The sequence below is a fragment of the Quercus robur genome, chromosome 9, assembly GCF_932294415.1.
Source record: "Quercus robur chromosome 9, dhQueRobu3.1, whole genome shotgun sequence".
NCBI lineage: Eukaryota > Viridiplantae > Streptophyta > Magnoliopsida > Fagales > Fagaceae > Quercus > Quercus robur.
The window spans coordinates 3,838,247-3,910,335 of record NC_065542.1 but is presented as its reverse complement, the minus strand read 5'-3'; the positions used below and the strand labels follow the sequence as shown (position 1 = coordinate 3,910,335).

The 72,089-nt window shown below is 35.1% G+C and overlaps 3 protein-coding genes and 1 long non-coding RNA gene across 13 annotated transcripts; 3 read left to right on the top strand and 1 right to left on the bottom strand.

Moving 5' to 3' along the window:
• Positions 1 to 9,329: 9,329 nt before the first annotated feature.
• On the top strand, positions 9,330 to 10,010 carry LOC126700442 (disease resistance protein RPV1-like). The gene has a single exon (XM_050398630.1). It carries the CDS (start codon positions 9,411 to 9,413, stop codon positions 9,924 to 9,926), a length of 516 nt encoding a protein of 171 aa, XP_050254587.1. The 5' UTR covers positions 9,330 to 9,410; the 3' UTR covers positions 9,927 to 10,010.
• Positions 10,011 to 25,868: 15,858 nt separating this feature from the next.
• LOC126700450 (uncharacterized) lies at positions 25,869 to 40,443 on the top strand. 10 transcript variants are annotated; one of them, XR_007647150.1, is made up of 7 exons: positions 25,871 to 25,885; positions 36,493 to 36,563; positions 36,698 to 36,735; positions 37,074 to 37,185; positions 37,356 to 37,454; positions 37,578 to 37,741; positions 39,741 to 40,443. It is a non-coding gene; the product is annotated as an uncharacterized LOC126700450 (long non-coding RNA). The 10 variants fall into 10 exon arrangements; XR_007647146.1 differs by lacking the exon at positions 25,871 to 25,885 and adding an exon at positions 28,131 to 28,264; XR_007647147.1 differs by having other exon boundaries at positions 25,869 to 25,885; positions 36,493 to 36,735.
• A 781-nt stretch (positions 40,444 to 41,224) lies between these two features.
• LOC126699816 (uncharacterized) lies at positions 41,225 to 43,579 on the bottom strand. Its single transcript, XM_050397793.1, has 3 exons — positions 43,280 to 43,579; positions 41,786 to 41,900; positions 41,225 to 41,302 (listed from the first exon to the last, which is right to left on the bottom strand). The coding sequence occupies exons 1-3, from the start codon at positions 43,577 to 43,579 to the stop codon at positions 41,229 to 41,231; spliced, it is 489 nt and encodes a 162-aa protein (XP_050253750.1). The 3' UTR covers positions 41,225 to 41,228.
• Positions 43,580 to 65,654: 22,075 nt separating this feature from the next.
• On the top strand, positions 65,655 to 69,969 carry LOC126699814 (disease resistance protein RUN1-like). Its single transcript, XM_050397792.1, has 5 exons — positions 65,655 to 66,413; positions 66,534 to 66,552; positions 68,354 to 68,587; positions 69,818 to 69,846; positions 69,934 to 69,969. The coding sequence occupies exons 1-5, from the start codon at positions 65,655 to 65,657 to the stop codon at positions 69,967 to 69,969; spliced, it is 1,077 nt and encodes a 358-aa protein (XP_050253749.1).
• The last annotated feature ends 2,120 nt before the right edge of the window (positions 69,970 to 72,089 follow it).

Genomic DNA, 72,089 nt, shown 5'->3' with positions numbered 1-72,089 from the left:
TAAATACTGTTCACTGTTTTCTGCATAAACTATTTCTAGCATTCTACATAAAATTATTTTCTGATCAGCATTATTTAAAAAATTGTTCACTCTTTTCTGCATAAATTATTTTTTATTCACTATTTAAAAAATTGTTCACTGCTTTCTCATAAAACACCTAGTGAAATCGTGTTTTTTAAATTTAAAAGTCAAATCTGAATGCTTTTTCATGTTTGAATTTCACAATAATCGAATCTATTTTTCTGCATTGATAAAATCTGTTTCTACATTAATATAATTTGCTCTCTGCACATCATGTTTACTGCGTATTCAAATCTGCTTACTGCATTCATAAAATTTGTTTTCTGCATTAATTAAAACTATTCATTGTTTTCTCATAAAAATTGTTCACTGTTTTCTACATAAACTATTTCTAGGATTTTGCATAAAATTATTTTCTATTCAGCATTATTTAAAAAATTGTTCACTCTTTGCTCAGAGTTATCCTCATACTACTCATGCTCATGGACTACTCCATAATTACTACATAGAACGCAGTATGAAATAGGAAGATAAATAGGAACACGATCTTTTGCCGTCTCGTGGCAAGTCTCGTTTTTTGCTGAATCTTAGGGTGGAGCTTTGAAAAGCTTGTTCCCATAAGATAGCTTTTAGGAGACTGTGATTCTGTCTTTGTGGAGCTTGAATCTCCAACCTTCTTGCCAGGGAGTTGACAACCAGATGCTTCAATAAATGCACTGGTGCTAAAAAGATATAATTCCAAAGCCTTTCTGTCAATGTCCTTTTGTAAAGTCCTTTTACAATGTTTTATAAGAAAATCATCTTTAAAATTTAAAGCATATATAATAAAACGAACTTTTTTTTGTACACCTTTGTGCTCTTGCTGAGTAGTGGTATAAGAGTAGCCATGATGATCAATTTTATGCAAAATCCTAGAAACAGTTTATGCAGAAAATAGTGAACAATTTTTATGAGAAAACAATAAATAGTTTTAATTAATGCAGAAAATAGATTTTATGAATGCAGTAAGCAGATTTGAATATGCACTAAACATGATGTGCAGAGAGCATATAATATTAATGTAGAAACAGATTTTGTCAATGCAAAAAAATAGATTCGATTATTGTGAAATTCAAACATCAAAAAGCATTTAGATTTGGCTTTTAAATTTAGAAAACACGATTTCCCTGTACTTAGTTTTGGAGGTTTGCCGACCATGATGTGCCCGACGCTTCCAAGACTCTCGTACGTGTATATTGGCATATTAAGGAAGGCTATTACAAAAGGCTTTCTAAAACTTGGAACTTAAAAGCTTAGAATCTATCAGATCTCGGGAATCTATCAGATCTCTTTTTACGCATGCTAGTAAACAGTAGTAACTTTTGAACATCTGTCTGGATTGCCTTGATTTGTCTGGAAGCTATTCACGCGTGTTGGTGAATAGTAATCTGTCATGGATGCCATCTTCGGTGGTTCTACCCAAGCCATTAAAGATGCAATGGCTGTCCTGAATCAAGAAATTATGTAACTGTGGTAGTCAATGTTGATGTGAATTTGAATTGGTTCAGAACCTTAGGAACAAGTACAACGAGTCCATGGCTTAGGTGATTATCTTATTTTGTGTTTCATTCTCTTTTCCCTTTGCATACAAATTTCATTCTAGATATGATTCACATTTGTTTGTTCATTCTAATGATTTCTGCCTTTATATAAACTACAAAATGACAATTCTTTGTTTGGGTTCTTGATTTTGAATAAACAGAGTGGTATCAATAACATTCTGGTGAATGATCATTATTGACAACTACCCTCTAGGAAGCTATTTTATATTCAGGTATTTGTTATTTTGTTAGCTTTAACACATTATTAAATAATTTACACAGAAAAGAGAGTAAACAAATTTTTTAAATAATGCTGAACAGAAAATAATTTTATGCAGAATACTAGAAATAGTTTATGCAGAAAACAGATTTTATGAATGCAGTAAGCAGATTCGAATATACAGTAAACATGATGTGCAAAGAGGAAATTTTATTAATGTAGAAACATATTTTATCAATGTAGAAAAAGAGATTCGATTATTGTGAAATTCAAACATGAAAAAGCATTCAGATTTGGCTTTTAAATTTAGAAATCACGATTTCATTAGGTGTTTTATGAGAAAATAGTGAACAATTTTTTAAATAGTGAACAGAAAATAATTTACGCAGAAAAGAAAGTGAACAACTTGTTATAAAGTTTACACAGTAAGTTGTTATTAATTCTCATCTGGACCTATTACTGACATTATATTTTTCCCTATCATTAACAACTTGTCATGCAGACTTTATTGTGAAATTTTTGAAAAAGTATTGTGTCCATAACTTGCATAAAGAGAGGTAATTAAAACATATATATTTATATATATCTTGTCTTTTTTGGTAATTTATAACTCAAACCGCCACTTTTATAAATATTAGCCATTTAGCCAAACACTCAACTTTGTCAAAAAGCATTTTTTGATAGTTTTTACCAAACATGCTACTTAAAAAAAAAAAAAAAAAATCAGTTTCTTATTTTACTTTTTAAAACTTCCACTTTTTCCAAAAGAACTGTTTGAAAATGCTGAACCAAACTCACCTTAGTAGAACTAATAGATTGTGGTTTTTTTTTAGTTGCAACTTACGCATATGCAAGTAACAATAATATGCAAGTATTATAAAAGATTTAATTGCTTGAGTTCAAATCATGTCCTTCATTAATAAATAAGTAGTTATAAAAAAAAAAATTAGAAAGGTTTTTTATTGATAATCTTAATTAAAGATATTATATATAAGGACAAATATACAAAATTATGCATGTTATATTATAATAATCATTCATTTAGTTAGAAAATAATTCTAAAATTATGTAATAATAACTCATTTAGTTATAATTTCTCAAAAAAATATATAAAGAAAATTCAGGATTAAAGCTATGCAACGCATGAAACTTTCACTAGTATCTTTTATAAATTTAAGCATTATAAAACATTTCATCCACACTTTAAGGGTATCATTTGATTCATGTTGACGACTCGACCCGATTTGAATAATGTTGTGTGGTTTTTAATAGGAGATTTTCTGAGGCTTAGTCCATGGAGCGGAGGCTTGGGCCGACAGGCCCAAGCTGGAGCGCTCATGGACAAGCCTCTTGGGGCTCCAAGGGCAACGCCCCCGGGAAAATTTTTATGAGAAAACAGTGAACAGTTTTACTTAATATAGAAATTAAATTCATATTTTGAAATTAAAATCTCTATATTTTACAATGCTTCTATTTAAATAAATAAAAACATAAAAAAAAGCTACTTATTTTTATGTTTATGTTTATTTGTCAATAATCCCAAAAAAAAAAAAAAAAGTTATAAGGAACTCAAGTTTATTAAACTCGAGTTCCTCACAAGGTACTTGAGCTCACCAAGCTCGAGTTCCTCACAAGGTACTTGAGCTCACCAAGCTCGAGCACCTTAGGGAAAAAAAAAAAAACACCATTTTAATGGTACTCGAGCCTGGTATACTCGAGTATTGTGTTGCATGGTACTCGAGTTTACCATGCTCGAGTACCACATAATTTTTTTTAATGGCCCAATTTCCACCTCAGCAGTGCCACGGTGGCAAAACTCCTAGGAACTCGAGTTTAAGAAACTCGAGTTCCATAAAAAGTGGTATTTCCCTATATAGTTCCGAAACAGTGTTTTTTTACAAAATATTTCAAAAATTTGTGGTATTTGGCCATTTTGGCCGACATAGAGCACTATTTATGTACTATTCACACACTTTTAATGCACTGTTTATAGGACTCACAATCACTTTATTCAGAAAAAAATATTAAAAATGGATTTCACGGTACTATTTACACATTTAAAAATTATTTTGCTACAGTGTTTTCAATTTTCAACAAAATAAACTGTATCCAAACGGACTCGAAAGTGAAGAAAACAATATTAACAAACTTTACAGCGGATCACCATGAAGCTAAACCTACTCTGTTTAAATAAATAAACAAACAAGTGTCCCCCTCTTTTCTCTTTCACAAACACGGAAATAATAGAGGCCATTCCTTTATTAAAAAGGCAATTATATAATAGGATCTGAATCCGACATTGTTTCCAAAAAAAATTAAAAATTTCTCTAAACAATACTTTATACTAGTTACCAGGAACTTACTCATATATTCTTCTCTTTTATTTTTTTATTTTTTTGGATGAATCTCTTTTATTTTCTTAATGGAGTAAATTACTTTGCACATAGCACTAATAATTAGGTTCATCCCACATGTCCCACACCTAAAGAAACCAAAAAAAAAGCAAAATCAAGAGTAAATGCATTTAATAAGTCAGTGGTAGTAAGGATAAAAGAAGACATTGGAATCGTTTTTTCCTCATACAAAGGTGAGAGAGCATTGCCTAAGCACAATAACAAATACTACAAAATAAGAAAATTTTCTATTAGAACTCTATCAGGAGCGTTGTTTCAAGAGGTTTTAGAGCTTTACTTCACAACAGCCAGTTGCTGCAATTCTCCATATCCGTAAGTTCTTACTCTTCTTGCTTGTATTCTTGTCTTTAGTTTCTCTCCTTTCACTCCCTCTTTGAAAAAAAAAACCACATCGAATCGTTTTTTTTTCTTATTCCTTGAACTATTTTCCTTTTATTTATTTTCTTCAGTTTTAATTGATACCTAATCTATGCTCTTACATGGTGAATTCCTTACAATTTGGATGAGAAAATGTCTAATCTATTGGTGATGCTCTTATATACCAAATACAATCTTAGTGGGTGTTTCTGTCCGGTGAAGCATTTATGCTGTTCACATCACAATAATTCTGTGAGATAGTGATGGAACAAATCAATATGAATAGAACTTTATAGCTGGTCAAAACGCAATATATATATAGAACTTATATAACTACCACCAGGAGGTTATTCTTTCCTTTTTTTTGAGAATGCCGAGTGAGTGTGTTGACACTTGATGGTATTTGTCATCAAATCTTTACTCCACCAAAGTACTTACCTGCGAGAGATACAATTTTAGGCCCCCCATATTACAGCTGAAGTCAATTTTAAGCTTATAATTAAGTCCAATTGTTCAAGTCATTAGCCAATAGAAATATGCATGGACATTAAACACAACAACAAATCCCAATCACAACAAAAACACCCCACACAGTGTTTGCAGAGAGAAAAACCCGAAAATTGGGCAAAAAAAACTCTCAAGGCCTATAGCACCAAACCATCCACTAAACAAGAATAGTTGCAATACAAATCACTTATAGAACCTTGTAAGTTAAGTAATGACTATGTACTTGAGCCTCCAGCACCAACTAGCAATTAATTCCTCAAATCTTTTCTTTGAGTTAGTCTCTGGATCCACGAATTTAACCACCAATATCAAGACAAAGTCTCCTTAGCCACTCAAAGGGCCCTTAGAGATTTAGGGATTGCTTCAATTTTTCCAAACACCAAATAGCACCAAGAACTTAGAAGGTTTCTTTGTGCATATTGGATTTAGAATCTTCTCATGGAATTTGGCAATTAAAGAGGGAGAAGTTTGATAGAATTGAGAAGGTCTTAGCTCTAGGCTTTTAGGTCACTCCATAGCTCTTCAATATAGAAATTGGGTTTAAAATTTTGTGAGAAATTGGGCTCATAAAGTTGAGTCTAAGGTCCATTTGGTTGAAATGGTGGAAAAGTGAGAGAACAGAAAATGGGAAAGGGATATAAAAATGGGAGGATAAAAGAGATTTAGATCTTGTGTGTTTGGTTTGGGGTGTAGAAAAGTGAAAGGATGGAAAACTCATTTATTTGGTTGAGAAGAAAAATGAAAAGATAGAAAATAAAGTTTGTATAAAATTACTATCGCACCCCTATTACATAATACAAGAAATAATTTCCTTGCAATTATTAAAAAAATACTTTTTATCAATAAAAATTAAAAGAATATCATATTATAAAAATTAACATATTATTAATATTATAATATTATTTTGTTATTTTATTTATATATAAAAAATTAGAGGTGCTTTCTTAAATAAAAAAAATAAAAAAATAAAAAAAAGAGTGAAAGCCCCCCATTTAATACCACCACCGTTGATTAAAAAAAAGGGAAAAACAAAAAGCCAAAAAATGCAAAAGTAACTATTTAAAGCTTTGAATAAATATGCAATACGAATTCAAAAAAAAAAAAAAAAAAACGACAACAACGAATAAAAAAGCAAGACATTGAAAAGAAAAAAAGAACACAATGTGAACGTAATTCAATGCATAAATAATATGCATAGCCAGACACACTGAAAGGAGGGGTAAATCTGGTATTTGGCTAGCATGGAGTTTTTCCTTCGGTTTTCTCTCTAAATTGGGGAGAAAACATTTTGATGGGTTCAGGGAGAAAACACTTGGACCCCATCAATTTTTTTCCCTCCCCTCTCTCTAACCAAACAACCATCAAAAGTGTTTTCTCTCCCATTTTCTCTCTCTCTCTCTCTCTCTCTTTTTTTTTTTTTTTTTTTTTCATCCTCCCTAAAATCCACCTAATCAAACGTACCCTAATGGCCTATTTGGAAGTTTAGAGAGAGAGGGGAGTAGAGGGGAGTAGAGGGGAGGAGAGTAGTGGGGAGGAGAGTAAAGGGGAATGATTCCCCTCCACCTTGTTTGGATGTTTTTAAAATTAATAAGGGGGAAGGGAGTAATTAGCCCTTCCCCTTGTTTGAATGTTTTGAAAATCAGGATAGAGAGAAGAGAAAATGATTAAAATAGACAAATTTTCCCCTATTTGAAAATGGACTTGTACCATTGGTCTATTATTAATTTAGAATGGGTAAATTGGGAAATTTATCTAGTCAATAATTTATCTACTCTACTCTCCCTCCAAATGTCTCCAATTTGGGGGAATTAAAAATGAGGGATTAGAGGTGGTTGAAACCCCTCCAAACTCCTCCCTCTCCTTCCTTAAAAAACTTCCAAACAATGTAATTGAATTACTCTCCCTCCCTTTACTCTACTCCCCTTTCTTTTTTAAACTTCCAAATAGGCCATAAGGGCCCATTTGGATTAAAGAGGAGAGAGTGGAAGGAAGTATAATAGAGTTAGTTAAAAATAAGCTAATAAATTGTAACTAATTTCTCTCGGGTATTGATCCGTGAGAGGCAACAAAGAGGTGAGGATGCTGCCTTAGGCTTTCAGTAATAATTTAAACACTTTTTTCAATAAATTATTACATTTCATATAATATACTTCAATTATATTCCAAAATTTTAAATTTATCAAATCCAATTATCAAAATACCAAAATTAATCAAACTAAAAAAAAATAAATAAATAAACCATATACATAGTAGGTTGGGTTGGGTTATATGGGTTGAAAAAATTATAAATCCAACATGACCAAAGGCTCCAAACATATCTTTTTCCAAAAAAAAAAAAATAGAGTGCAAACAAAGTAACCTATGTCTTTATCAACGATATGAAGTGCAAAATTAGGTAGGCAAATAAAAGAAAAATAAAGTAATTATGCACTGCTTGTACCTTTCTTCAGCTACTTTACACACATTGCTTATAATAAATTAATTAGTGGATGTATTATTAGTCATAAAGTTTTTAGAATCCACTAAGAACATGTTTGGTTCGCTGTGATGTATCCTTAATTTGATGTACATTACAATGATGTGACATTAAGATTTTTGGTTTATTTTATTTTTTCTAATACTGTCATAATTTAAAATTACAAAATATATCATATCACCTTAATTTCATTACTTTCCTAAACAATGTAATGTTGTATTTTTGTATTGAAATTACATTAATGTAAGATTACAATAACGTAATATTACAGTGTAATGTAACATCATGTCGATCTAAATGCCCCCTAAGCATTTATGCGTGTCACATCACGATCAATGGCATCAAGAATATATAGAAAGATAGCAATATGAATAGAACTTTATAGTTTTTTTTTTAATTTTTTTTTAATTGATTAGAACTTATTGTCCCGTCTCCAAAAAAAAAAAAAAAAAAAAAATCTTTATTGTTAATCTACAATCAATATAAATACTATAAACACGACTTTATAGCTGGCCGCCAGGAAATTTCTTGTCATCAAATTTCCACTAAAGCCCTTAAAAATAAAAAATAAAAAGTTTTCACTAAAGCAAGTAAAAAAGCCAGAGGAATTAATATAAAGTATAAACAAAACTTTAGTTAAAATTTAAATGACCCAATGAGAAAGTTTTCACATTCCCGTGCTTTTAATTTTGTATTGTTCATTTCGGTAATGATGAAATTTTTATTTCGTTGGTTCCAATTAGTTCAACTGGTAAAATCTCTGATAGTTGTATTAGGAGTGGACGTCATAGGTTGAAACTCTCTTAAAAAAAAAATGAAATTCTTATTTCAAGTAATCATGTATAGTGCACGTGACCATTTTATCATATAATCATTAAAAAAATTATTGTTTTTAATGAATTATAACAATAAAAATTCTTTCTAAATTAAAGTTTAATAAACAAATTCTTAAAATGCAAATTGGCCGTGAGTCGTGAGCCCCACTTGGGACCTGGCAGTATGGGTTTGAGGGCTATTTCTATTTGTATTTGGTGGCGTTTTCCTGGATTTATATATGGGTCATTACTGAAAGCCTCAAGGTGTATAATACAAAATTAAAAGCACAGAGGGTGTGTTTTGAAATTGACCCAAACCTCAGGGGTCTTTATGCAATTTGGCCAAAACGTTTTAGCTGACTAGCAGGAACTTGAACAAAAACTTTACATCTGGTCACTCTTTATCCTCTTTTCTTTTCTTAATGGCTAATGGGGGAGTAATTTACTTACGTATTGCTAATTAAGTTCACATCCCATGTGCCACTCGTAAAGAAGCCAAATAAAAAGGAGTTCAAGACCAAATTGCATTTTAAGTTCAAATCTCACACTTCGATGTTTTCAATTAAAATGTCAAGAGTTCAAATTCCCTCAACTTCAACTATCGAATTATAAAAAATGAATAATGATAACAATATGTTGAAAAAACTAGTTGTGGTTAGTTAGGTAAAAAGAAAAGTATTGGATCGGTTGAGACCTTTTAGAAAAGTGGGAGATAAATCAGAAATAAGAAGCTCTTCAATTAATTAGAATTGTATTCAACAAGCGTTGTTTCAAAAGATTTTAGATTCTTTACAAAGAATTGTTGCAATTCTCCAAATCTTTAAGTTCTCACTTCTCTTGCACACATATATCCATGTCTTATATTTCTCTCCTTCACTCCATCCTTGATATGAAATGTCTACCAAAAAAAAAAAAAAAAAATCTCTTCACCAATCTATTTTCGTTTTAATTTGTTTCTTCAATTTTAACTGAATGTACTTTTTATCTAATTTTTGGTTCAACATTTTCTAGGATATTTCAATGGCTTCCATGAGCACTGAAAGAGCCTTGTCACCATCATCATCTTCTTCTTTTACACCTCGATGGAAATACGATGTGTTCCTAAGTTTTAGAGGCAAGGATACCCGAAATAATTTTACAGACCATCTATATTTTGCTTTGAAACAGAAGGGCATTTTCACTTTTAGAGATGATGAAAAACTAGAGAGAGGAAAATCAATTTCACCAGAGCTTTCAAAAGCAATAGAAGAATCAAGGTTTGCTATTGTCATATTCTCAAGAAACTATGCATTTTCTACATGGTGCCTAGATGAACTCGCAAAGGTCATTGGATGTGTGAAAGAGATGGGAATGATAGTTCTGCCAATTTTTTATAATGTGGATCCATCTGATATACGGAAACAAATTGGAACTTTTGCACAAGCTTTTGCTGAACACGAAGAACGTTTTGAGGAGAACATAAAGAAAGTGCAGAAATGGAGAGATGCTTTGAGAGAGGCGGGCAACCTCTCTGGGTGGCACTTACAAGATAGGTAATTTAATTTGAGATATATTTTTCTTCTGTATGTGTCAAACATCTCTCCCTATATTTACCGTGTGAATTATACTATCAAACATATACACAAGATTTTGACTACAGTATATTCTACATTTAATATGTGAACATTATATTTCTTATGTAATCTATACTATATCAATAATGGTTTCGCTTTTAATTTAGGAGAAGAATCTTCATTAAATAATAAGAAATAAAATTATAGAATTTGAAAGAACAAAATATCATGACCTTAAATGTCGGATAATAATAAAAAATGTTGGAAAGTGTGAGAAAAACAAAGAGTTATAAAGATTAAAGAGGTGGTTATCTTTTAAAATCTAATTATCCATACATACGTCTAAAGTGGAGGAGTTAATGATAGTTATAAAAATTAGGAAAAATAAAATTTTATTGAAATAGGATCACCAAATTAACCTTTTTACTAACTTGTAACTCTCTACATATTCACAGACACATTTAAGAATATGGCAAGACATAGGTACAATACTTATGTGCTGTTCCTTAGGTTTCTCTTTTAAGATTCTGCCATGTGGATTTTTGTTCATGGGATGAAAGTGTATTTTCTAGTTAAGTAGTTACATTGCTGAATCTTAAGAGGGAGACCTAAGTTTTGTCCTTAAGAATAAACACAATTATATATATATTAAACATTCATACCTAAGCTTAATACTACTGATTTCTTTTGAGTATTTTTGTTAATTCTTTGAAAATACTTTGTAATGAATCTAATGATAACTTTTAATAGAGTGTGCAAATTGTTTATTTTGAATTCCTTGATTTTATTTTTTTATTTTTAAGAAAAGGTAATTTGACGATTTATATACTTAAGTTTTACATTTGAACGTAATTTTTGTTAATTTTAACATAATGAATTTACTTAATGTTTAAAATTTCAAATTAGTTATGAAAATTGAGTTATTATAAAAATATAAAGAAGATAACAACCAATTCATTAGAACATAACAGAATTTGTCATTGACATTTATACTTGAATTAAAAACAAGTTTTAAGGCCAAAAAGTTCAATTCAAAATTTCTATATTTTACCCACAATAGAAAAACTCTAAAACAAATAAATTCAATCTCAAAATCAAAGCACATAGTAATTCATCTTATCTCCAAAATCAAAATGGGTGATTCATAGTAAGTTAACAAATTCAATAGATGTTAACATAAAAATTAGCTATGTATATAGAAACAATAGCTCATATTATATGAATAGCAAAGAACAAACTCAGTATCACAAATAAGACATTTAAGATGTCATGCCCTTTGTATTGTCCCAACAGGATGGGTCACACCCACATACTGCCCCCATCGATAGGGTCACTAGAAAATAAACAACTGCCAATTAAAATCACAACATCACAACTTCCACAACACGAATTAATGAATTATAATCCGTATAGTGTACAAATACGATCAAATGAGTTTCACAAATGCAATAGCAATAGCTCAAAGATATAAGAATGGAATTTGAGATTAAAAGGGTCACATGAGAGGGTACAATGTGTAAAGAAAATGGCAATGAGTTGAGGACACTCAAAAAAACATGGAAACTTATCAAGAATGAACTTTTAAATGGGTTCATCAATGAATATGGTAAAACAAGAGGAATAGTGTGTAAAGTCTCACTTATATATTTGGATCTATAAAAACCTCAAGAGGAGAGATTGTTATTTATATAAATGTTTGGGAGGAGTGTCATTTTGATAAAACTTGTGGAATGTTGGTGGAATTTACTCTAATTTTAATTATTATAGTCTGATATGATTTTGAGATGAGCTTATATAATATCTAATTTTAATGTGAATGTTTTGGTGCCAATAACTAAATGACTAATTGTTATATAATTCTAGAACTCTCATGTATTGTACCAAATATCTTATAATTTCACATGGAATGATTTTTTTTAAAGATAGGTTTGAGTCAAAAGTTATTTCAAATTTTGTTATTTTTAGTCAATAGCAACTTATTAAGGGCACAAATCGAAACAATTAAAAAGGTTAATGGTTTTAGTTGATAATTTTAGAAATTGAAGGTTAATTTGAAACCAATCCAAGCCTTATGGGAATTATGTAATTTATAATTCTAACACAACTCCTAATTAGATTAATATTCTGACAATCAAAATAATTCCGCTATTAGACCACACGTTCTAGTAGGTGTAATTTTAAGTTGGATTCCACTGTTCAAGGGCGTAGCCAGGAATTTTTGCTTGGGGGGGCCAAGGTAAAACTATCATTTTGATTTGCAATTCAACGAAAAACTCAAAGTACAGTATATTTATAACACAAGATTATTGATAGAATTTTTTTGTCGGTGTAATTCTATAGCACTCAAATATCAAAATACTAACAAGCTAATCGACCAATTGAGCATCTTAAGTCTTTTTTTCTTGAGTTTCTCCTATTCTTTTGAAAAACCATAAGTCCATAACATTCATAGAGATCAAATATAAGTATACAACAAAACTGCAAAAGAAGAAGAAAAAGAAGAAGTTGGTATTTCTCAATATTTTCTTAGCTTTAAATAAGAAAACTCTTTGTTAAGGAAGAGGGAGAAACTAATGAAAATGTGATTATGTGAGAGCATCCCATGGAAGAGCTAATGAAGAGTAACTGAAGAGAGAGCACCAAGTGACGAGGAGAGTCTTTTCAGTGGTTTTTAAGTGGAAAGGGATATTGTAATAGTTTTGAGAAAGTGCAAAACTTAAGTACAATATCCTAAGTATAATACATTAGGTTCTTCAATTAAATTCAAGCATATGTTTAACGTGACCAATAACATACAAATAATGTTATTATTTTTAAGGACAATTAAATTCAATACATATGATTTTAATCAGGTAATCTGATGTACTACACCTCAGTTTTATCTCTTCACACTAAAAACTAAAAAAATATGGATGTGGCTATCATGCTTTAGAGAAGAATGGAAAAGACAAAAGGAGTTAATTTTTATGATTGCACAGTTGGGATTTGGGGTGAGAAGAATTTTATGAGTGACGTGTTGGAGGGGGGGGCCAATCTTTTAATCTTGTGGGGGCCAAGTCTTAACTCAAAATGATTCTAGCCTAGTTTTACCTATAATTAGAGAGGTTTTAAAAATTTTTGGAGGGGCCATGGCCCCCCCAATGCATAAGGTGGCTCCGCCCCTGCCACTGTTCAATGGCCAACAAGGATAATGACCATTGCTATCATAAGAAATAGGATTGGATGATAACATTAAATTTCCTCATTTCTAAATATTTTGCAGCTGCTCTCTTCCCTCTCTTTTGTAGGCTTTCTTCTTCTTCTAATTGTATAGTTAAAATACGGGTAGTTCTTTGGATTTTGGCTTGAAGCATTCAATTACATTATTATAAAAAAAAAAATAAAAAAGGAGGCATTCAATTACATAAATTCAACCCAATTTCAGATTTAACCAAATAAACTTAATGCCACATGTCTACATAATTTTTTTGTTGGATATATCCTGTCCTTGTAAATTCAGATTCACAGCTTACTATTCTCTCTTCTTTGTAGGTCTGAGGCAGAATGTATCCAAGACATTGTGCAAGTGATATTAAATAATTTGAGAAATACATTCTCAGCACAAAAGGGACTAATAGGAATGGAATCCCAAGTGGAGAAGTTGAAGTCATACTTAGCTATAGAGTCAAATGATGTTCGCATTATAGGAATTTGGGGGACAGGAGGAATGGGTAAGACAACTCTTGCAAGAGTTGTTTATAGTATGGTTTCCAATCATTTTGAAGCTTGCTGTTTTATTGCTAATGTTAGGGAAGAATCTAAAAAATGTGGTTTATGTAAGTTACAAAAAATACTTTTGAAAAAACTTTTGATGCCAGAAAATTTGAATCTACAAGATGCCGATGATGGAGTTCAAATGATCAAGAATAGGTTACATAACAAAAAGATTCTTCTTGTTCTTGATGACGTAAATGAATTAGACCAATTGAAGAAGTTAGCTGGGGAGCATTGTTGGTTTGGTTCAGGTAGTAGAATTATGATAACAGCAAGAGATAGGCATTTGTTGGTGAATCATGAAGTAAATGAAATATATGAGGCTGAAGTATTGAATCATGATGAAGCTCTTAAACTTTTTAGTTTGAAAGCTTTTAAAAATGACCATCCAGTAGAAGATTATGAAAAGCTATCTCAAGCTTTTGTAGATTATTCTAAGGGGCTTCCTTTGGCCCTTGAAGTCTTGGGTTCTTTCTTGTGCAAAAAAAACATTGATGAATGGGAAAGTGAATTGAATAGGCTCATCGAATTTTGTGATAGAGGAATTCTCAATGTGCTTCAAATAAGTTTTGATGGATTACAACCAACAGAGAAGGATATTTTCTTAAATATTGCATGCTTTTTTAATCACAAGAATCGAGATGATGTCATAAAAATACTAGACTATCTTGGGCTTCATGCTATAATTGGATTGAGGGTTCTTATTGATAAGTCTCATTAAATTTCATGAAAATCAATTGTGGATGCATGATTTACTACAAGAAATGGGCCGAGATATAGTTTGTCAAGAGTGCTCTAAAGACTCAGGAAAACGTAGTAGATTATGGTCATTTAAAGATATTGATAATGTGCTAACAAAAAATATGGTAAGGGGTTATTGAAAGAAGCTAAGAATATATCTTATTTTGTTATTCAACATAATTTTTTTTATAAAGAAAAATGGAGTTTAAATTATATTAGTCTAGTAATAATACGTTTTATACTAATCCCTCTTATTCTTACTAATAGGGAACAGAGGCAATTCAAAGCATAGTACTAGAGTTGTATGAACCAAAAAAGGTATATTGGAATCCTAAAGCCTTTTCAAAGATGCAAGATCTAAGATTGCTTAAAATTTGTGGTGTTCAACTTATGCATGATCTCAAACATCTTCCTAATAGCTTAAGAGTTCTTGATTGGAAAGGGTACCCTTTAAAATCGTTGGCATCAAGTTTCCAATCAAAGGTAATTTAGATACCCTTATACTACTTTTTATTTATTTTTTATTTTTTTTTATAATAAGTTTGTTTGTAGAAGCTAATTGTTTTACTCTTTTTTTTTTCTTTTTCTTTTTTGGCTTTTAGCAGAGTTTTGAGAATTTGAAATTCATTAAGCTGAGTAAATCTCTAAAATTTATTGAAGCCCCAGACATCATTAAAGTCCCAAATCTTGAGAGTTTGGTTCTTGAAGATTGTATAAATTTACCTAGGATTCACCCATCAATTGGAATTCATAAAAAGCTTACTATTCTTAATTTAGATGGGTGTAAGAACCTCACAAGTCTTCCACTCAAGTTTGAAATGGAGTGTCTCACGGAACTTAGTCTTTATGGTCGCTCAAAAATAACAAAAATTCCAGAATTTGGGAGAAACATGAAACATGTATGTAAGGTTGAATTTATTCAACCATCTAATTGGCTTTATTTCGTGCCAAATTTGCTTGTAATTCAGCATTTAGTAACCCTGTATTTAGGTGGGTTTGTTGTAAGGGTAGTGAGTGAGATAGAGTGAAGTTTGCTCAAGAGTGTGCAAGAAAACAGAGACTCGCGGCTGGGACTCGCGGCTGCAAGCCGCCAGAAGCAGCACACGTGCCAAGCATGCTGGAAGATGAACAGTCATGCTAGCTGGAGCACTACAGGACAAAACAGGACAACTGGCCATACGGTTAACTCGCGACTGGATCTCGCGACTTGGTCAAGCCGCGAGGTCAAGCCGCGAGCCACCCCTGTTTTGTAAAAACCTGACGTTTCACATTCCTCTCCCACTCCAGTATAAATACCCCTTTAACCCACGATTGAAAGAGAGCTTCCAGAGAGAATTTTGAGAGAGAAACCCTAGAGAAAAACCAGATTGCTTCACCCACAATCTATACCTTAGAGTCTCTTCAAATTCCCTTACTCTCTTCCTCTCCATTGTCAAATCCTTGAGAGGCATTATACCAAACCTGGTTCTCACCATTATCATCTATGTGAGACAGTTGTTTGGAGTTCTGGGAAGCAGTTAGGAAGGAGCCAATCTTCATTGGTTGATGCTACGGTCTAGTAGCAGAATCCGGGAAGCTAGAAAAGAAAAAGGTTCGGCGCAACCTCGTTGGAGCAAGAAGCTTGGAGGGCTTAGGTGCACTGGGTAGATTAGGCTTGGAGGGTCTATTGCTGTCCTTGTATCCCAACTGTATTTTCTAGTGGATTGATTACCGCTTGGAGGGCGGCGGAGAGGTTTTTCGCCGAGGACTTCGGTTTCCTCTTTGATAACACATCGCGTGTTGTCTTTGTGTTTGCATCTTCCTTCCTCTCTATCTTTGCCTTTATTTTATCTGCTGTGGTTTTATTTTGTTATGGCTTAGATATTTGTTTAACCAATTTCATATTATAGCATGTGTTAAGTTTCCGCACACTTGTTGTTTGACATATTGCTTGTTTTGGTTAAGTTGTATTTTGGGGGTCTAAACGTTCAAAGGTGTTTTGTACACGTTTTTGAACTTTCAATGTACGCCACCTTTATTTGAGTGGTACGGCAATTACAACACTACCCACATCAATTGAGCATTTGACTGCCCTTTATTGGTTGGATTTAAGAAATTGCAAAAATCTTGTGCATTTACCTGATACCATTTTTAATTTAAAGTTGGTTAGTTTTGTCTTTCTATATGGATGCTCAAAACTAGATAGACTGCCAGAGAACCTAGGGAATGCCGAAAGTCTAAGGGTGTAGCAATTGAGCGAAACTGCTATAACAAAGGTCCCTTCTTCCATCGGTCTCTTAAAACATCTTGGTTTGCTAAATTTCAGAGGATGTAAGGGGTTATCATCTAATAAATCGTGGTATGAGCACCTCTTGTTTTATTCAATGCCAACAAGTTCTCATCCCATCTGATAGTTTTTAGACCCCTTAAACAATTGATTAAACCTAGGTAATTAGCCAAGTTGTTACTTAGTTCAATTATGCAAGTCTAGGTTATCACAATAATAAAGATCAAATCATGTAAAGCAGCGGAAAATAAATAACACACAATATGATCACCCAGGAAACCAAACCGGTAAAAACCTAGGGAGGATTTGACCTAGCTATCCTCAAGGTAAACTTGAATCCACTATCTTGAAAGAATCGAAGTTCATACAAAAGGACTTACAAGCACCCCCGCTTGACTTCCTAATGCTACCAACCAGTAGAACTTACTGACACGACCACGTGCAAGCTCCGAATCCATGGACTCCTTTCTTGGATTCCCATCAGCTACAAGCACCCCCGCTTGTGTATTCTTTAAACTTTAATGGCAGCAACTGTTTTGATCATCAAGGTGTAGAGAATATCTTCTCCTTGAAAACCCTAAGTTTTTGTAAAGGAAAGCTCCTCTAGATCTCACAAGAGATTTACACAAACCGCAATATGAGTAACACTAAAACGTGGCTAGGGTTTGCCTTTTATACTTAGGACAAATAAGAAACCCTAAAAACGGTTTAAAACAACTAGGGCTGAGTTGGAAAATTCTGCAGAAAAGCAATCTGCCCGAGCTTCGATCGGTCAAGCCTAAGCTTCGATCGATCGAGCCAGGCCGAAAGCCACAGTGCTTTCTGCTTTACACTCGATTCCAGCTTTACATTGACATACAACTTTGAGCTAGCTTTAAACACTTCTAAACACATTGTTTTGATCATGGTTTGCCAACAATACAAATTAGAGTTCTAAATACACAAAGTCCTAAACTTTAGAACCTAACAAACTCCCCCTTTGGCAATCTGTGACGAAACACAACTTAGAAGCTCAAAGTTTACAAAAATGAAAAACCCTTTACAAAATAATGCTCATAAACCAAATTCAATCCTAACTACTATCCATCAGTTGCAAGTGTAGATAGTAGCTTAATTGAATCAACCTGTATATTTTCTGAAACACTAAACAAAATGCATAACCGCATGTGTGGAAATAATACAAGTAAACAAAATAACTTCTTGAATTCAAACAACACACAAATAAAAACATATATCAATGAATAACTCATAAATATAAATCAATAAGCAGTTTGAAACAAGAAACAAATAAAGTACCAACAAAAACATAAAACTCCCCCTAACATGAATATTCCATCAAAAACAAGGTAAGAGCTAAAAATGTTAAGTACACAGTGAAGCACCTAGATACAATCTAAAACTCCACAAGCTCCAACCAAAATGAACAAGTCTCCCCCTGAAAAACAAAATCTCCCCCTGAAAACAAAAACCTACAAGGACTCCCCCTTTTTGTGACGGAATGCCAAAGGGCAAACAAGATATCCATCATCAAAAGGGAGGTGGTCTAAACTGCGCCAACTCCGCACGCAAAGCACGAATCTCATCAAGGATGTCCACCAAAATCTGTCCTTGAGCCGCCTGAACGGTCAAGACATGATCCAACTGACGACGAATGTCTGAATCATCCGAAGCAGTCGGTGGAGGAACATCAGTCTCAGCAGCAGCAGCAGCACCTGAAGTCTCAGCAGCAGAAGTACCTGTAGAAGAGGGAGGAGGGGGAACACTACTAGATGACGCACCTCTAGTACGAGAAGGAGGAACCCTCAACTGAGCAGCCCTCTGACGAAGAAAGGTGGCACCTATGGGAGCTATCACATGAACAGGCTCACCTGACAGAAAACCATCTAGACCTAAATAGAGCAGAATCCTATGAATGAAAATAGGATGACTCAGCGCATGCCCTACGGCAGAACTCCTATGAACCTTGTTCAAAGAACAAAGGAACAAGTGAGGAAAACTGATGGACGCTCCAGAAGTAAAGGCATACAAAAACACACATCGTTCTAAAGGGATGGTGTGGAAGTGAGAGATAGGCCACACAGAATGACACGCTATCCTAAAGAGGAGATAGGCGGTCTCGGTAAGCTCAGCGGACGTGATCCGAGGATCAGACCCCACTGGATAGATGACCCAGTAATGTAAGACATGACAACATCTAAAAAGGGTGTCTCATCATAGGGATAGTCAGCATCCCGAACAACCGGCACCCCAAGAGCCTCAGCCACCACCCGAGGGGTAATGGGGAACTCTACACCTCGTATCCAACTCCTAACTAAGGTGTTGGAATCATAGATGTGGCAAGAGAGGTTCGAGTAGAACTCTCTAATCAGGGCGGTCGGAGGTGGATGATCTATCTCTACGAGAGGCAACCAACCCCTAGACTCAAAATTGGCCCTAATGGCCGGATCAAGCGCATCTAACACAACGGCTCGCTCAGACCAGATCTTACGCCTACAGTTCAAGGTGTCATAGGCTTCTCTACACTTATCATTCTTAAACAGCTCTACTCTAGGTGAAGACTCAGAGGAAGTGGAAGTGGTCCTATGAGCTCTAGTTTTCCTAGGCATGGTGCTAAGATAAGGATCAAAACACAGAGCGAAAGAACAAAAACCACAAACCAAAAAACCAAGGGCAGACTGCAAGTTAGCACAAAAACAAAATATAGAATCAAAATCTATATGATGCATGAACAAGTTTAAATGTCATGATGCATGTGCTAATGCATTGAATTGAGTCAAAAAGATTCAAATTACAAAATTGGCTTGCACATTAAGGTGTTTAACATAAAAACCCCAAAAAAAATGAAACCACTTGATCAATTTTTTTAAAAAAATTGACGAATTGATCATTACCCATGATAGAATAACAAAAATAATGACCAAATACATCAATTGGAGAAGTCAATTTCATCAATTTAAGCCTAATTTGACAAAATCCCCAATTTGGAACAAATTCAAAACCCTAGAATTTCCAATTTTTCAAAAACCACAAAATCGATCAAATTAAACTATAGGAACATCAATATAACATCATGGCACAAAAACCCATTGATCAATTACACAAGAATAGGCTTGAATCATCAAAAACCCCAAAAATTTTGAAGATGCCGAAAATAGCCATAAGAATGCATGAAAAATGCATGAAAACAAGAAATAAACTTGAAAAAGAAGGGCAAAAGGGTCTTACCGGCTTCTAAGGACAAAAACCTTGCAAAAATCTTGAAGGAAAACGACAAAAATTTGATGGTGGAGCCAAGAGCCAACGCGGAGAGAGAGAGAAAAACTTGAAAAAGTTTGAATAGTGACTTTGAAAAAGTCCTATTCTGCTTTTTTAAAAAACCTGATACACGAGTTTCGATCGGTCGAAAATCAGCCTCGACCGGTCGAAACAGATAGAGACTCCCTCTCTTAAAAATTTTAAAGTTTTAAAAATTTCGATCGGTCGAAAAACAGAATGAACCGATCGAATCAGGCAGAGGCTCACCATATTTTTCTGGAAAAACACAATTTTTGAAAAACAAGTTGATTTAACTCAAAGCATTAAAATTTAAGACCAAAAATGCATGAGTATGAGATGATATGATTTTCCAACCAAGAATTTTAAGCCCAATATTCCCAAAAACAAAATTTTGCATTCTCCACAAATTTTCAAGCAACAAATTTAGTTTGCACACAATTCAAAGTGATTGTAAAAAAAAAAAAACTTGGTTGGTCAGACCATAAACACACACAATAACATGTACAATATTTAGCAAAGAGTAACTCGTGTAGTGTGTGAAACTAGCAAAGACTTGAGATATATGTGAGGTGATATGTGAATAGAAATCAATCACAAAGTCTACAAAATTTATCACAAAGAATTTAAAAGAGACTATCATCTAAAGAGTTACATCATATAACTCCCACATCTCCTAGATCATAAGCTTGCAATCATGTAAGTTTCTTGTATTTATGCCTCATAATAGTACACACCAATTAGATTTTAAGAATTAAGCACTTTTACCGAGGCTTCACCTTATGTTCTTTTTGTGCATGTGCTACACTTTCTCGAGCACAAAATCTTATGATATGCACTAAGGTGTTCATGATTGGCTAGTGAACAGTGGTGAGATGGTTATTTATGCCTTTCTCTAAAAGTTCAAGTCCAATATTTAAAAACATGTGACTTCAAGATTAAGACATAGTAATCAAAAACCATACACATCTTTCCCACACAACATGCACTACAAATTTTCAACTACTAAAGTGCAATAAATAAGCTCGTCAAAGCTAAACAAGGTACAAAAGACATGTTATGTGAAAATAAATTGACCAACCTTGTTCTCAGAAACCAAGAAGAATAGTGCAAAACAAAATGCTCTTCCTTTTCCTTTTTTTTTTTTAATTATTATTTTAATAAAAATAAAAAACACCTAGAATGAAATGCATGAATGTTATGCTATGCAAATCCTAGAGACAAAAAAAAAAAAAAAAAAAAAAAAAAAACAATGGTTACAAAGGGTAGAGAAATGAAGCATAAGGACCATGTCAGAAAGACTCAGTTAGGTCAAGTCTTTTGCATCCAAAACTTTTTAGATGCACCACGAGCATTGAAGTTCTTATTCACTTGAGAATGATTTCCAACTCCAGGATTGGAATAAAGGTTTAAAGCCTTTACCAAATCACCAATAAGTACCATAGGATCAAGTGCTTGTGGCACAGGTACTTTTGGTTTGTTTGCTCTCTTTGCAGCTTACAACTTGTAGCAATTCGGACGTATGTGTCCAGTCTTTCCACAAAAGTGACAAACCCATGCAGGTTTATCATGTGTCTTGTCCTTAGATAGGGTAGGCTTCTTAGGCTTAGATTCTTTCAGATCAACCCTAATCTTCCTAGATGATGAACGTTCTAAGGGTTTACCAACCTCACTCACAGAGGGTTTGACAGTTTCACTCACTATCTCACTCACTGAAGGTTCAAAAGAAGAAGATGAAGGAACAAATTTAGTGGAATGGGGAGCGGACACACAGATGCTATCAACATAACCTAAACCAGTTTTGTCAGAAGACGACTTTTGAACACTCAGAATTTGATCAAGTTTAGAACTAGCAGATCTAGCAACAGATAAATCAAGTTCCAAAGATTTAACTTTATCAAGCAAAAGCATGTTTTCAGTTTTCACATTGTTCAAAAGATCATTAGCATCAAGAAATTTAACAAGCAAAATTTTCTTTTCAAGCTCAATAGATTCAATTTTCTTTAGGCCAAGTTCAACATTCATAGCATCCTTTGCAGCAACTTTGCAAAGTTTGTTATAGGCCTCTTGAAGATCTGCATCTTCAGAGAGTTCCCCATCAGAAGGGTTCTCCTCAACAGATATGCTCTCATCAACTACAGTAGTAGCAGTGAAAGTAATGAAGTTTCCATTCTCATCACAATCAGAATCATGATCAGAAACTTTATCATCACTAAGGGTTACAGCCATAGCCTTACCCATAGACTTCAAATAGGTTGGACATTCAGATTTCATGTGTCCATACCCTTGACATCCAAAACATTGAGAGCCCAAAGAATTATTGGAAGTTTGACCTACTCTTTCTCTAGGTTTATCATTGTTATTAACCTTAGTGGGATCATGCTTCCTAAAATTTCTAGGTTCACCAGTGTTTGTGCCTCTTGCCTTTCTATTGTTATTCCTGAGAAAGTTTCTAAAGTTTTTGGCAAGATAGGCAATCTCTGTAGTAGAGAGCTCATCATCAAATCCACCACTATCAACATCATCAACTAACTTAAGAGCCATTGATTTGGATTTGGTAGTTTTGGGTAGATCCAACTCATAGGATTGAAGAGATCCTACAAGCTCATCAACAGGGATGGAGTCCACATCCTTGCTTTCAGTAATGACAGTCACCTTGGGTCTAAAGTCCTCAGTCAAAGATCTAAGAATCTTCCTAACAATTTTAGATTGATCATAGATTTCACCCAAGTTAAAAGCAGAATTAACAATATCATTCAGTTTAGCATAAAATTCATCAAAAGATTCATCATCAGACATCCTAATGCTTTCAAATTTAGAAGTCAATTGCTGCAATTTATTTATTTTGACAGTCTTTGTGCCTTCATGCATAGTCTGGAGGATATTCCAAGCAGTATGAGCGATCTCAACATTCGAGATTCTCTTAAATTCCTCCATAGAAACAGCATTAAAAATCGCATTCATAGCCTTACTATTAAACGAAGCTGCTTCTTTCTGAGAAGTTTGCCACTCACTAACAGGAGTAGTGGGCTTCTCCCATCCGTATTCAACGGAGTTCCACACCCTCTCATCAATGGATTTCAGGAAAGTTTTCATCCTTACTTTCCAGTAAGCATAATTATTCCCATCAAAGTGAGGAGGAATAACTAGAGAGTGTTCGTGTTCCATGACAACAGGGGTCAAGGATCAGCTCAGTGATCAAAGGATCAACAACAAAAGAGCAACTCGCTCTGATACCACTTGATAGTTTTTAGACCCCTTAAACAATTGATTAAACCTAGGTAATTAGCCAAGTTGTTACTTAGTTCAATTATGCAAGTCTAGGTTATCACAATAATAAAGATGAAATCATGTAAAGTAGCGGAAAATAAATAACACACAATATGATCACCCAGGAAACCAAACCGGTAAAAACTTGGGGAGGATTTGACCTAGCTATCCTCAAGGTAAACTTAAATCCACTATCTTGAAAGAATCGAAGTTCATACAAAAGGACTTACAAGCACCCCCGCTTGACTTCCTAATGCTACCACCAGTAGAACTTACTGACACGACCACGTGCAAGCTCCGAATCCACGGACTCCTTCTTTCTTGGATTCCCACCAGCTATAAACACCCCCGCTTATGTATTCTTTAAGCTTTAATGGCAGCAATTGTTTTGATCATCAAGGTGTAGAGAATATCTCCTCCTTGAAAACCCTAAGTTTGTGTAAAGGAAAGCTCCTCTAGATCTCACAAGAGATTTACACAAACCGCAATATGAGCAACACTAAAACGTGGCTAGGGTTTTCCTTTTATACTTAGGACAAATAAGAAACCCTAAAAACATTTTAAAACAACTAGGACTGAGTTGGAAAATTCTGCAGAAAAGCAATCTGCCCGAGCTTTGATCGGTCGAGCCTAAGCTTCGATCGATCGAGCCAGGCCGAAAGCCACAATGCTTTCTGCTTTACACTCGATTCCAACTTTACATTGACATACAACTTTGAGCTAGCTTTAAACACTTCTAAACACATTGTTTTGATCATTGCCAACAATACAAATTAGAGTTCTAAATACACAAAGTCCTAAACTTTAGAACCTAACACCATCGACTTGCTATTCTCTTCTCTATCTCTATCACCTGCGTCTTCTTTGTTCTGGTTAGATTTAAGGGACTACAATCTCAAGGCAATCCTTAATGATATTGGTTCCTTATTCTCTTTAACATGGTTGTATCTAAGTGGAAATGATTTTGTTTGCCTTCCGGAAAGCATCATTCGACTTTTGAAATTGAAATGGATGTACTTGAATAATTGCACAAGTCTTCGATCATTGCCAAAGCTTCCATTGAATATTGAACGCGTTGAGGCAGAAGGTTGTATCTCACTGGAAATGTTACCAGATCCATTAAAACCAAGCGATTCATTGGAACCATCTCTCCGTCTTCAAAATTGCTTTCAATTGGCTGAAAATCAAAGCTACATAGACTAGTTTATCTCAAGGATAAAAAAGTCCCTCAAGCTCTCTCCCACTCTTCCATTCACTGTCCTTATTATAACATTGTTATTCTTGGAAGTGAAATTCCTGAGTGCTTCAGCAACCAAAGCATGGGGAATGAAGTGAAGATAAAACAACCTTCTCATTTGTATAATGAATGGATGGGAATTGCTATTTGCGTTGTGTTTTGTACGCATGATGTTGTTTCAAATCGACACACCTTTCTTTACTATTCGTTGATAGCCAATGGAAAAAATATTTCTATTGGTGAAGGTACCTCAATTGATAAGTTTTCATTAGATCACCTTTGGCTAGTCTATGCGACTCCTCAATTCTTCGACGAGGAATCAAATAAATTATTGTGGGAAGGTGACGTGAATGGATTCAGTCAGATTAGAATTAAAATTAAAAGCTACTATTTCGAGGTAAAAAAATGGGGGTTCCGTATGATATACAAGAAAGACATAGAAGATCTTGACCAAACAATGGTCCAGTATAGCAATAGCAGCGTCACTCCTTATGATGGCATGGATGTTCTCCATCATAATTTCAACCATTCGTCAGTGGTAGTGGAATGTCACAAAGTCAAGCGCAATCGTGATGATTACAATGGGGCTGGACCCAGTGGAGAAGGAAGCTCTAACGACATACCAAACCCAAAAAGGATTAAAAGGCACACAGAAGCCCATGATAAATCTAATTGTGAGGAGTCAAGTGAGTACAAGGACTGTGATGAGGAGTTAAGCAATTGGGACGAATCTAATGACAGTAACCCCGATGCTTAATCAACTTTTCAGTAAGTCACTGTCTTTCCTCTGTTGGTTTCTGCATTTTTTGTTTCTTTTTTCTTTTAGTGTACAATTATTTACGGATTGCCCACCACATGTTTGACTAGAGTTGTCAATGAGACTCCTAGTGATTTGACAACAAAGAATGGCAAGAAAATGCTTTTGTTGGTGTTTTAAAAGCATGCTTTTAATGTGATTAAAAGTGTAAACATCAAAAATGGAAGTTTTTGCTGCCAAATCTCATCTTAAATAGACATATCTTTTTCCTTTGCATTTTCTTAGCTAGACTTTTTTTTTTCACTATTCTATTTTTTCCTCCCCAAACATTTAGGAGCTTAACAGAATATATATAATGTCAAGTTTGAATGGAAAGGGTGCTATAGCCTATCACATGTATTGCCTCCATCTGTAATATAATTACCTCATTTATCTGTGATATTAATACTTTAAAACTCATTTTATAATTGCTCTTTAATTATGGAAGTGTTCGACATATGATTATTGTTCTTTGGCTCTAGATATTCTTGAAATTTTCCAGTTTTTTTCGGATCATGACCAAGTTCCCATCTCACATGTTCATCTTTATAGTAACTAGACCCAAGCAGGCAAGCAAGTATTTGACAAGATTAAAAATGGGAGAAGGTAGTATGCTTAGATTTGTAAACCCCACTTTACTTGTTATTGTCGTTTTGATGCATTACATCTATAATTTAAGTTTTGTCACATTTTTGTCATTGTTTTGCCATTTTAGCCTGATTTATTACATCTCATAGTAAATTGATAATATACCTTTATAGACATCCTAGTATATACATATGGTTCCAATTTTTTTGCATGTCAATAAAGGGGTATCCTATGAAACTATTTAGTTTCTGTAAATGTTGTGGTAGATATGCTAGTCAAAGATACTTTTAGCCCGAGTGGAATTCTGGATTCGTTTGAAAACTCTATAGCCAAAATGATTCTGAGAGAATTTTACAAATTCATGTTTGTGTTGCTAACAAGCTCATAAGGTCTCATTTTAAATCTGGTGCTTATTTGGTTTAAAAGGATAATGGCTGTTGCTTAGCAGAAATTGTAGAAACCAAGCCGACAGGTCCATTTTTGATCTCACTAGCACAACCATAAGTGAAGACGTCGAGCATTGGAGCCATTTTGTAGGTTACAATCACCTTCTAAAATTATTGTCATTCTTTGGAGGATTTTATTGAATTTTCTTCTTGTGAGGGCAGAATTGAGAAGACTTGTGAGGACTTTTTTCCTATGTGTCAAAGATGCAAAAACCTTAGACCTTAATTTTTTTCCCTTGTCATCTAGAGAAATCTGGTTTGGTTTGATTTGTCCATTAGAACTAATTTCATTCAACCTTACTTGATTTAGGCATGGATGAAGAGAAATTAGGGTAGTTTAGAGAACTTAAAGTACCTCTTGTTGTCTTTTTTCTCTATCTTATGGTCTATTTGGACTTATAGGAACAAGGCAACCGTGAAGAAAGAGCCTTTCTCTGCCACTAATGTGGCCATGTTTTTTAAAAGTTTGTTTGATTTCAATGTGCAAGGTAACTAATAGTTCAAAAAACAAAGAAAAGCCTCAACAGCAGCAAGAAAAGCATCCAGACCTTTAGACATGGTTCAACCGCAACCAATCTTGTTGGAGGAGAGCTACAAGGGTAGGGGATGAAATAGAGGGGATCCAATTTCTTTTTTAAAAATAGAGAATATGCATGTTCATAGTTGCTTGTGAGGAGTCAAGTGAGTGATTAGTGACCTGAGATTTTTTCATTGGAAGGAATTCTGTGAAGTGACCCAAAAGGTTGATCAACGTTTTTCTCTCTATCACCTGTAAGTCACCATCCTTCTTAATTTGAGTTTTGTTGGTTGATGCATCATCGCCTTCCCTTTCCTTTGGCATATACTTGTACTCTTTTAGGTTTATTTTAACTTCAAAAAAGTTTCTTGCTCGCTATACCTTAGTTAATCATTAGCACTTATTCAAACTCCCTTCTGGTTTGTTTCCTTAATCAAAAAACACAAAGCAATACTCCTAGCTAATTTGATACGCATATAAAAAATAGTCTTATGAAATAAAAAATGATTAGGGTCATCTTGGTTTAGTGATTGTGTTACTTGTTTTGTGATGGTTGCCCCCTTGATGTTGGATCATTGGACCATTTCATAAGGTGAATTTGTCACATGGCCAAGAGACAAAAAGATAAGTGCAATCCGTTGTATGCTTTTTAATTTCTCTCGTCATTGTTTTAAAATTTTTCAAGGTGCAAAAACAATATATGCATGCCACTGCAAACATTACAATCAAAATTATTTTTTATCTCATTACATATTATATATGTGAAGTCATGCATAGATTGCAGTCAGAATGATTAGTCTAGCTAGGGGTAGCATCTAGCTTCCTCCCTAGTTGAAAGTTCTCTAAAGTTGTGTACTAACCTTCAACCAAAGAAAATTCTCATAATGCAACAATCTTTAGAATCAAATCATGGTTAGTGATGGTTCAAAATTTTCAACCATGAGGAGCTTGATCATAACTTACCTTAATGGGGATTTAATTTTGATAGGCAAAATTTCTTCAATGGCCAAGTCATTACCATGTTCTTGATATATCCAAATATTGTCATGTTGTTGACAATTGATCAACAAAGAAAGGTCTGCATCAGTAGCAGTAATATTCTTGGTGAACTGCTTAAACTATCAGCATTAGCAACCTAAGCTTGTACCTATATGTTAATAGATTTGCCATCACCAACTAATTGAGAAGCTCTCATGGGAGACAATCTTCAAAGTTAAAAGCATTTAGTCCAATTTTATGTCTCACCAAAAAAATGTTGTGAATGATTGCATATGACTCAATTGTTAGACCTGTCTTGTCAGATCTATGATTTACCATAAGAGAAGCATGTTTGGATCCATTACTAAATGACCTTAGCCATCTGATGCCTTTATTCAATGTTGGGAAATCATCAAAGACTTCATCTTCCCATGTAATGCTTGTGAAGAAGAATTGGTGAGACCTTTATAATATTTGAATTTTGTAAGGTTGAATTTAATCAACCATCTTGTTGGCTTTATTCTGTGCCAAATTTGCTTGTATTTCAGCAATTAGTAACACTGTATTTAGGTGGGTTTGTTGTAAGGATAGTGAGTGAGATAGAGTGATTGAATGCTCAAGAGTGTGCAAGAAAACAGAGTCTCGCGGCTTGATCTCGTGGGTGGCTTGCCCTGCAAGCCGCCAGAAGCAACACACGTGCCAAGCATGCCAGAAGTTGAAGTGTCATGCTAGCTGGAGCACTACAAGACAAAATAGGACAATTGGCCGTTCTGTTATTGCGCGGCTGGACCTCGTGACTCAGTCAAGTCGCGAGTTCAAGCCGCGAGCCACCCCTGTTTTGAAAAACCTGACGTTTCACATTCTTTTCTCACCTAAGTATAAATACCCCTCATACCCACAAAAGAATGAGAGCTTCCAGAGAGAATTTTGAGAGAGAAACCCTAGAGTAAAACAAGATTTATTCATCTACAATCTTTACATAAGAGTCTCTTCAAATTCCTCAACTCTCTTCCTCTCCATTGTTAAACCCTTGAGAGGCATTTTACCAAAACCTTTTCTCATCATATCCATTACTGTGAGAGGGCTGTTTGGTGTTCTGGGAAGTAGTTAGGAAGGAACCAATTTACATTGGTTGATGCTATGGTCAAATAACGGAATCCGGGAAGCTAGAAAAGAAATAGGTTCGACGCAACCTCGTTGGAGCAAGAAGCTTGGAGGGTTTAGGTGCATTGGGTAGATTAGGCTTGGAGGGTCTATTGCTGTCCATGTATCCCAACTACATTTTCTAGTGGATTACTTATCGCTTGGAGGGCGGCGGAGAGGTTTTACGCCGAGGGCTTCGGTTTCCTCTTCGATAACACATCGCATGTTGTCCTTATGTTTGCATCTTCCTTCCCTTTTATCTTTGCCTTTTATTATTTGCTGTGGGTTGTGATTTTAATTTGGCTTAGATTGTTTTCCAATTTTGTTTTATAGTTTTTGTTCATTTTCCGCACATTAGTTGTTTGACATAAAGTTTGAATTGGTTAATTTGTAAATTGGGGGTCTAAACGTTCAAGGGTGTTTTCACACTAATTGAACTTTCAATTGGTATCAGAGCGGGTACACTTTTAGTGGTTTCATTACCATAGTGTGATCCTTGACTCCCTATTGAGATGGATCGATCTCAATCCCTAAATGCACCTCCATATTTTGATGGTAGTAATTATGCTTTTTGGAAGCTTCGCATGAGAGCATTTCTATGTTCCATTGATGAATCAGTTTGGGATGCTGTTGAGATAGGTTGGACCAGACTTGAGGTAGCCAAATCCACATGGGATAAGGCAGCAATCGCCGCATCTAATGCTAATAATAAAGCACTCAATGCTATTTTCTGTGGTGTGTCTCTAGATGAATTTCACAGGATCTCTCACATTACCGTTGCCAAAGAAGCGTGGGAGATATTGGAGACCACTTACGAAGGCACTAAGAAAGTAAAAGATACCAAGCTGCAGATGCTAACCACTCGGTTTGAGGGGCTAAAAATGAGTGAGGATGAGTCCTTTGACTCTTTCTATAGCAAGCTGAATGAGATGATTGTAAGCAAGTTCAATCTAGGAGAGAAAACGGAGGATTCTAAAATTGTAAGGAAGATCCTTCGATCATTGCCAAAAAGTTTTCGTGCCAAAGTGATAGCGATTGAAGAGAGTAAGGACCTTGATGACATCAAAGTCCAAGAGTTGATTGGTTCTCTTCAAACTTATGAAATGTCATTGCCAAATCAACAGAAAAGCAAATCTCTTGCGCTTAAGACCATTAATGAGAAGGTGGAAGACCATGACTCATCGGAAGAAGATGTGGTTGATAAAGATGTTGCATACCTTGTAAAAAATTTCTGAAAATTCTTGAAATTCAAGAATAATGGCAAATTTGGTGATAGATGAAAATTCCAAAGTTCAGGAAGGGAGAAAAGGGAATTTAAAAAGAAAGATGGAAAAGAATCCCAATCTACACAAGGTGTCACTTGTTTCGAATGCAACGGGCATGAACACTTTAAGAAAGAATGTCCGAATTATTTAAAATTAAAAGGCAAAGTGTATGCCACGACATTGAGTGACTCGGATTCATCCAACCCAGATTCTGAGGAAAGCTATGACGGAGAAGGGAATTATTCAGCTTTTATGACTATTGCCCATGTTGAGTCTTCAGACGAGTTGAATCTGCTTGTACAAGAGCTTGGAGTACATAGTGATGAAGAATCATTTAGAGCTATTGAGGAATTAGATGCAGAAGAAGATGAAAACACAGCCAATATTCAAGACAATTATAACTCACTCCTGGAGAGGTCGGGTGAGTACACAAGGGTGGCAAAGGCAGCTATGAGAAAGATGAAGAAGGCAGAGGAGGACTATAAAAGTCTCCTAATTCTCTATAAGGAGGCCAAGTGTGAGATAAAAACACTGAATGGTGAGCTGTCAGAAGCCTACACAAAAGTGAGATTTCTTGAGCAAGAGGTTGTACAAGCAAATGTCAAGATAGAGAGGGTCTCCACAAAGAAGCTAAATGATGTTATTTCATCTCAAAAGCATTTTTCAGACAAATCCGGGTTGGGATATACTGGAGGGAGTAGCTCGTTTGGAAATATCACAAAGAGCCAGTTGAAGTTGGCCCTACTGCTAAGAAGCCCAAGATAGAGGAGAAGAGGAACGTGGAGAACGAACGGTTGTTGAATCCCCGTAATCAATCTGTGGGCGGATCTGAATCCCGAGCCAAGTCTCGTCCATGACCACAAAGGGGTCTTAGATCAAACTATGTGTGTCATCACTGCGAACTTCAAGGGCATACTCGACCAAATTGTCAAAAGCTGAGAGCAATGAATAGTGCAACTCCTCAAAGGTCACGAAAACCTAGAAATGATAGGAGAAATTGGGCTGGTGAGCCATTAAAAGATCAAAACAGTGATCCCAGAATGATGAACGTGATGAAGATGATTGGTGCATTCACCAACTGCTTGGAAAGCTTCACACGAAGGTTTGAAAGCCCTAACTCCCATACCCAATCCTATAAGGAAATCACCCCAAATGCAAGTGACGTGTGGGTGAAAAAGGGTACTCATGCATAAGCATTACAACATGTCCATGTATCAAAACTTCCTATGCTTTGTGACGGTGTTTGATTGTTTGCTTATTGATTATGTTGGTGGTTGTTTGTTTGTCTATTTGTGCATACTTTTGTTCATTTTTGTTTTTTTTATCAATCTTTTTCTTCTTATGTGTTAAAAATCCAAAAACCACATAAAAAATGGAAAATCAAAAAGTTTGATTGACATTGTTGAGTTTTGTCTCAAAAACTTGTTTTGCCTTGTACCTTTGTGCTGATGGTTTTGTGTATTTTCGAGCGTAGCTTGTTTTTTTGCACTCTTATCACGGTGGAAGAAATCTTGAAATCTATGTGACTGTTGTAAATAGATCTTCAAATTTATCATGAATGATTAGTGAATGGTTATGTTGATCTTGAGACTTGTATAGACTTGTGCCTATATATCTTCCCACTCTTTATTTTTTTTCTTGCTAAAAAGAGCTCACCAAATGTAAATCTCCAAATGAAAAGAGATATTAAACTGCAAAAGCCTGTCGCACATACTAGTATTTGACTAGGAAAAAGGGAAAGCGACCAAAAAAAATTTATGTGAATGATTATTCAAAAAGCCAAAGGCTATCTCATTAAGGTGAAATATCAAATATCACTCTCACAATGAGAAGCGATTGTCTTAAAAGGACCAAAAAGATCAAATTTTATGATTGAATGTGGAGTCAAATGTAAAGCTCCAAGTTATGTTATCAAGTTTTGTGAGAGGTCATATATGCATACTTCTATAATTGAGATGGGTCACATGATCTAGTGCTAATTGTGTATGTCTTGGTTGAATTGATCATTGAAACTTTACATTAGACTATGGACTATCTCATTGTTGATATCCACACACAACACACAAGTTTATGTTCAATAAATGACATATTCATTTGTGTGATTATACTTGATGAAATGTGTTTTCACATGCTCAATCTTTGTTGATTCAAGCACAAAAGGATTTTTGAGTGTTTTAGGTGTTTTTGGAAAATATTTTGTTCTTCAAAAACTGAAAATTTCAAAAAAAAAAAAAAAAAAAACTTTTTTGCCCTGTTTTGGTGACTCAGTCCGGGTAAGTCAAGTCGCACGCCACAGTTGCGAGCTCGCGGGTCAATTTTGGCGACTTGGTCGCGAGTGGAAGGTCCAGTCATGAGGAGTACACAGAGATTTTCACGGCTTAGCTCGCGACTAACTCGCGAGTGAAACTTCCAGTCGCGAAAAACACTTAGAAAATCTTTCAAAAATTTTGTCTTGAAGTGTTTTGGCGGGTGGATCTGGCGACTTACCTCAGCCGTGAAAAACGTGTGTTTTGCACAGTGATGGCAGTTTTTAAATTCTTTTTCAGTTTTTCCTCGAACTTTTTGTGACTGTTCATCTTCTCTCTCAACTGTCTCCTTCCCAAACGCTCCGTGTAACCCATTTTGAACTCCATTGTTGCTTCATTTCTTCTCAAAATCATCAAGAAAAGGTATGGGTCTTCTCTTCCTCACTTCATATGTTATGTTTTGTGTGTTACTTTCTTGCTGTTTGGGTTGTTATTTTTGTCATATTGTTTTAAAACGTTTTACTCTTTGTGTGCTGGGTATGGTGGATTGTGTTTGATGCTGATTTCATCTGGTGTCGTTTTGTTGGTCACAATGTTCTTATCTTTGTTCTGTGCTTTGGCATTTGTTGGTGTTTATACTCTTTTGGGAAATGGGTTTGGTGTTTTTCTGGTTTTTACTCCGTTTGTGTGTATGAAAGTTTAGTTGTGTCTGTGGTTTTGGATTACCTATCTTGTATCATTGTGTTTTTGTTGTCATTACATGTGTGTGCTTCTGTCTTAAGTGTATTACTTTAATACATTCAATTTTCTATTTGATATGTCCCACTGCCATTTTTTTTGGTTGTATGTGGTTTTCATTGTGCATTTCAGACTTATGGTAGATTGTCTTATTGACAGTTATCTTTAAGTTTGTCTTACTTTGTGCTCTATTGCACTTTCACCATTGTGTTGCTCTTGTCTCATTCTATATTGTCATGACTTATGTTTGAAATTGTGTGTGATTTCTATGGTTTACATTCATTTCTGAATCTAATCAAGTTGATATCTGTCCTTTGTGGTGCTGTTTTTGGTTCTTTGCTATGTGCCTATTCTCTTGCAGGTGTCTCATCGATCCTCTAAGGGCAAAGACATTGTTACTAATGATTTATCAACTCCAGTTGCTAAAAGGACTCGACTCTCATTTCAGTCATCTCAAGACTCCAATTTGGAGAGGTTTAGAACCCCACTTACCTCACACATCTACTCAAACATTTTTGACAAGGCATCTCCTATAGTGGAACGGGTGGTTGAGTTTGACACCTTAGGGACCACTTTTATCCCTCGAATCTTTGAGCCACGAGATTGGGCAAACTTATTTCGGAATTTTGTCTATCCAATGGATGAACTGGTTAAGGAATGCTACTCTAATACAAGTGATTTTGGAGTTGAACTAATTTGCTTGGTTAGAGGAAAGGAGTTTGCCATCTCCTCAAACTCCATAGCCGATATTCTCCGCATCACTAGACCTCAGAATGTGGATCTAACTCCGTACGATGATTGAACTCCAGAGACTCAAGACATTCTACAAGTTCTAGGATTTGATCATGAAGTATCCAGTATAGGCACATCCATAAGCACCGCAAAGTTTGCACCAAAGCTGACCACACTAAAGTTGATCATGTTCTCTAATCTCTACCTACTATCCAACACTACCTTCATAAATCTTGGAAGAGCTCAATTCCTTTGTGATCTTATTACAGGAGCCCCCATTGATATCTGTGCCCACATCTTTCAAACCATGAGGAAGACCGTGGCTCGATCTACAGCTCGAGGATGTATTCCATTTTGTAGTCTCATCATGAAGTTCATTCTTCGTGAAGGCATTGTTCCTCTCTCAGATGGAAAAATGTTGACTCGTTTGTGTCCAATTTCCATGTTCACTCTACAAGCCAGCAGAAGTCATTCCTCTAGAACACCAAAGAGTGCACACATCTCTCTGATTACTCCATCTGCTCCTGAGTCAGAGACACCTGTACATACCACACCTACTTCGCGTGTCATCCCTGAAGTTTCACAAAATAGCATTCCGCAAGCACAGTCTGATCCTCAAACTGATAGAGTGGGTAGTTTGCTTGAAAATATTCAGTACTTCTATCCAAATGTCATGCATTTTCTGGTTAAGTACTGTCACTCTTGTGCCCTTGTAGGATTGTTCCTAGATGCATATACTTAGTGTATTATGCATTGGTTGAGTGTTAGGCATACAAGTAACTTGCATTGTTCTTGTTTGCTTGTATGTTCAAGTGTTCATTCCAAGTGTGAATGAGCATTGTGATCACTACCTTGTAGTAATTATTTGTTTGATCAAGCCATGGTTTGTTTCTTAACTTCATCCTTGCTTGATCACCTTATGCCTGTTTCATATGCATTTCATGTTTTCTGCATACAATGATCATGGTGTATTGTTGTGTTTCAGCAGTTTCATGCTCATATGATTTAAGTGCCTCACAGTTTCTAGAATTAGGTGTGAGTGAGTTTTGCTCAACTGTTCCCAACTCACATGTTAAGTCTAGAGTCTGTTTTAGGGTTTTGTCACGGAATAGCCAAAGGGGGAGATTGTAAGGTTAAATTTAATCAACCATCTTGTTGGCTTTATTCCGTGCCAAATTTGCTTGTATTTCAGCAATTAGTAACCCTATATTTAGGTGGGTTTGTTGTAAGGGTAGTGAGTGAGATAGAGTGATTGAATGCTCAAGAGTGTGCAAGAAAACAGAGTCTCGCGGCTGCAAGTCGCCAGAAGCAGCACACGTGCCAAGCATGCCAGAAGTTGAAGCGTCATGCTAGCTGGAGCACTACAAGACAAAATAGAACAACTGGCCGTTCTGTTATCGCGCGGCTAGACCTCGCGACTTAGTCAAGCCGCAAGTTCAAGCTGCGAGCCACCCCTGTTCTGAAAAACCTGACGTTTCACATTCTTTTCTCACCCCAGTATAAATACCCCTCATACCCGCAAAAGAATGAGAGCTTCTAGAGAGAATTTTGAGAGAGAAACCCTAGAGTAAAACAAGATTGATTCATCTACAATCTTTACATAAGAGTCTCTTCAAATTTCTCAACTCTCTTCCTCTCCATTGTTAAACCCTTGAGAGGCATTTTACCAAAACGTTTTCTCACCATATCCATTACTGTGAGAGGGCTATTTGGTGTTCTAGGAAGCAGTTAGGAAGGAACCAATTTACATTGGTTGATGCTATGGTCAAATAGCGGAATCCGGGAAGTTAGAAAAGAAATAGGTTCGGCGCAACCTCGTTGGAGCAAGAACCTTAGAGGGCTTAGGTGCACTGGGTAGATTAGGCTTGTAGGGTCTATTGCTGTCCATGTATCCCAACTACATTTTCTAGTGGATTACTTACCGCTTGGAGGGTGGCGGAGAGGTTTTACACCGAGGGCTTCGGTTTCCTCTTCGATAACACATCGCGTGTTGTCCTTGTGTTTGCATCTTCCTTTCCTTTTATCTTTGCCTTTTATTATCTGCTGTGGGTTGTGATTTTAATTTGGCTTAGATTGTTTTCCAATTCTGTTTTATAGCTTTTGTTCATTTTCTGCACACTAGTTGTTTGACATAAAACTTGAATTGGTTAATTTGTAAATTGGGGGTCTAAACGTTCAAGGGTGTTTTTACACTAACTGAACTTTCAAATTTCTTTTTTAAAATGTCATATCTTTCTTCCTTTGATTTCTTATTTAGATATTTCTTTCGTTCATTCTTTCTTCTCCTTCCTCTTTTACTTCAGAGATTTAGGAGTTTAATAGGTGCCCTGTGACATATCTTTTTTCTATTGTGCTTTCTTATATATATAATTTAGTAGACAGGTACTACCACATGTAAATGCCCCGTTACTTTTTAATAGTAATAGTTTAAAACTCTTTCTATACGTAGTACTCTTTAATTGTTTAAAGCTTTTACCAAATAAATTTTGTGCTATTTCCTCTTGATGTTCTTGAAGTTTTCTAACTTTTATTGACTGAAATTTGTACTTATCCATATTAGATCACGAGCAGGGCAAAACTGTTCATGCTCATTTCACAGGATAAAACAAACCAAAAGACTTATCTCCATAGGTAACTTAGCTTGGCTACCCTATCAAAGTGACTCAACTAGAATTAGAATCAAAGGATAACAGAAATTAAACCTGAGCATACAACAAACTTAGCCATAAATTACTAACCTAATTCTCTGGTGCATATTCAATCAGGCAAGCAACTGTGCAGAAAAGGTTGAAAAATAGAGAAGGTATCCTGCTTTGATTGATAAGCCCTGCTCTAATTGTTATCATTATTTTGATTCGTTACATTCAGAATATAAGTTTTCATATTTTTCTGCTTGGTTGTCTTTTTAGCCTGATGTATTGTATTTTGTAGTGGAAAGATCCTACAGTTTTATTTTGATGTGTTTTGTCCAGAATATAAGTTTAGTCATGTATGTGTGTGTCAATCTTTTTCAATAATACAAAAAATATTATTTTGCTAGGTTATAAAACCCATACTTTAGTAATCCCTCAATTAAGTCAAAATAAGCTACTACTATTAATAGGTCTTTAAACTTATCTTTACACTTTGGCTTGAAAACAGGACCTGATTAGAGAGCTGTACTCTCCAGAAGTGGCTGCTCAAATTTTAGCTATCTCTATCTCAAGCTGTTGAGTTACTGATAAGCTGCTATGGCCTCATACAACACAACATAGTGAGTGAAACCAAGTGTCTTATGCAATGAGGAAGAGAACTTGGATCATTTATTCCTAAAGCACAGTCTTGCTTGGGCTGTATATCCTCAACACAATGATGTTTGAGGGACGAGGGTGCAAAACAGTGTACTTCTGATGTGCTAATGCTCAGTAAAGTTTAGTTTTGTAGGTATGCACAAGCCTATGATGCGCAACATGTTGATTAGAGTAGCTACTAGAGTGTACCAGGGCAAGTGTTGCTGACAGTTGAAGGGCACTGGCAGAGTAGGTGTAAATGGGTTTGTTTTGCCTATGTAGCTAAATCATGTGCTGGCAGATAATTTTTTGGCTGTTCCAGTAATGCCGTATGCAAATGGGTGGAAGCTTACCGTTTGAGAAGCATTTTTTCCAGGCTTGTTTTGGTTAGTGGAAGATTGGAGGACCTGTGTTTGGAAAAGAAGAAGGTTCCTTGGCAACTTGCTGCGCTGACTGAAGAACACGAGTGCAAGGGAGTTGGAGAACGCCAGTGTTGTACATTGGCTGTGCATGGGAGTCACTAATGAGGCTAAAGGCCAGGTTACTCTTGCTTCTAACTCTTTTATGAACATTTTTTGGGCTTGTAACTCTATAACTAGAGAGTTAACTTTAGCAGTCTGGATAATATATAGCCAATTTGTTTCAATGGTGGGACTTTAGAGTTACTTTCAGCAAAAACTGTTCATGTTTAGTTGATATTCTCCACATGTTAATAGATAGTCAAAATTGCCAATGAGCTGGGTAGCTCAAATGGTATTTTCTACCCCCCAAATTTTATACCAACAGGTAATCACAAGGCTCATGAGCCTGAGAGTTGGCTTGGAACGTCAATCAACAAGGCTAGCCAAATTTGGATAACATTGGTAAATTACTGATTCACCCAAAAGTTTAAGCTGTTAGGAAATTGTGAATTTAATCATTTAACTATAATTTTAACACTTCCCCTCACATGTGAACCTAAACCTCTTCCTAAAAGGTAGGGCCCAACTTGTGGGGTTTTTTAACATTTTAAATTAAAGATAGAGTGGAGATAGGATTGAACTAAGGATCTCATGCTCTTATACCGTGGTAAATTACATATTCACCTAAAAACATAATAATTACTTAATTAGTAATTTATCAAAGAGTGGAGACAGGATTGAACTAAGGATCTTGTGTTCGTATAGTTGCAAGTTGCAACTCAAGAGTTATCTATAGCAAAATAGAAAATTACTAGATTATAAACTAATCTAGCTAAGGAAGAAGCATTGCCTTGCAGGCTTGCATTTAAAGCAGATAAAAATTAGCTCACAGTTTCTCTTAGCATCTTCATCATACATTTTGTCATAGTGAAAGGTCTGAACTTTGTACAAAAGGGCAAAGATTAATGGCAACATCACTCAAAAAGATCAAAAATTGACAAACAATGCAATTATGTATAATCCTATCTGGTGACATTTCTACTTTTTACCTCATATAAATGTAAAAGAAAACTAATGTAATATGACCTACTTGAACACTTTCTTCAGCTACTTTACACTGCTAATACTAAATTAATTAGTGGATGTATTAGTCATAAACTTTCTAAATTCCACTAAAGCATTTGTACGTGATACATCATGGTGGAACCTTGATTGTTAATAGATAGAAAGAAAGCCATACGAATAAAAATAAGTTTATAGCTTTTCAAAAAAAGTAATATTAGTAGGACTTCATATAGCTGGGCACTAGGAAATTACACAAAATGTGTAGGAGTAATTGTTATCAAATTTACACTACAGTACTAATCTCAAAAAAAAAAAAAAAAAAAGTTGTCATAAAAGCATGATAAAGCATATTCATCCCTTTACCACCACCACCAGCAGAGGATTTTGATTCATTAGAATCTACTCATGCATGTATCTCACTCTCTCACATGTTTGAAAATAGTTTTGCCCCATTAGTTAATCTTTTTGAAAAATGGGTCAATGCAAGGTCAACACAAGAATTTACACTTTGACTTGGAACACAGGACCTGGTTAGGGAGCTATACTCTCCTGAAGTAGTGAAGTGGCTGCTCAAATTTTAGCCACCCCTATCTCAAGGTGAGGAGCTACTAATAAACAAATATCGCCTCAATGTAACACATGGTGATATCAAAATTAAGCTACTTTTGAAAGTAGGGGGGAATTCAGGTAATGGATTCTCATTGGAGGGCCATAGCTCATAGATGGAGACGTCTGTGGGAATTGAAGCTTCCTTTGAAGTTAATAATTGTTATGTGGAAGTTTGGCATGAGGACTTACTGATTAAAACAGAATAGTGAAATGAAACATAGTGAGTGATAGTAATTGTATGAGGAAGAGGAAAACTTGGTTCATTTATTCTTGAAATGCAATCTTGGTTGGGCTGTATTTTTTGGATAGATTTGAGCCTTAGAACTGAGTTCGTTTCTCCCTGCTCTTTGAAGCAGTGGTTGCCTCAGTGGATGGAGGATCCAAATTTTCAAAAACAGGAATATATTATGATGTTTAAGGGTGCAAAATAGCTTCAAAAGAAGTGCTAATGCTTTGTTTTGCAGGTCTGCACAAGTCTTTAATGCACAACAAGCAGATCAGAGTAACTGCAGGAAAGTACCAAGGCAGGTGTTTCAGGTTGTGGAGGGTTGTAGGAGTTGCTGACAATTTAGGGACACTAGTAGAGATAGTGTGAATGGGATGATTTTGGCTTTGTAGCCAAATCAATTTTCGGCAGGCTGTTGCAGTTCTTCCATATGCAATCAAATGGCATGCAGCTAGATGCCACTGTTCGGAAAGCATTAACTAAGGCTATACAGCTTGGTTTTTGTAGACTTGTTTCCATAATTTCTATGAGTGGATGACCTATTTTTGAGAAGAAGGTTTCCTTGGCAACTTGCTGTGCTGATTGAAGACCACAAGTGCATGGAAGTTGGAGAACGCTAGTGGTTGTATATTTTGTGCATAAGAGAGTTGCTACAGATGTTGGGGCCTTGCTTCAAATTCTTTTGAACATTTTTGGACTCTACTACCGGCCAACGCTTCAGACATTATTGTATTAATAAACCATACCCAAAAAGAAAAAAGAAGACCAAAAGAAATAAGTTAAATTAACACCTTTTCTGGACTAATTTAAGCTATGGCATGCAACTAAATGCAATCATGAACATTGTAAGACATCATATAAGAGATTCATGTACTTAACGTGAAAATTATATTCAACTCTCCTTTTAGATTCAAATAAGAGCAATTGAATTAACCATCTAATGGCTCTGACCGATTAACATGCTTTTTCTTTTTTTGTGCCCTTCAAATGGATTGTTCTGTTAAACTTCTATCAAATACAGAAATTGAAATTTCTCTTCCTTATGTAAAGGTTGTTATATACTTCGATTGTTTTTATTTTTCCCCACGATAATCCAAAATATTTCATCTGTGTCTTTTGGGTCACATTAAATAATTTTTTAACAGAAAATTTTGGCTTCGGCCAAAGTCACATTAAATAATTTTTAACATGACTTGGCTCAAATTGGCTAGAGGGTAATGATAAGAAGATAAATGAAGTTTAGAATAGCATACTTTTTGTTTTTTAATGCAAGGTTGAAATTTGCCTAATTGATTTCCAATTTAAAAGGATCTAGAGCAGAATCATCTAGTCTTTGAAGCGCCAAAAAAAAAAAAAAATTTACTGAGCATTTGATTTCATTCAAGGTTAGGCAAAACATATTAAATTAGTACGATTTACTAATGAGAAATCTCATTAGTACTTGTTTTTTTGTTCAATAAATATCATCATTGAAACTCTCATATAGCTCATGATGCAAGTCCATTTGCAAAGTCAAAAATTTTTATGAAAAGGTTCCCACTGAATTTTTAGATTACATTTTCAATCTTCAGATATTATAGATTCTCCAAAAAAGAAATCTTCAGATATTAAAAATAATTTTAAACAGTTACATCTAAAATTAGCAATAGGTCTTCAACTGCCTTTAAATCCAACCCCCCACCCCCCCAACCCCTCCTTCATTTTCCCTTTTTTTTTTCTCTCTTTTTCAACGAACGCAGCGAGCTTTCTCTTCCTGTCCTATCCCTAATGATTTGTGGGCATTTGCTATACCTTCTGGATCTACAATACAATAAATCGAATAAACTACATTACACATCAAAAATCAGCTATTTTGTAACAATCATCAATGCATTAATGGAAGGGAAACAAGCCAAAGGTTTGATCACATGACAAAATTTTTTTTTTTTTTTAATAAGCATGAGACTAGGTTAGCTATTGTTTGGAAAGATCAAACCAAAATATAGAATCAAGTGAAATATCTACCAATTCTAAGTTTAAAAGTTTTGCAATGTAAAATACATGATTGGACATTGAAAATCTCTCCCAACTAGTTGCATTCCCTGAATTTATATAGTTCTTAGTCCTTCTAAAATATGTAGGAGTCAAGCCCATTGTAACTTCTAGTGAAGTTATAAAAGGAAGACTAGGAAAAAGAACCCTCAAAAGTAATTAAGAGTGACATCATTATCTTGTTCAATAAAATTTGTAATATATCCCATCTTCTTTGTCGCCCATAAATGGCACAAAGAAATCAAAACTCACCAAAGAACTGCGTGAAAATGTGCGTGAAGAAGTTCAAGTTGCGGGAAACATTGTAGGCCATGGCGGGTTGAAGAGGTTTCACAATGGTGTCAATGCTGAATACTCGTTGAAGAAACTGCATACACAGAACTCAAAAGAAGTATCATATCACAAACTCAATTACGAATGGATTTAGATGCAAAATTATACAAAGTAAGCAAATGGAAGAAGAAAAGAGGAGTAAAAATATTATTGAGAGCCAAACAAACATAGATGTAAACTGTATAATTCCAAGCAGTGAGTGATGGATAGGCTATAAAAGTGTCAATCAACAGAAAAACAGAACTTGACAATAAAGACTATATCAATTAATTGATATACATCCTACAGACATGCCCTTGCCCATAATAACAATGTGGATATTGATGGCGTTCACACACACTCACACACACACACACAAAAAAAAAAAACCTCAATCAATTTCAGTGATCTACATCATAGAAAGCACAAATATGTAACCTCACTTCATAAAACTGAGGCTTCAACCATATTAAGAATCAACTATATGAAGCCTCAATAATAAGAGGCTTCAACCTCATGTTAGTTGCATTACCACTTATAACAAAAGCTTAAACTATTAAGAAATAGTAGATTTAATCATTTAACCATTATTACAACACTTTCTCTCACGGGTGGGTTTATACTCCCCTTTAATAAGTAAAGCCCAAAAGATTTGATTTTTAACATTTTTCTAAAATGAGAGGGTAGAGCAAAGATATGGTCCAAACTCAAGACCACCTACTTTGATACTAAACTATCAGATGTCCCAAAAGCTTAAAGTGTTAGAAAATAGTGAAGTTAATCATTTAACCATTATTCTAACTGTTTGAAACAAAATGACCTGCCATGGTCTATCAACTTGGAAATCTATATTGGACAAAAGTTCTCATCCAAGACAAGAATAAAAATTTCTTCTTTCTTTCCTTCTGTTTTCAGTTTTCTCTGCTGGGTAGAAGTTATCAACCACTACTACAATGGGTTATCCCCAGTTGTATTTCTAATTTGTTTTATTATAGTAGAGATATCATAGAGTTGCAACACATTGGCCAACTGGTAGGAGCTCACATTCTCAATTTATCCTTAAACAAATTAACAATCTCTCATATAACACATAACTCAAATCTATTTAAACACAATTGAGAACAACCAGGAATCCCCAACACTCCAAAAGGGTACACTACTAATGACAATTGACAAAGACATGAACTTTAAACAACCAATAGCAAGTAATCAGGAAACTAAGAATTGGGTAACCAAATATACACAAATTAAACCAAGTAATCCAGAATTTTCTCAACTGGGTAACCAAAGAAACTTTAAAGAAAGTAACCAAGAAACTAAGAATTGGGCAACCAAAGAAACAAAAGTTAAAGCAAGAAATTAAGAATTGTCTCAACTGGGTAAGCAAAAAACCAAAAACCAAGAAACAAAAATGAAAATCAAGAAAATAGAGACCTGGTAGTTACGTTGAAAGCTGTAGCGAAGCTGGGGGTCAATCTCGACGAGGGAATCATCATCGTAATCGTCATGGTCGTGGCGTTTGGACTTGTCCTTCTTCTTGCGAGGCACGTGCAACACTGACTCGGCTCCAGGCTGCTGCTTTGTGACTTTGAGCTTCGCGTCTTGGAACTCTTCCGGGGCTTCCTCTTCGCCCTTCCATGGCGCCGATGACATCAACTTCTTCTTCCCAATTGCTATTTTTATTCCATTAGAGTTTACACAGAGAGAAAGAGAGAGGTGTAGTGCTGTTTGCATAGGTGATAAGGTTTGTGTTAGGCTCTGTGGGTTGTTATTGCTTGCATTCTATGTTAGGTTAAAGCCCATTCCTATTTAGTGTAACCTTTAAATAAGAGGGAATAGTTATAGTCTTAAGCTTCATGTTTGGTTAGGGGCATCTAACTGATGAAGATTAATGATTTAATATTACAGACACAACAATTTTCAAAATAGTAGACTTGTCAGGTTTTTATTGATTCTTACATGGGTCCTATTTTTATTTACTTATCTAGTTACTTTGACAATTGCAAAAAATTTTGTACATTTGGACTTGTTTTTCATGAATATGATGTTTTGGAACTTTAATGCATGCATATGTAACTATAAGTATACCTTTAAATCTATAAGTTCCTAGAAAAATACTAATCTATAAGTTCCCCCAAAAATGTGAGTTAATAATGATTGTTTAGGTCAAGTCACCAAGTTGGTTTTTGGTGTAATTAGGTTTTGGGGGAATTTAGATGAACTTTAGTACTTAGATTCCCCTTAAGCTATTTGCAATAAAACAGGGGAATGTATCTTTTCAAAATTACTGTAATTGTAAATGTTTATTTAAATCAAACAATTTGTCAATTAGTAAGTGAAAATTGCTTGTGCAACTCAAAATTGATGGTGCAAAAATGGATAATGGAGATCTGGTTATTTTTACATGTTAGCCCCTGTGGTGTGTCCAATTCTTGGAGTTCCATGTTGATTAGAAGTGTACCCATATTTGAGTTTATATGTACTATTATGCAATTCTCTTGGTATCTTTTAGACAAGAGACCTAGCTTTGGCATATGGAGTTATCTATACCATACATGTGCTAATGTGCATCCTATCTTGTCTCACAAATGTGAATTTGGTTCAAACCATTCCGTTTTGCTTTGACCCATTTATCTTTCCTCCTTATCTAGACTTTTTGCTATTGGGCTTTTTATAGCCATTTGTGAACATTGGTTTTGGCCCATTGATACTTGGAAAAAGAGAGAGAGGACGGGGCGGCTGAATGAGAAAGAGATGCTAGGGTTTTAGATTTAGGGTTTAGTTTCATATAAATTCAAAACGATGTCATTTTTTTTTTGTTTTTTTTTTATTTGACCATCAAAACGACATCGTTTGATAATAGAAATTAAAAAAAGAAAAAAGAAAAAAAGCTGTTTTGAAGGTTTGAACTTGAGAGACAGGAGCTTGAAAAATACACATGCTTACCACTGAGGCAACATACATTCTTTTTAATGTGTTTTACCTATAATAATATATATAGGTCAGTTTCGGTTTGGTTCCGTGTAATAATATATATAGGTCCACAATATATTATTTATTTATTTGTTATTTTTTTATTCAAGTTGGGCTTACATATATATATATATATATATATATATATATATATATATATATATATATAAATAAATTTCTTGATTAATTTATTTTAAAATTATTTTAGTAAAACTTAAAATGATGTTGTTATTAATATATATTTAATAAAAAATTATCGATAAACCCTTCAAATTACAACCACATAAAACGTGATTTAAAAAAAAAAAAACAGTGCGGTAGCTTACAGGTCCTTTTATTAATCTTATTGGCACAACCATAAGTGAAGACCCAGAGCTTTGGAACCAGTTATATAGGTTACAATTACCTTGTAAAATGATTATCGTTCCTTGGAGAATTTAATTGAATTTTCTTATTGTGAGGGCAGAATTGAGAAGGCATCCGATAACTTAGTTCTTTGAGTCAAAGATACTGAAAGATCATATTTTATTTTTTTTCCTTTTCATCTAGAGAAATCTGGTTTGGTTTGATCAGTACATTAGAACTGATTTCATTTAGCCTTATTTGATTCAAGCATTGTTGAAGAGATGGACAAAGAGAGGGAGATTTGGGGATTTTAAAGTACTTCTCATTGTGTGTGTGTGTGTGTTTTTTTTTTTTTTTCTCTCTCTCTCTCTATTTTATGGTATACTTGGATTTATAAGAACAAGACAATCGTGAAGAAAGAGCCTTTCTCTGCCACTAATATGGTCTTGTATTGTAAAAGTTTAATTTCAATGTGCAGGGTAATGGAAGTAACAAAGAGGTGGTGGCAAAGCTGATGAAGGACATTTAGATGTTTAGGAATAGTTGACATGTTTGGGTTAGGACAAATGGATAGTCATCCTCTGGCAGAGCCTCAATCTCTAGCAACCAATGCTCCTTACTTCTTTATGAACATTAGCTTTAATAGTACACAGTGCACTCTCTTAATCTTGTATATTTTTATTCTAGTGTTGTTTTTGTTCCTTCGTAATTTGTATTATTATATCTTGCCTCAAATCCACTACCAAAATCAATAATGTTTTTTGAACAAAATAGAAATCCACAGAATATTCAAATTACATTTTGCTGTTTAATGATCTTGCCTCAAATCCACTACCAAAATCAATAATGTTTTTTGAACAAAATAGAAATCCACAGAATATTCAAATTACATTTTGCTGTTTAATGAGAAATTCCTTATTATTTATGTTGATGACAACAAACTTTGCCCCGGCTAACATTTTATTCTCTCATAATTATCTTCCGTTTTGTTTAACATAGTTGAATAATTTTTTGTCTTTCTTTTCTCACTGCTCACTTCCACACATACTTTATTTAAACAATTGAGGATGTGCATGCTTGCACTTAACTATACCTCTTTGATTCCAAAACCCAATGCCCACTCTTAAATTCAACAAGAAAATTAGTAGAGTAGTACTAGTAATGTTCATGATTCTTCTTTAAAACATGAAAAGCCCACCACGAAAGTTCCTGTTTTGAATTTTATGGCTCTTTGAGTTAAACAGCACCGCTTTTCTTATTTATTGCCACGACGTCGTTTTGTCTTCAGTTACTACTGTTATTTTACGAAGCAACATTGTTTTGTCATTGTTGGTCCTTGCCAGATGTCAATGCCTCATTGGCTCCACGTTATTTGTAAATTCTGTTAATTCTGTTAGAGTTACAACGGCTAGTATGTTAGTTATATCTCTGGTTGCAATTGTCATCGAGTGATTTTTTTTTTCCTCAATTCAAATTTCGTTGTTTTCTCTCTCTTTATTTTGCACGCCTTTTTCGTTTTACTTTATTTATTGTGACATTCAATAAGTGAGAACAATGAGAAGGAGAAGAAAATTGCAAGTTGAGTTTCAATTCAAGGTTCGGAAACATAAATAGTGGTAGAGTATCATAATATACTAAGATAGTAGTTGTATATGTGCAGTTATTCTTTGTGATTAAAAAACCTCAATGCGAAAACAATTTGTCTTATTGAGATGCAACAGTTCACGTTGTAACAATGTAACTTTAAGATGGTATCTGTCTTCTATTATAAATTTAAAAGATAATTGTACATATGAAGATGAAAATTACGTATAACTTGAAAAATTTAACTCTAAAGAAACTAAGTTGTAAGACAATTTTCCTTACCAGCTCATAGTCATGTCCTAAGTAATGTTGTTTAACAAGTTGATGAATATTAGCAGGGCCAACCCAAGAAAATTTGAGGTCTAAGACAAAAATTTTATATAGGGCATTTTTATATGTAAACATTAATTTGATGTAAATATAGAAATTGGTGAATAATATTAACTAAATTAAGGTTAATTTCATTTAGAGGATTGAATATCACAGTTGAACCATAAATTTAAACAAAAAGAACTAACAAATTTTTTTTTTTTTTAAAAAGAAACTTACTTTAACTTGGATATGACTATGCATAGTCAAGTCCATTTGTAATCTAAATTTTAATTTTATAGAGAAAAAGATAGATAGATATTATTTGGTATGTGTCATTGTAAGAGATTAATTTACAAAAATTAAGGTCTCAAACTATTAGAGGAGATTAGTCATCATTGATGATCTATCACATTTGTAGCATCTTTTTTTTTAGGGTTTCAATTGGTTTAAATTTCTATTGGTCTCCTATTTTGGAAGCCTTGTTAGAAATGGAAGAAAAAAAATACTAAAGATATTATAAAAAGTTCACAATATAATGTGATAATGACTATAATTGATGAATTTCAACACTTAATTTATTTGTATTTGAATTACTTCTTTTGTGATTGGTGATATGTCAATTAAACCTATAGTAAAATTTGTGATATTTTTAGCATCACTCTTAAAAAAAAAGTATCAATTATTTAAAAAATGTTATATTTTTATAAAATTTTTGGCATTTTAGGAAGGGAGATGAGGCCTTTTTTTAATAGGGATTTTTTTTTTTTTTAAAATTTTGTTGTGAGGCCTTGGGCCAGCCTTGTATATTAGTCACCATTAGGTTAATCTGTCAGTGTGTCATATTTACCTCTTTTCAAAAGTGTGGAAACTGAAAGACTAAAGTCACCATTAGGTTAAACACTAAAGTAAAAAACAAGTAGAAAGTGGACCAAGACTAAACAATATAAGAGCATTCTCATCAGCTCTTTTATAAAAAAAATGTCATTTTGACACATCAAAAGCCTACTTTATTATTTTACCACATCATTTTACAATTCGCTATATATCAAATCTTCCATTTTAATATTACACCACATTAAAAATAAATAAATAAATAAAACCCACCTATATTAAAAAAATAAATAAAAACAAAAACCAAATCAACCACATCCCACCACCACCGGCCATCACCCCCATAGCCCACCACCACCACTGCCACTATCACCGCCTATAGCCCACAGCCCACCACCACCCAAATCAACTGAACCACCACCTGCCACCTACAATTTAGAAAACAAACACAAAACTCATACCATCCCCACAGCCCACCATCACCCACAGCTCACCCATCATATTAGAACCCACCATCACCACCACTACAACCCACCTCTACTGCAAACCAACCACCACAATCAACCCACAACCGCCACAATTACTCACCAATATCAGATCAACCCAAATTGTAGCCCAAAAAAAAAAAATCCACAACTAGAGAGAGGCAGAGTGAAAGGCGGATAGAGAGGAGAGGGAAAAGGGTGAGATCAACGACAGCCTCAGGGTGAGATTGGCCATGACTGGAGAAGGTGAGACCGTGAGTGAGATCGATGGCGGCTGACGATATTGACAGTAGCTGGGCGAGTCGGACTATAGGCAAGATCGGCGGCAGCGGCTTCAGAGGGTGAGAGAGATTGAGAGGAATCGGTGAAAGGAACAGAGGTAACAAAGAGGGAACCGATGAGAGAGAAGAGAAAAGAATAAAGTGAAGAGAGAGGAGAGAGAAAAGAGAATAAAAAATATTAAAATTTATACAATTTTTGTCCGTACACTCTCATATTTAAGACTGTTCAGTTCACTCATGCCAAATATTTTGGCATTTACAACACCTGATAAGAGTGGTTTTTTGGTGTTTGGTGTGTCAAATACCAAATATTTGACATTTGACACCCCTGATGATAGTGCTCTAATGTTAAGAATAAACGTAGAAAACAGGTTGAATTTTTAGTAAAAGTTACTGCATACATTATTGGTCATCCATTTACTCTAAAAATAATCATGCAGTCCACATTATAATGATGTCTACTTTGAAGAAAGTAATACTCCCTCCATCCCACTTTGTTTGTCCTCTATTCCATTTTAGGATGTCCCAAAATATTGTCCTGTTTCTAAAAATAAAAGTCATTAATTTACTAATGTTCCTATTATACCCCTATTAATTTATTAATTCAATTTTTTGATAAATTTATTTAAGGGTAGTTTTGGAAATTTATACATTTTCAAAAGGTAGACAAAACAATAAATGATGTTCCCTTAAAAAGTTTGACTTTTCAAACAGGACAAACAAAATGGAACGGAGGGAGTATCAAACAAAACTTCAATGCAGGAGTTATATCCTATTGTACTCTTTCCAAGAACGTAGAAAGTGGGCTAGGCTTGAAGACCAACGAAGTAGTTGACCTAGTACCATCTTTACGAAAAATGGGTCATGGTCAACACAAAAATCAAAAGGAGAAAGTGCATAGAATTTACTTGGCTCCATGAGATAATTTCCCCTGAAATTGGAAGTGGCCCAAAGTAGAACACACTACATGCTTTTAGCAGATAACCATGAAGCTACACCTATTGTCCCCATTCCCCAAATTTAAAAAAATAAATAAATAAATAAAAATCCTATGGCCCCTAAAAACTCAGTATTGTAAAATTTAATATAACCTTAGTATAAAACATATATTGAAAAGAATTTAATGACTCCAAAATATGATAGGAGCCATCTCAACAAAAAATGTTATGTCACTCTTTGCTAATGATGGGCCATTAAATGGCAAAATACACTTACAAACATTCCACCCTAGAAGATGCAAATTAGCATTCCACACTTACAAGCATAGAACCGATTGTTTCAATTGCAGGACTTCGGAGTTAATTCCAGTAATCATTGTTCTTGTTTAATTGATACTACAGCTAATGTAAGGGGTTGGAATTTTATTTTCAAATAACATTAAATATTAAAAATTTTAGTTAATTGTCACGTTTCAAAACAATGTTAAAAACTAGCATCTCAAGTGTCTAAAACTTGAGTTCCAAGTGGAAATCGAGTTTTTGAGACTCGAGTTTTACTTCTTCTTCCTCGTGTTCGTCAAAGTGTCAGATCGTTCTTTGTTCATCAACGGCAGATCTGAAGACCAGATCGTGCCTCTTCAAATCAGATCTTCCTCTTCAAATCGTCTCTTTGTTTCTTCAGATCGTGCCTCAAATCGTTTTTCCTCTATTTTTCTTCATTCTTCGATGGCAGATCTGAAGACCAGATCGTGCCTCTTCAAATCAGATCTTCCTCTTCAAATCGTCTCTTCATTTCTTCAGATCGTGCCTCAAATCGTTCTTCCTCTGTTTGTCTGAATCGTTCTTCCTCTGTTTTTCTTCAGATCTCTAAGTACAAAATCGAGGTTTTGCTTTTTAGAACTCAAGTCTCTAAGACTCGAGATCCATCGATTGAAATCGAGTCTATAAAACTCGAGATCCTAGTTTTCAACATTCTTTTTAACGCATCTTAACTTACGATATTCTCCCTCTTCACTGTGCTATTCTGCACATTCCCTCTAAGGGGTTGTGTCATTTGTTTAATGCTTGGTCCACCAAACCAAAGTGACCAACTTGTTAAACATATTGTCAAGCATATAATAGCATAAAAGCATTATGAAAAGAGTCTAATTGTTCAACAGTTTGATTTGATAAAATTTCGCCTTCACAAATCTCAATATATATAAGTTTCAAAGTCTGATAATATTTTGATTTTCATTTTAGTGATTTTTAGAGATTTTATGTTATGAAAATTATGAAAAGCATATTCTATATATATATATAGAGAGAGAGAGAGAGAGAGAGAGAGAGAGCTTAGAGAAAGTTCAATTAGATTCTAAATTGGAGTCCAATTTTGCACTATGTGTTCCATCTAACTTTTAAATTTTTGTATCTAGTGAATTATTAGGTGCAAAAATAGAATAGTCTAAATCCAATTATATTATAAATTGGATTTCAATTGGAATAAAATTTTTGTGTCTTATCTAATTTTGTAATTTTTGTGGCAAGTGAATTATTGGGTGCAAAATTGAAAAGTCCAAATCCAATTAGATTCTAAATCATATATATGTATAATTGTGATTATTTTTAAATATACCCGATACATATACATGAGATTATACACTAGTAAAGTTATAATTTTGATTTATTTTTATGATCAGTGGAGTAAGTGCCGGGCAATCAAAGAAAGCTCATGTGACACGTTTTAGTCCATCCTAATTGACAGGTTTGAAGAAACCGAAATTCAAAGTCAAGAGTAAATGCATTCAAAGAATAATAACTAGTCCGTGTAGTAGGGATAAAAGAAAAGGTGTTGGAATCATATTTGAGAGCATTGCCTAAGCACAAAAACAAACAGTCTTTATTCAAAAGGTTTTAGAGCTTTACAACCGCCAATAGCTGCAATTCTCCAAATCCGTAAGTTATTACTTTTCTTGCACACGTCCATGTCTTATATTTTTCTCTCCTTGTAATAAAATATCCACAACAAATTGTTTTTCCTCTTCTCTAATTTATTTTCCTTCTAATTTTTTCTTCAGTTTTAAAATTTTAGTTCCGTTACGAATATAAATGAAAAAGGAAAAACCCAAATAGCCAATGAATATTCATCCCAGCACCACCACTGAAAGATTTTGATTCGTTGAAATCCAAACATGAATATGTCTCACTCTCACATGTTTGAACAAATGGGTCAAGGTCAACACAAAAATCAATATATTTACAGGTATTTCACCGTAGAAGATAAAGATTAGTACTGCCATCTAAAAAATGACCACTACTCTAAAAGAAGACAAGTAAAGCTCAAGGGTATGTCTGTATATAAACCAAGCTCTGGGAGCTTGTTTATGTTCATTTGTTTAGTAAACAGGCTAAGCTCAAACCCAACTTTAGGCTCGATTATTAAACAGGTCAAGTTCAAACATAATAATGTGTTTGTGAATAGGGCTTGAATTAATTATATATAATTCTATACATTTATATGTATACATTTTTAAAAATATATTTATATAGACTTGAAATTAGGTTATACAAGTTGGCAAAATAGTTCATATGATATAAAACTATTATTTGTAGTTTATTCACAATATAAACAATCCATTTGTAATAATAATAATAATAAATCATAGATTTGTGAAGGGTAAAACATTTTAGTAATGATTTTACTATAAATAAGAAAAAAAAATAAATTAATCAAGTAGCTCATGAGTCATGAGTAAGCTCAGCTTGTGTTCAAAATAAAATTTAATAAACAAGTACTTGGTTTTGCTCAGCTCATTTACGGCCTAAGAAGGCTAAACTTAGGCCAAGTTTAGCACTTAGGTAATAGAACCAATTGTTTCAATTGCAGGATTTCAGAGTTAATTCCAGCAATTTCAGCATATAAAGAGCCATATGTTTAAATTTTGTCACATAAAAAAAAAAAAAAAAAAAAGAATTATCTGAAAATGAGATGAACTTTCCCCCCTATATAATGTGCGTACAAACGACCATTGCATAGGCTAATCACATCATAATGGCATATCAAAAAGATAAAGAAATCATGCACAATGGATATCACATCATAACAGTATCTGAATTTTGAACATATAGAATGAAAGCAATATGAATAGAACTTAAATTGGTCAAAAACCACAATAGATAGGACATTGCCTAAGAATAAAAAAAGAAAGAAAAAAGAATATATATATATATATATATATATATATTTATATATAAAAGTTTACAATTTCTTCTAGTATCAGATATCCGGTGGCGTTGTTTCAAGAAGTTTTAGAGCTATATAATCCTTGTGATTCACCAAATCCTAAGTTCTCACTTTTCTTGAATCCATCTCTTTTATTTATTTTCCTTCTAATTTTTTGTTCAATTTTAATTGAATGTACTTTGTTATCTAATAAATTGTGGTTCACAGTTTATCAGAATATTTTCAATGCCTTCTATGGGCACTGAAAGAGCCTCATCATCTTCTTCTCTCACACCTTGTTGGACATATGATGTATTCCTCAATTTTAGAGGTGAGGATACACGCAATGGTTTTACAGACCATTTATATTTTGCTTTGAAACAAAAAGGCATTTTTACCTTTAGAGATGATGAAAAACTTGAGAGAGGAAAACCAATTTCACCAAAGCTCTTGAAAGCAATTGAAGAATCGAGATTTGCTATTGTCATTCTCTCAAGAAACTATGCATCTTCAATATGGTGCCTAGATGAACTTGCAAAGATCATTAAATGCATGAAAGAGACTAGAATGACAATTCTACCTATTTTTTATAAAGTGGATCCATCAGATGTACGAAAGCAGACAGGAACTTTTGCAGAAGCTTTTGTTAAACACAAAAAGGAGAACAAAAAGAAGGTGCAGAAACGGAGAGCTACTTTGAGAGAAGTGGCCAATTTCTCAGGGTGGCATTTGCAGGATGGGTAATTTAATTTAACATATATATATATATATATATATATTTTTGTTTTAGATTGAAGAAGAGATTTGAAATCGAATCATACTTAATTCCATTTAAAGTAGTGTAGTGAAAGTTCAAAAACGTGTAAAAACACCCTTGAACGTTTAGACCCCCAAATTACAACTTAACCAATTCAAGCAATATGTCAAACAACTAGTCTGCGGAAACTTAACATAAGCTATAATATGGAATTGGTAAAAACTATCTAAGCCGAAACAAAACACAATCCACAGCAGATAATAAAAAGGCAAAGATAGAGAGGAAGGAAGATGCAAACACAAAGACAACACGCGATGTGTTATCGAAGAGGAAACCGAAGCCCTCGGCGTAAAACCTCTCCGCCGCCCTCCAAGCGGTAAACAATCCACTAGAAAATACAATTGGGATACATGGACAGCAATAAACCCTCCAAGCCTAATCTACCCAGTGCACCTAAGTCCTCCAAGCTTCTTGCTCCAACGAGGTTGCGCCGAACCTTTTTCTTTTCTAGCTTCCCGAATTCCGCTACTAGACCGTAGCATCAACCAATGAAGATTGGTTCCTTCCTAACTGCTTCCCAGAAATCCAAATAGCTCTCTCACAGTAATGATAATGGTGAGAATCAGGTTTGGTATAATGCCTCTCAAGGATTTGACAATGGAGAGGAAGAGGGTTGAGGAATTTGAAGAGACTCTAATGTATAGATTGTGGGTGAATCAATCTTGTTTTTCTTTAGGGTTTCTCTCTCAAAATTCTCTCTAGAAGCTCTCTTACAATCGTGGGTAAAAGGGGTATTTATACTGGAGTGAGAGAGGAATGTGAAACGTCAGGTTTTACAAAACAGGGGTGGCTCGTGGCTTGACTAAGTCGCGAGATCCAGTCGCGAGATAACCGTATGGCCAGTTGTCCTGTTTTGTCCTGTAGTGCTCCAGCTTGCATGACTGTTCACCTTCCAGCATGCTTGGCACGTGTGCTGCGTCTGGCGGCTTGCAACCGCGAGTCACCCGCGAGGCCAAGCCGCGAGTCTCTATTTTCTTGCACACTCTTAAGCAATCATCACTCTATCTCACTCACTACCCTTACATCAAACCCACTTAAATACAGGGTTACTAAATGCTGAATTACAAGCAAATTTGGCACGGAATAAAGCCAATTAGATAGTTGAATAAATTCAACCTTACAATCTCCCCCTTTGGCTATTCCGTGACAAAACCCTAAAACAGACTCTAGACTTAACATGTGAGTTGGGAACAATTGAACAAAACTCACTCACACCTAACTCTAGAAGCTGTGAAGCACTTGAATCATATGAACATAATACTCCTGAAACACAACAATACACCATGATCATTGTAAGCAGAAAATCATAAAATGCATATGAAACAGGCAATATGTGATCAAGCAAAGATGGAGTTTGGCTTGATCAACCAAGTGAACACCACAAGGTAGTGATCACAGTGCTCATTCACACTTGGAATGAACACAAGGACATACAAGTTAACAAGCACAAGGCAAAATACTTGTATGCACAACACTCAACCAATGCATAATACACAAGGTATATGCATCTAGGAACAATCCTACAAGGGCACAAGAGTGACAGTACATAAATCAAAATGCAAGACATTTAGATTAAAGTACTGATTTCAACATAGCATAAAGGCTGCATTAAGCAAGTTACATACCATAAAGCCTACAAACTATGCATAAAACATTAACCCTAAAAGCTTACAAAAGCACATGGGTACAAACCACCATATAACAGTTTACAAAACACAATATATCAACTTAAACTAAAAACTTAAACTGAAGAAGAATGTAAAGACACTCTCCCTTAGGTAATATCCTCCCCCTCTGATCAGGCCTATCACTCCCCCTTTTTGTCATGGAATAGGCTATTCATCCTCTTCCAGCTTTCTCTGAATTTGATCCAATTGAGTTTGAAGAGAGGTAAACTTCATATCCCATCGAGTGCTGTGATGGTGTAGAGAAGCTGTGAGTCCAGACATCTTTGTATTCAACTCGTGGACAGAAGATACAATGCGATCAAGTTTCTCATCAAAGGAGAGAGTGCTGAAATGAGAGCCACTTTAAGATGCAGAAGTTTCTGGTTTGGCTCTCTTCCGACTATGTCCAATGCTTGCATTGAATGTACGCATGTTGATTGGACTTGGTTTTGAGAGAGGAGATTCATCTGCCGTTGGATAAATTCCCTTGAGCTTCAAGATCCGTGAAATAAGACAGCAGAAAGGAATGCATGTCCGAGACTCAGTTTGAAGAACAGTTTTGCACAGAACATGAAAGATATGAGCACAGATGTCTATTTCCACATCAGAGATTAGATCATGAAGAAACAAAGCACGTCCGAGGTTCATATACCCAGTGCTTGATAAAGGGTACAAATTGTGAAACATCACAATTGTAAGCACTCTCAGTTTTGGAGAAAGAGAGGAAACACTGATGGATTTTCCATTGGGTGAGAACTCCAAGTCTTGACCAAGACTTTCTTTGAGAAGCTCCTCATCAGGACAGAGATCATCATAAACTGGTGAATGTCGGAAAATTGGTCTGTTGATGTGAAGGATTTTTGCCAGATATGCAGGAGAGACAGAAACGCTCTTTTTCTGAACCCAGCACTTAAGTTCATCTTCTTCCACAATTGCGTTGGCATAAAATTCTTTTACCAAATCTTCATACGCGTCATCCAGATCAGAGAGAAGGTAATTCCAGTCCTTGTGAGCAAACCATTTCGGAATGTCAGTGTCATGAAGTGAGGACTGATCCACAGTTCTTTCTAGTAATGGTGTTGCATTTTGAAAGTAATTCTCATGAGACTGATAGGCTGCATAGGATCTGAACTTGTTGGGATCGAATCTCTTTGATGAAGAGCGAGTCCCTTTTGTTTGAGGTGGGTAATCATCAACATCAATTACGGGTTCCTTCCCTTTGGAACTACCTCCTTTCACAGCGGCTTTCTTGAATGGTGACATGACTAGTCTGTATTATGAACAAAGGAAATGACAGAACACAATCCAACAGACTTTATTAGCAGTGGGTTAGTGGAAATTTAGGGATAATGAAGAAACCCTAATAGCTGGATGAAAATGACCAGAAAATAGCAATGAGGGACACAAATGGCCCAAATTGAACTACATAGTAGAGAGGGTCAAAATAAAACCACACAATCAGCTGAAAAAGAACCCACATTCAACACAGGATCACTTTGAAACAACACATCAACAGCAGATCAGACAAGATGATAAACCAACAAATAGCAAACCCTAGCTAAGCACATGATGAAGAACAAAACCAACAATTTAAAATAGCTCAAAACAGAAACAAAAGCTTCCATAAGCTAAGCATGGGCAAAGAGTATTAGCTGAGCTAAAAACCCATCTCAAAATCACAATCAAATGCGAATAATCCAGAGGGAAAACCACAACAAGAAGTAGAATAGAGTTCAAGACAGAAAAACCATACCTGTTACTCGATGATTTTGAGCTGAAAAGAGGCAAAAATGGAGATCGAAAATGGAGGCACGGTGTGAATGGGTAAGAGCAGATGAAAGAGACAATGAACAGTCACAAAAAGATCGAGGGAAAAACAAAAAAATTTAAAAATTGTCCCTATATTTCCAAAACACGCGTTTTTCGCGACTGAAATGAGTCGCCAAAAAGTTGCCAGATCAAGCCGCCAAAACACTCAAGGACAAAAATTTGAAAAATTTTTCTAAGTGTTCTTCACGACTGGAAGGTCTACCTGCAAGTGAGTCGCGAGCTGAGCCGCGAAAATCTCTGAGTAAACCTCGCGACTGGACCTTCCACTCGCGAACAAGTCGCCAAAAATGACCCGCGAAGACGCGACTGAGGCTCGCGACTTGACATACCCGCGACTGAGCAGCCAAAACAGGGCAAAACTGGATTTTTGAAATTTTCAGATTTTTCAAACAAAATACTTTCCAAAAACACCTAAAACACTCAAAAATCTTTTTGTGCTTGAATTAACAAAGATTGAGCATGTGAAAACACATTTCATCAAGTACAATCACACAAATGAATATGGCATTTATTAAACATAAACTTGTGTGTTATGTGTGGATATCAACAATGAGATAGTCCTTAGTCTAAATGTGAAGCTTCAATGATCAATTCAACCAAGACATGCACAATTAGCACTAGATCATGTGACCCATCTCAATTATAGAAATATGTATATATGACCTCCCACACAACTTGATAACATATCTTGGAGCTTTACATTTGACTCCACTCTCAAACATAACATATGATCATTTTGATCTTTTGAGACAATCATCTCTCATTGTGAGAGTGATATATGACATTTCACTTTAAAGAACAAGCCTTTGGCTTTTTGAATAAACATTCACTTTAATATAAGGTCGCTTACCCTTTTTCCTAGTCGAATACTAGAATGTGCGACAGGCTTTTGCAGCTCAATATCTCTTTTCATTTGGAGATTTACGTTTGGTGAGCTCTTTTTAGCAAAACAAAATAAAGAGTGGAAAGATATATAGACACAAGTCTATGCATGTCTCAAGATCAACAAAACCATTCACTAATCATTCATGACAAGTTTGAAGATCTATTTACAACAATCACATAGATTTCAAAATTTCTCCCACAGAGATATGAGTGCAAAGAAACAAGTAATGCTCGAAAATGCACAAAGTCATTAACACAAAGGTACAAGGCAAAACAAGTTTTGAGACAAAAACTCAACAATGTCAATCAAACTTTTTGATTTTCTAATTTTTTTATGTGATTTTTGGATTTTTGACATAAAAGCAAAAAGATTGAACAAACATAGAAAGACGCAACAGTATTCACAAATAGACAAACAAACAATAAACATGCTGCACAAAGAGCTAACAAAGAAGTGTGTGCCCCAACACAAACAAACTTATCATATTATAAATATGTGAAGCACACAACACACAAGAGAGTCAAGGAATTGTACCAACACCAATGGTCTTACGGAGTGATTCAAACCGTGGACCATCGAGAGGCTTGGTGAAGATATCCGCCTTTTGATTGTCGGTGTGTATGAACTCAAGACACACAACTCTTTCCTCTACCAGATCCCGAATGAAATGGTAACGTATCTCTATGTGTTTAGATTTTGAATGCTGGACAGGATTCTTGGAAAGATTGATGGCACTGGTGTTGTCACAGAAGACACACATCGTTTCTTGAGGAATTCCATAGTCATGAAGTAATTTCTTCATCCAAAGAAGCTGAGTGCAACAACTTCCAGCAGCGATGTATTCTGCTTCAGCAGTAGATAGAGACACGGAATTCTGCTTCTTGCTCATCCACGAGACAAGATTGTTACCAAGGTAGAAATAACCGCCTGAAGTACTTTTTCGATCGTCTACACTGCCAGCCCAGTCAGCATCTGAATACCCAGCAAGACAAGCATTTGAGTCTTTTGAATACCACAGACCATAGTTTGAAGTACCATTCACATATCGAATGATTCGCTTAGCAGCAGTCAGGTGAGATTCCTTCGGATTAGTTTGGTACCTGGCACAAACGCCAACACTGAATGCAATGTCCGGTCTACTGGCTGTAAGATAGAGCAAACTCCCTATGATGCTCCTATATAATGTAGGACTTACTTCGACTCCAGACGAATCAACATTCAATTTAGTGGATGAGCTCATGGGAGTGGAGGCATGTTTTTTGGAGTCTAGTCCAAACTTCTTGACAATGTTTCTGGCATACTTCTCTTGAGATACAAATATACCCTCCTTCTGTTGTTTGACTTGAATACCCAAGAAAAATGTGAGTTCCCCCACCATACTCATCTCAAATTCCTTCTTCATCTCCTCAGAAAATTCAGTAGCACGATCTTCGATGGTTGCCCCAAAAACTATGTCATCAACATAGACTTGTGCCACAAGGAGATAATCTTCATCATTTTTGACAAACAGAGTTCGGTCGGCATACCCTCTTTTGAAACCTCTATCTAGAAGGTAATGTGTAAGACGATCGTACCAGGCTCTAGGTGCTTGTTTTAAGCCATAAAGGGCTTTCTTCAATCTTAATACATGATCTGGAAAGTGAGGATCCTCAAATCCTTTTGGTTGCTCAACAAACACTTCTTCATTTAGATATCCATTCAGAAATGCGCACTTTACATCCATTTGATAGAGTTTGAAATTCAAAGTGCATGCAATGGACATGAGGATTCGAATGGATTCGAGTCTTGCCACAGGAGCGAAAGATTCATCAAAATCTACTCCTTCTACTTGAGTGTATCCTTGAGCTACTAACCGAGATTTGTTTCGAATTATCTCTCCATCTTCATCAGTTTTGTTTTTAAAAATCCATTTTGTGCCTATAACGTGAACGTTCTCAGGCCTTGGAGCAAGTTCCGACACATCATTCCTCACAAACTGATTCAGCTCTTCATGTATTGACTCAACCCAATTCTCATCTTGAAGAGCCTCTTCAACCCTTTTTGGTTCAAACTGTGCAAGATAGCAGTGATATGTTACATGATTGGCTAACAGAATGTTTCCTTTCCTAAGGCGAAGACCTTCATCAAGAGATCCTATGATGTTGCTTTCCGGATGGTTCTTGATAACTCTTGAAGATGGCCTTTTTGATGTGGAGACTTCATCACTTCGAGAGATAGGAGGATGAACTTCCGGAGGAGTAAGAGGACTTGATGTTCTAGACATCAATCTCGTTTCCATTCTTGGGTTGATGGGAGTCGATTCTACTTCTGGTATAGGTTCTTCACCTTCTATATCCAAAGCTTCTACCTCAACATCGGGCTCTTTGGTGCTCGGCCCTTCTACATCATCAATCATCTCCACCTTAGATAAGGCATCATCAATCTTGACATTTATGGACTCCATCACAGTCTTTGTTCTCTTGTTAAACACTCTATACGCTCGACTCGTAGTAGAATACCCAAGAAAAATACCCTCATCACTTCTCGCATCAAACTTCCCAAGATTCTCCCGATCATTTAGGATATAGCATTTACTTCCAAACACCCGGAAATACTTCACTCTAGGCTTCTTCCCATTCCATATCTCATAGGCGGTCTTCTTTGTACCAACTCGGAAAAAAATTCTATTGCCAATGTGACACGAGGTGTTGACAGCTTCTCCCCAAAATTTTTGAGGTATTTACTTGTTAAGCAACATGACTCTTGCCATCTCCTGAATCACACGATTTTTTCTCTCTACCACTCCATTTTGTTGTGGAGTTTTGGGGGCTGAAAATTCTCTTTTGATTCCATTCTTCTCACAGAAGGACTCGAATCTTGCATTCTCAAATTCCCTCCCATGATCACTTCTAATTTTGGCAATGGGGACCCCTTTTTCGTTTTGTAGTTTCTTGCACAGAATCTCCAACCTCTCACATGCTTCTGATTTTTCTCTAAGGAATTCAACCCAAGTGTATCTTGAGTAGTCATCCACAATGACCATAATGTATCTCTTCCCCCCTAGGCTTTCAGTTCTGGTAGGCCCCATTAGATCAACATGAAGTAACTCCAAGCACCGAGAAGTGGCAATCACATTCACCTTGTGATGACTTGCCTTAGTTTGCTTCCCCATTTGACATGCACCACAAACGGTCTTCTTCACCTTTCCAAACTTAGGAAGTCCCTCAACTGCTTCAAGTTTGGACACTTTTGCTACTTGTTTGAAGTTGGCATGCCCAAATCTGTGATGCCACAGCTCCAACATATCCACACGAGCACTTCTACACGATATGGGTGCCGTGGGAACTATTCCATAACAGTTATCTGTAGTTCGATTTCCCTCCAAAACCTAAATCCCCTCTTCATTGATGATCAAGCATTCCTTCTTAGAGAATTGTACCAGGAAATCATCATCACAAATTTGAGTGATGCTCAGCAGATTTGCCTTCAGCCCTTTTATGTACAGCACATCTTTCAACAGCGGTAAACCAGGTATCTCAATGGTTCCTTTGCCTAGGACTTGAGCATGACTTCCATCACCAAAGGTCACATAGTCACCAACCTTTTCTTTGAGTGTCTTAAACAGTGACTTATCCCCTGTCATATGGCGAGAACACCCACTGTCAAGATACCACAAACATGCATTAAACACCTTCAATGAGGTATGCACAAATAGGTTCACATGTGACAAACATTCTTGACCTTCAAACACAAACTCATCATCAGTTTTCATGCTTCTTTCAGATTGTCTTTTCATTTTCAGATTCTCAATCATCTCACACAACATTCTATTCTTTCTTTTATATTTCTTAATCAATGATTTAGATTCAGATATGCTACTGTGTAAGACATGATTCTGATTTTCAAGATATTCCAGCATGTGAACAAATACTCTAGCATGTTTCTTAGTTTTTAACAACTCTACGAGATCATTAGTAAAACACCCTTCAGACATATGCATAGAGTCATTTTCACAAATACTTAAGCTACAATTCAGCATGGTATTTTCCATAACAACTACCACAACACAGGGGTCTAGGATCACACTTAGGTAATAAAACCACAACAAGTGTACCCGCTCTGATACCAAGTGAAAGTTCAAAAACGTGTAAAAACACCCTTGAACGTTTAGACCCCCAAATTACAACTTAATCAATTCAAGCAATATGTCAAACAACTAGTGTGCGGAAACTTAACATAAGCTATAATATGGAATTGGTAAAAATTATCTAAGCCGAAACAAAACACAATCCACAGCAGATAATAAAAAGGCAAAGATAGAGAGGAAGGAAGATGCAAACACAAAGACAACACGCGATGTGTTATCGAAGAGGAAACCGAAGCCCTCGGCGTAAAACCTCTCCGCCGCCCTCCAAGTGGTAAACAATCCACTAGAAAATATAGTTGGGATACATGGACAGCAATAGACCCTCCAAGCCTAATTTACCCAGTGCACCTAAGCCCTCCAAGCTTCTTGCTCTAAAGAGGTTGCGCCGAACCTTTTTCTTTTCTAGTTTCCCGGATTCCGCTACTAGACCGTAGCATCAACCAATGAAGATTGGTTCCTTCCTAACTGCTTCCCAGAAATCCAAACAGCTCTCTCACAGTAATGATAATGGTGAGAATCAGGTTTGGTATAATGCCTCTCAAGGATTTGACAATGGAGAGGAAGAGAGTTGAGGAATTTGAAGAGACTCTAATGTATAGATTGTGGGTGAATCAATCTTGTTTTTCTTTAGGGTTTCTCTCTCAAAATTCTCTCTAGAAGCTCTCTTACAATCGTGGGTAAAAGGGGTATTTATACTGGAGTGGGAGAGGAATGTGAAATGTCAGGTTTTACAAAACAGGGGTGGCTCGCGGCTTGACCTCGCGGCTTGACTAAGTCGCGAGATCCAATCGCGAGATAACCGTATGGCCAGTTGTCCTGTTTTGTCCTGTAGTGCTCCAGCTTGCATGACTGTTCACCTTCCAGCATGCTTAGCACGTGTGCTGCGTCTGGCAGCTTGCAGCTGCGAGTCACCCGCGAGGCCAAGCCACGAGTCTCTGTTTTCTTGCACACTCTTGAGCAATCATCACTCTATCTCACTCACTACCCTTACATCAAACCCACCTAAATACAGGGTTACTAAATGCTGAATTACAAGCAAATTTGGCACGGAATAAAGCCAATTAGATGGTTGAATAAATTCAACCTTACATGTAGGAATTAATGATATTTACAAAAAATAATTTGTCAAAATAAAATTTTATTGAAAAAAGAGCTTCAAATCAATTTGTTTACTAGCTTGTAACTTATTTTATAAGTACATTCGCATTTAATGATAAACTTAATTAGATACATATTAGAGGTTCCTATCTATTTTAATAATATTACGTTCTAGAATTGATAACATTTGCTAGAGATGTAAATTATTCATTATTAATTGCCCTATTTTATTTTAAAAGAACATATTGTTTGCTGAATTATTCTTATACTTAATTAATATTTCTTAACCTAATTTTTGTTATTTTCGTGTAACTATTTATATTTTTCATGTAAGTTGTGAAAGTTGATTTATTATGAAGAGGTAATGAAAAGGTAAAGACAATTTTTAGAATATAGTAAAAAATTTCATAGAAATTTATAATTAAATTAATGATAGTTTTTTTTAATAGATATGATAGGGGTTTTTTTTTTTAAAGAAAACTTTAAATGGTTAAAATGAGTGTACTAGTTTTTACTAGGCATCAAGTAGAATGAGTAGAAGTGATTTTAATTCGGCTTGACATAGTTCTAAACACACTATAAGTAGTTTAGATCAGAGGGAATTCACACAAAATTAGAAAATGTGAAATCTAATTGATATGATATTTGGCACAAACTTAAAGTGTAATTGGAATCTAATTAGCTTGTAACCTTAGCATAGATACATTTACAATAAATATAATTAGATGCATATCATAATTTTTACATAAATTTAATATTATGATGGCCATTCCTTGTAGTTGAATTGGCACCTCCGCATGCACAAAGTGCTTGAGGGTCTAGGGGGGAAAGGGTTCGAGCTGCGGGGTTAGCAGCATGTTGTAATTATTTCTAAAAAAAAAAACTCTTAAAATATCATTTTAAGAATATTATTTGGTCAAACTGGCAAATTTTTAATTCTTGTTTATTTTAGTTTATAAAATAAAAAATGAAAAAAAAAATTTGTTACTTCTTAACTTAATTTTTTTTATTGTGATTAATTTTTTTTTTTCAAGTGTTCATTTTTAAAATAATATATGAATAACCAAGTTTTAGAGCATCATGTACTTTTTCATTAAAATTCATAGTTCGACCAATAATAAGTTTTTTGTTTTTAAAAGAAAATCCGGATTAGTTTAAATAGATTAGAAGTGGTTTAATATGGGATCCATATAAAAAGGGTTAGAAGTAGTTTTAGAAGCACTTAAAATTTGTCTTGAATAGGTTGCAAGTATTATGCATTCAAAGTTTTACATATAAATATAATATACTTTTACTATGATTTTTTTTGTAAGTTTATATTTATGAAAATACATGTAAAGAAATTTTATACAAAATGAGAGATTGAATGACGCAAGGCACAAATTGAAACCCCTTTAAAATATAGTGAAACTTGGCATCAAATTAGTGGGCAATTAAAAGGAAACTTGGCATCAAATTAGTGGACAATTAAACAAAATTGGAGTTCATTTAGAATCTAATTTCGATTCGTAATTGATTTTTAAAATAATTTGCACATTAGTTTAATATATATGATGATTTGGATTTTTATTGAACTTTCACTCCAATATATTATGAGAAATGCTATGTCCACAATATTTTCAGAACAAATCTTAAGTGATAGGTTGTTATTAGCTATTATGAGTGGGCAAAAAAGTAATTTAAGTTGTGGATTCAAATTAGAAGTTTAGAACCAATAACAACTTACCACTCATGATTTATTGTAAAAGTGTTGTAAAAATATTGTGGATGTAGTATTCTCATATAGTATACACATAACTACATTTATAGCGGGGAGGGGCTTAATGATAGTTGTAATAATAATAAGGCAAATAGGTAATTAATTCTATTTGACATATTTCTTTCTTAAATAATTAAAAAATACTCTTCCTTATCTTTAATCTTGTTTTAAACCATAAGCATACCTACATACATGTTCATGATTCTTTCTATTTTGTCTTAAGCCATTTAACTTATAAGTTTCTATTCACTTAACATAATAAAACATTGGATTTCTACTTCTTTTCTTTTCGGACTATTTTTTGTGGTTTGAACTCAAAATATACTGTTCTCTGTTAATTGCAGGCCAGAATAAAAAATTTTCCAAAACATTGTGGGAGAGCTATGGCATAAATTGACATATGCATGCTCAAAAGATATCAAAGACCAAGTAGGGATAATTTCTTGAGTGGAGAAATTAAAGTCATGTTTGACTATGGGATTAAATGATGTTCGTATTATAGGGGTTTGGGGAATGGGGGGAATTGGTAAAACAACTCTTGCTAGAGTTGTTTTTCATATGGTTTCTAATAAATTTGAAGGTTGTTGTTTTCTTGCAAATGTTAGGGAAGTTTATGAAAAAGAGGGTTTAGTGTGATTACAAGAACAATTTATTCTTCAAATTTTCAATGAAAGTATGAGTATACAAGATGTTTGTCATGGAGTTTCAGTGATCGAGAATAGGTTATGTCATAAAAGAATTCTTCTCATTCTTGATGATGTAAATCAATTAGACCAAATAAATAAGTTAGCTGAGAAGCGTATTTGGTTTGGTTCAGGTAGTAGAGTTATCATAACAACAAGGGATAGACATTTACTAGAAATACTTGAAGTAGAAGAAATATTTGACATTGAAGGATTGAATTATAATGAAGCTCTTCATCTTTTGAGTTTGAAAGCTTTTAAAAAAGTCCATCCTCCCAAGGATTATATAGAGGTATCCAAAGATATTGTGTATTATGCTAATGGTCTTCCTTTAGCTATTGAGATTTTGGGTTCTTTTTTGTTCAGTAGAAGTATTGATAAATGGAAAAGTATATTAAATAAGCTTAAAGAATTTCCTAATAATGAAATTCTCAAAGTACTTAAAATAAGTTTTGATGGACTTGATGAGGTAGAGAAGGAAATATTCCTACACATTGTGTGTTTCTTTAATCATAAGATCAAAAATGATGTAGTAAAAATACTAGCTTATCTTCACCTTTCCCCTAATGTTGGAATGGAGGTTCTTGTTGAGAAATCTCTCATAAAAGTTTGTGGCAATAGATTGTGGATGCATGATTTACTACAACAAATGGGTAGGGATATAGTTTATCAAGAGTGCCCTAAAGAACCTGGAAAGCGTAGCAAACTATGGTCATTTCGGGACATTAACAATGTACTCACAAATAATAAGGTAAGAGGTTACCTTCAAAACTTGAGTGTATACTCTTTTATATTATTTAACACAGTCTAATATAGAGTAAGTTTGGTCATTCTACATTTTGCAATTCACTAATCCCCTTTGTTTGTGCAGACAAAAACTACAGTAAAGGGTATGAGAGAAACTAAGCATATATCTTATCATATTATTCAGCATATCTTTTTTTTTTTTTAAAGAATAATGGAGTTTAAATTATAATAGTGTAGTAATAATACATTTCATACAAATCTCTCTTATTCTTATTATTAGGGAACAGAGGCAGTTCAAGGCATAGTACTAGAATTTTATGTACCAGAAATGGTAGATTGGAATCCCGAAGCCTTTGCTAAGCTGCAATATCTAAAATTGCTCAAAATTTGTGGCATTCATCTTACGAATGATCTTAAACATCTTCCCAATAGCTTAAGATTTCTTGATTGGAAAGGGCAGTAGGCTTGGCGCAGTGACCAATCTTGTAGCACTTGTAATAATGCTTTGACTTTCTTTTTCATCATAAGCTTTCTATTCTTTCTCCTCCTCTCTACTAACAGGAAGCGCGTTTCTAGGAAAGATCGAATGTTAACTAACGACGTATTGTAATAACAGCCAGCGTTCCGAACCAGCCGCGAAGAAACGACAACAATTGGTATATCATCATGAAAAAGCCCTTTTCGAGCATACTACGGATTTTGTTTCTTAAATTCTTAATCGTTCTCGAAGTTCATTGATATGGTTGAGCGAGGGAAGCTCACGAGCTCGACGTTCATGCCCGAGGGGCGGAGTCATACAAAAAGATTTCCTAAGATGGCTCCTCTTATTCTACGATAATCCAAGCAGCAGCTCCACGAGTCCGCTCGGAATCAGTCGATTCCTGAGCTATTTGTTCTCCCCTCTTGGTTGGCGTTTGCCAGCCACTAGAGCAAGTAAGAGAACCTACAGTGAATGAACTTAAAGAACCACAGATTTGGACCGGATTGTACACCTTTGTGTCTGGCTATGTATATGGATGTGCATAAAGAAGGGACGGGACATCTCTGCCATCAAGTTTCCAATCAAATGAGCTTGTTGAACTTTGCATGTGTTGTAGCTACATTGAACGGCTTTGGAAAGGAACAAAGGTAATTTAGGTAATCTTATAAAAATTTTATTTATTAAGTTTGTTTGTTGAAGACTTGAAGCTAATGTTCTTACACTTTTCTTTTTGGTTGCCTTTCAACAGAGTTTTGAGATGTTGAAATTTATCAAGCTGACAAAATCTCAAAAACTTATTGAAACCCCAAACATCATTAAAGTCCCAAATCTTATGACATTGGTTCTTGAAGATTGTATAAATTTACGTACGATTCACCCATCAATTGGAATTCATAAAATGCTTACTATTCTTAATTTAGAAGGATGCAAGAACCTCACAAGCCTTCCAAGAAAGTTTGAAATGGATTGTCTTACGTATCTTAATCTTTCCAGATGCTCAAAAATAAAACAAATTCCAAAATTCGGGAGAAACATGAAACGTGTACACACACTTCTCTTGGGTGGTATTGCAATTACAAAACTACCCACATCAATTGAGCATTTGACTAATCTTGATTCATTGAGTTTATGGGATTGCAAAAATCTTATGTGTTTACCTAGCACCATTTGTAATTTGAAGTTGGTTAGATTAGTCGATCTTTACGGATGCTCAAAACTAAATAGATTGCCAGAGAACCTAGGGAATGCCGAAAGTCTAGAGCGGTTGTATGTGAGCAAAACTGCTATAAGAAAGGTCCCTTCTTCCATTGGTCTCTTAAAGAATCTTAAAACACTGTCTTTCAATGAATGTAAGGGGTTATCATCATCATCATCATCTAATAAATTGTGGAATGAGCTCCTCCCTTTTTATTCAATGCCAAGAAGTCTTGATCCCATGGATGTGCTATTCTCTTCTTTATCAGGTGCATGTTCTTTGACCGGCTTGAACTTAAGCGATTGCAATCTCAAGGTAATATCTGATGATATTGGTTCCTTATTCTCTTTAGAACTTTTGGATCTAAGCAGAAATGATTTTGTTTGCCTTCCGGAAAGCATCATTCAACTTTCGAAATTGAAATGGGTGGTGTTGGATAATTGCACTAGTCTTCGATCATTGCCAAAGCTTCCATTGAATATTGAATCCATTTATGCCGAAGGTTGTGTTTCACTGGAAATGTTACCAGATCAATTAAAATCAAGAGATTTATTGGAACCATCTCTCTTTCTTCACAATTGCTTTAAATTGGCTAACAATCAAAGCTGCATAGACTGGTTTATCTTAGGGATAAAAAAGTCCCTTAAGATCTCTCTCTCTCCCACTGAGAAATATGAGATTGTTCTTCTAGGAAGTGAAATGCCAGAGTGGTTTAGGCACCAAAGCATGGGGGCTGAAGTGAATATAAAACAACCCTCTCATTTGTATAATGAGTGGATGGGAATTGTTGTTTGCATTGTGTTTTGTTCAAATGATGTTGATCACCAAATCAATTGTTTAATTCCCCTGTATTGTTCATTGACAACCAATGGAAAAAGAATGTCTCCTGCACTAGGCAGTAGCTTAATTCCTAAGAGCATTTGCAACAGTGGAGCTAAAAAGCTATAATGCTATTTTAGCTCCACCAATATTGCAAAACAAGCTCACAGCAGTGGAGCCAAAGCCATAATATTTGGCTGATTTGCTACAGTGCACATCTATAGATAGATGTGCACTGTAGCACTCATCTAAAAAAAAAAAAAAAATTTTAAGCAGCAGCCCGATTAAAATAATCACTCCTTCCCCTTTTTTTTCATTCTTTTATTTTATATCTCACATTCACCGTCACTCTCAATCTCCTTCTCCCTCACTCATCATCGTCGCCGCCACAGACCAGCCCAGCCCACGCCGTCCCAGCCCAGCCCAGCCCACACCGTCCCAGCCGCATCTCCCTCACTCCTCTCTCTCACCCATCGCACTCATCTCTCTCACCCATCGTCGTCCCAGACCAGCCCTCGCCAATGCCGTCCGTCACCGTCCAGCCCAAACCAGCCCACGCCATCGCCGTCCCAAACCAGCCCAGCCCACGCCGTCCGTTGCCGCATCTCCTTCACTCATCGCACTCCAGCTCATCTCCTTCACTCATCACCGTCGCCGTCGCAAGCTCTCATCTGACTCATCAAGCTCTCCACGCCGTCGCCGTCCAAGCCCAGCCCACGCCGTCGCCGTCCTAGCCGATCCACTTCAGGTCAGTGCTCTCTCTTTTCTTTTGTAGTGAATTTTTTCATAGCTTAATTTTTCTGGGTTATTGTGATTTTGTGGTCTCTGTATTTGGAATTTTTTGTTTGGGAATTTTCTGTTATTTTGTTGCGTGGATTCTGTGCTCTCTGTATTGGGAATTTTCTGTTTGCAGGAATTGGTTGTGTGGATTATGTGGTCTCTGTATTGGAAATTTTGTGTTTTGGAAATTTTCTGTTATTTTGTTGTGTGGATTCTGTGCACTCTGTATTGGGAATTTTCTGTTTGCAGGAATTGGTTGAGTGGATTATGTGGGCTCTGAATTGAGAATTTTCTATTTGCAGAAATTTCTTGTCTGGATTATGTGGTTTCTGTAATTTGTGCGGGAAAGTTTTTATGTTTTGTTGTTAGTGTAATTTGTTGTGTTGCACAGAGCCAGAGTTACGTATGGGTGGTCTCTGTATGGGTGGTCTCTGTAAATTGTTGTGTTGCACAAAACCATATTACTGTGTTGCATAAAACCACATGAATGTATTGGGTCACTATAATTTATTGTGTGGTCTCTGTAATTTGTAATTTGTCTATAAATGTAATATAAATGTCTCTGTAATATAAATGTAAGTTTGTTGTGTAATTTATCTATGTAATTTGTTGTGTCGATATAAATGTTAGTTTGGAAATTTTCTGTGTGCAGGGAAGTTTATATATATTTTTTCTAATTTTATGGCAGTGGCGACGGCGACGACGACGACGGCGGTGGAAAAAAAGCCGTCGGCGATGGCGGCGACGGTGGTGGCGGCGGTGGCGGTGGTGGTTGAAGGTGGTTGTGGTTGTTGTTTATTGTATAAGATATATTATTTTATTGTAGTGGATATATTATATTATTGTGATATTTATATTATTTTATTGTGTTAAAAGCTAAAATAGATCCACTGCTGCAGCATGTCTGTAAGTAAAATAGATAAAGTAACTTTTGGTGGAGCTAAAAAGCTAAATTTTTAGCTCCACTGCTGTGGATGCTCTAAGGTTTTACCAGATCACCTTTGGCTACTCTATGTAACTCCTCAATTCTTCGATGAGAAATCAAATAAATTATTGTCTGAAAGTCATGCGAATGGATTCACTCAGATTGGAATAAAAATTGAAACAGGAGGTCCAGGCGAGGAGTTTAAAAAATGCGGGTTCCGTATGATATACAATAAAGACATAGAAGATCTCAACCGAACAATGGCCCAGCATAGCAACAACAACATCTCTCCTTATGAGAGCATGGCTATGATAGTGGAATGTGACAAAGCCAAACGAAGTTGTGATGATTACGATGGGGCTGGACTCAGTGGAGAAGGAAGCTCTAATGACATATCAAACCCAAAAAGGATTAAAAGGCACACAGAAACTCATGGTAACTCTGATTGTGAGGAGTTAAGTGAGTACAAGGACTGTGATGAGGAGTTAAGCGATTGGGACGAATCTAATGAAAGTAACCCGGATGGTTAATCAACTTTTTTCTCTGGTAAGTCACTATCTTTCCTCTTAATTTAAGTTCTGTAGGTTTCTGCATTTTCTTTTTGCTAATGTGATCATTTATTAATGCTTTTGTTGGTGTTTTATAAACAGAAGAAATAATGTGATCAAAAGCAAGTAAACATCAAAACTGGAAGCTTTTGCTGCCAAATGTACTAGTTTATTGTTCAATCTCATGTTTTTTTTTCTATTTAAAATTAAGCTCCTCACTCCATCAAATTTTCATTAAGTGTAGAATCTAATCAATGTAAAACACACACATTAAATCAAATTAATGTAGAGAGTAGAGAGGAAAGAGATGTAGAGAAATGTGACAGTGAGGACTTGTAAGAGTCCCCTCTCCTTTGCTCAGTAAGACTGACACTAACTTTACTAGCTGCTTACCGGACTCTATCCTCTGCTACATTCTCTCAATTCTACCAACCAGAGCTACTGTATCAAAATCTAAGCTCTGTGGATTTAATGTCCAGAAACTGGACTCTTTGCTATGCCCTGTCCTTATGTAGAAGTCCTTGAGCACAAGCTCATTTTGTTTGCATCACAAGTAGTTCAAAATGAATTAACAAGAATCGTATGAATTTATGATTGCAATTAAGGACAAAACTCAAAAAGTTAATAATGCCACTAATTGTAATCAACAAATTAGGTGAAGATGGAAGAGGCAGGGACCATGAATTTAAGATTGCCATTGATGATTGAACACAAAGTTCAAAAAGTTAATGTGAATAATAGATAGTATTGATTCTATTGAATAGTAAGTATTACTTAATGGCCTTAGCCATGGGCTGCCATTATTTTGCAATATTACGAATATCTTTTTACCTTATCATCCCATGTGATCCTTGTCCACAGGCATTGGGGAAACCTTAATAGTATTTGAATCTCATCTTAAAAAACATCTTTTTCCTTTGCATTTTGTTTGT

Bases quoted from the DNA above. Each gene is read 5' to 3' on its own strand.
- LOC126699816 (XM_050397793.1), bottom strand. From the start codon at position 43,579: ATGCAAACAGCACTACACCTCTCTCTTTCTCTCTGTGTAAACTCTAAT. The intron at 41,901-43,279 runs GTCTCTATTTTC...CTGTGTATGCAG, and splicing joins GCTTTCAACGTAACTACCAG to TTTCTTCAACGAGTATTCAG. The intron at 41,303-41,785 runs GTGAGTTTTGAT...ATTGTATTGTAG, and splicing joins CATTTTCACGCAGTTCTTTG to ATCCAGAAGGTATAGCAAAT.
- LOC126699814 (XM_050397792.1), top strand. From the start codon at position 65,655: ATGAGTATACAAGATGTTTGTCATGGAGTTTCAGTGATCGAGAATAGG. The intron at 68,588-69,817 runs GTTGTGTTTCAC...TTCTGTTTGCAG, and splicing joins TGAATCCATTTATGCCGAAG to GAATTGGTTGTGTGGATTAT. The intron at 69,847-69,933 runs GTATTGGAAATT...TTCTGTTTGCAG, and splicing joins GTGTGGATTATGTGGTCTCT to GAATTGGTTGAGTGGATTAT.
- LOC126700442 (XM_050398630.1), top strand. From the start codon at position 9,411: ATGGCTTCCATGAGCACTGAAAGAGCCTTGTCACCATCATCATCTTCT.